This window comes from Bemisia tabaci, chromosome 5 (assembly GCF_918797505.1).
Source record: "Bemisia tabaci chromosome 5, PGI_BMITA_v3".
NCBI lineage: Eukaryota > Metazoa > Arthropoda > Insecta > Hemiptera > Aleyrodidae > Bemisia > Bemisia tabaci.
In genome coordinates this window covers 39246479-39318567 of record NC_092797.1, presented here as the reverse complement: position 1 = coordinate 39318567, position 72089 = coordinate 39246479, and the positions used below count along the sequence as shown (strand labels likewise).

The following is a 72089-nucleotide window of genomic DNA, read 5'->3' as shown; positions in this document are numbered from 1 at the left end:
CAGGAAAACTGAAATTAAAATCCCTAGACTATATTTTGTTTGATGTTTATTCTAGGTATAAGAGACGCGATACAATTTTTGTCTATTTCTCTTTTAAGACTGAGTACAATGGAAAATCATATCGATTATATGCATCAGCTGTTCTGTTTGATGTTTGTTGTGGGTATAAGAGACTTTATGCAGTTTTTGTCTATTTCTCTTTCAACGCTGGAAACACTGGAAAATCATATCTATAGCCGAAGTTCACAACCACTGTGAACCTCTGTGAATCAGCTGTTCTGTTTGATGTTTGTTGTGGGTATAAGAGACTTGATGCAGTTTTTGTCTATTTCTCTTTTAACGCTGAAAACACTGGAAAAATCATATCTGTAGCCGAAATTCACAACCACTGTGAACTTCGGCTTCGTATCTCCACTGCGATAATTCGGAATTTTCGCCCCTGTTTAATTTTTAGAGGAAAAACGAACCAATCTTACGACGAATCAAGTTCTGGAGTGTTCATCATATATAACTACGAGCTCTCCAATCACCTAAATGTTCCTTTTTTTTTGTCTCAGTTTGTTCTGAAGATCTGCCCGTCCGATTTTCATCAAGTTTACAGTTTTTGCAACAGGAGAAGTCCTTAGATGAGCCCGCTCTATTCAAATCAGTTCAAGGGTGCCCGCGAGGCGCCCTCCAAGGGTTGGGCTGCGTAGCGTACAGGGGGCGTAGCCTCCTGGCATTCAATATTCTTTTAAAAAATGAGGAAGGGATAAACATTTTAAAATACCACAATGGGCCTGTTGCAAACTTTTGCTAGAGCAAAAATAAGAGTTGTTTCTTGTAGATAATGCCTCAAAAATCACACGGAGAAAAAAAACTCGTGCGTGGGACCCGAAGTTCAGGTCATATGGATCTCTGAAGTTTTCAGATTGAGCATCTGAACACTTTAGGTCTAGCTACCGAAGTTCGGATCATACATCTGAAACTTCAGTTTTCACATCTGAAGTACTTCAGATGTGAGAACCGAAGTACTTCGGATGTGAGAACCGAAGTACTTCGGACGTGAGAACCGAAGTACTTCAGATGCAAGAGCTGAAGTTTCAGATGTGTGATCCGAACTTCGGCAGCTAGACCTAAAGTGTTCAGATGCTCAATCTGAAAACTTCAGAGATCCATAAATCCATATGACCTAAACTTCGGGTCCCACGCACGAGTTTTTTTTCTCCGTGCACGATGAGCGCATCGGCAAAGTCTGAAATGCACTCATAACTTCACAATCTGCGTAAGAAATTTGCGTTTTTTTAAGCTTCCCGCTTCAAAAACGATACTACGGCACAGGTGAACATTTTGTTAGAGGAGTCGCTCCATCGTCGGCGATATTCATCATGGCCGACGCTTGCGCGCAATTCCGCGCGTAATTCGAGGAGAGTTCAAAGTCAATCAATTCGGGCGTGGAAAATATGAACGTTAACACACCGATTGTTATCTGGTCTAATCCAGTTCAGGTGTTATCTCGTCCCATCAAACGTGTTTTGGCGGATTAGCGTCGGCCATGATGATTATTGCCGACGATGGAACGACTCCTCTTACAAAATGTTCACCTGTGCTGTAGTATCGTTTTTGAAGCGGGAAGCTCAAAAAACCGCAAATTTCTTACGCAGACTGTGAAGTTATGAGTGCATTTCAGACTTTGCCGATGCGCTCATCGTGATTTTTGAGGCATTATCTATAAGAGACAACTCTTATTTTTGCTCTAGCAAAAGTTTGCAACAGGCCCATTGGTTGTTTCACTGTCGGTGCATTGGTATGCGTGTGGATTTCTCCTCTTTTCCTCGGCCTTGACCACATCAGCGAGGGAAGCGTTTTTCCGATGATTACAGCTTTATGGTGCACGCGTGACCTGAAATCAGTGATAAGAGACTTCAACGGGAAAACTGTAAATTATCCTCAATATTACGGAAAAATTTATATCAAGGAAAATCGGGATGTCTCGCAGAGATTAGTTAGTGACCTTCTCAGAGCCTGCTTGTAAAATAAGGATGAAATTTCAGGTCAGACACGCTTAAAACCAACTTTTACCTGGTCCTTGTTGCTGTTCTAATCTCCTATTCTTTCGGAAAAGGGACTCATGCGGCTTTCCGGCATGGGGTCATGGTCTAGAATGTCATTCTGAGTTTGGTTTCGTTCAGCTTTTTCGTTTAATTGAAATTTTGACTGACAAATAAAGATTTTGGATAAAAAAATCGGGAGGGAATTCGTATTACACCCTGATTCCTGAGTCGTTGCTTGAATGGCCAATGGAAACAATACTGCGTGTTAACTGAACACACGAGTGCGTTTTTAGAATTTGACCATTCGATCATAGAGCAAAAGAGCCAAATGAATACGATGATGTGCTCAATTAAGGAAATTTCATTGAAATTCCAGTCGTAGTCATACTTAGCATATTTATTTTGCCATATGTTTAGAGACAGCAAATAACTCAATGTCATCATTTGAAAATTCTAAAACATTTGCCAAATTCGCGAAAAGGGAAAGCCCCTGAGTTTTAAAAATCGACGGTGAAACCTCAAACACGTTTACCTCGGTTTGCGACGCTGCATGGAGAAGTCCCGTCCTAATTTTTTTTTTCTTTTTTTAAATTGAACGGTACTCAACCTCATTTTTGAAAACTTCCCGCATCCTTTCTCTCTGTGATAAGAATATTCTGAAAAAAAATTGAGCAACTGGTGTCAGCTAGTTCCTTTTCGGTAGAATGAAATGAGAATAGAGATTTTGAAACACCGCGAACGAAATGTGCGTTTTTGCAGATTTACCGTCAAAATGCTCCCCTTACGAACGCGAAGAAGAAAATTGACTCGGAATTCTTAACATTACTAATGGGCCTCTAAACAAGGTAAAAATTAAGGCAGTACGCAAGATGTTTCCCTTGCAAAATTTCACAATAAAAGTAAATCACACAAGGGGAAGTTCGGAAATTAACGCCTCAACGAGACGTAAGTGTTTACAAAACATTGGTTAAATGGCAAAAATACGAATGACGTCTCTCCATTTGACCTTTGTTAAAAATACTTGTTATTATCTCATTCAGGAGTAGATTTTCCAGCTTCCCCTCATACGAATCGTTTCCCACGCAGGATTCTTAAATGAAAACAAGTGACGTTTCTACGTATGGTTAATACATGCCTTGTCGATAGGCCAAAGTGTCGTTTCCCAAACGAAGGAACATAATTTCATTCTAAGGTTGCAATATTGACCAGGGCCGGATTTACCTACTTGCCGCCCATGGGCCGCCTGTATTTTGCCGCCCCCTTCTCATTCGTTTTGAAACATCAATAAAAAACCATCAAGTGAACGTGCCAGCGGGGCTGGGGTGCATAAGACGCGTTTACTCGTGTTGGAAACATTTTCTGGGAAGGCCCTGTCAACACTACTAGCAAAAATTCACCGAACTTTGCGCGAACGTTAAGTTTCGTAAACCTATCTCTGCGTGGACAAGGCCTTCCATTCATAAGAAATGAACGAAAAAATTATGAAAGAACAAACCTAAATGTGGTTTAATGATTTTAACTTCCGCCGCCGCGCCGCGCAGACCGCACCGTGTTTGGAGCAATGCGTGAAGTATTCCGACAGTTTTGTAGGCGCTATGAGTTTCACGCCGACGACCGCTGCTGAATGCACTGTGTTTGACGCAATGTGTGAAGTATTCACGCAGTCTTGTAGGCGCTATCCGTTTCACGCTGACCGCAGTGAGCGCACTGTGTTTGATGCAATGCGTGCAGTATTCGTGCAGTCTTGTAGGCGCTGATTTGTGTTACTTGCCGACCGCCGCGCCGAGGGCTTCTCCTTTACATCTCAAGTCCTCGTCATCATTTCTCTCTCAATCGCGCCTGTTCCTGGCCAAATTGCGTGTTTGGTCTCTCTCTTAACTCGATTAATTGAAAGGCTGTCTCTTGTATCACCAAAAGACGACACAATTAGAAATTATATGTACTATACTCTCAGGAAATGAAAGATTTTGTTTGTAATTTTTTTCTAAATCCGATTTTTTTATACCTTCATTTAAAAAAATTGCAAAGTTTGCCGCCCCCGAGAGTTGCCGCCATGGGCCGCGGCCCATGTGGCCACCCCCTTAATCCGGTCCTGATATTGGCTCAAACATGGGTCAGTTGCGTTGGGCTCTAAATCGTGTTTCAATGCTTAATTCTTGTCGATTAGCTAAAAATGTTAAGATCCATCCAAACAACAACTTTCTACGTTCAATATTAACCGGGATATCGCACTTTGAAAACTCCGGTTTGTGACGTCATCCACCGAGGTAGTGATACCTTTGGTTTCTTCCACGTTGCTTTCATCCAAGTTACTTGTTGAGTACCCGGAGAAAATGTGTGTCTCCCTGACTGATGAAAGCGAGGTGGAAAAACCAAGGGTGTCACAACTGTCGTACCGCCGCGATGGATGACGTCATCAACCGAATTTTTCAACGCGCGATATCTCGATTGATAATCAATGTCGAAAGTTGCTGTTTGTGTGGATTTCATTATTTTACCTCATCGACAAGAATCAAGCACCAAAACACGATTCTGAGACAAACGCAACTGACCCATTCAGTTTTTTACAAGAGTATACATGTTCAATTTTCGTCAAAGATTTTTCTGATTTTTGCACACAATCAGGGGAAAAATCAGTGAAATTCTCACTCGGAAAAGCCTAAGACTCTCTTCATAAAAATGCAACTTGCAGGGGGAAATTTAGCACCTTCAAAATGAATTTACGTTCTTTCGCGAGGGGAACGACGAACTGCGCTCTGCGTCTTAGTACAGTGTAGCCATTATGGGTAGTTTGTAAGCTCGCAATAGCTATTGCGTCATCCTCGAATTCGTAAGGGTAAACCGGTTGGAAATGTGTTTTCGAGCACCCGGCGGTGGCGCATCAAAACATTTTCACGGGACATTGCGCAGCACGAACACATTTCGGAGTCGTGTTAGCGCGGCGGTAGATCCGCCCTCTCGCACGGCCCGCACGAACAAGAACGCGGATCAATGAAATGGGTCGGTAGCACGTCATGGAGCGGCCGGCGAACAGTGGATCGAGCTAAAAGAAGCGGTCGGACATGAAATTTTTGGCTAAAATTTAAAATTTTGAAGTTTATTTCGTGACAGTTGGAGCAGGTGCACTGCTCACAGAATCGTGTTTTGATACTTGATTCTTTTAGATTAGCTAAAAGTAATAAGATCCGTCAAAACGGCCTTTTCTACATTAAATATCAACAGAGATATCGCCCTTTGAAAAGTCAAGTTTTTGACGTCATCCACCGCGGTAGTGACACCCATTGGTCTTTCCCAACCTGTTTTCATCCGAGTTTCACGTTGAGTATAACCAGTGAAAATGAACGTCACACTGATTAATTAAAACAATCTGGAGGATCCCAAGGGTGTCACTACCGCGGTGAGTGACGTCAAAAACCCGCCTTTTCAATGGGCGATATCTCGGTTAATATTTAACGTAGAAAGTTGCTGTTTGGATTGTTTTTATTATTTATAGCTAATATATGAGAATCAAGCATCAAAACACGATTCTAAAAGCAGCGCGATTGACCCATTAAATTTTAATGGATGTTTCTGAAAGGAATATTGAAGAGAAAACCAGTAGAACCACTCTTAAACTTTTTTTCACTGAAAATAAAATATCGGTGTATTTACTAAGAAAAGGGTAGAATTACCAAGAATTCAGGGTTCTATTTTATCCTAGTTTTTTCTTGATGAAATTACCATTAATGGAATTGGTGATTTTACCGAGAAATCTCGGTAATTTTACTGGACCTTGGTAAAAACGCCAATATTTTTTATCGACTGTGGTAGAATTACCGAGATAAAATGGCAAATTTACCGGGGATTGATTACCAATAAAAGTGGTATTCTTACCTGAAAAAACAGTAAAAATACCGGTTTTAAGGTAAGCTTACCAGTCTGTCTTGGTAAAATTACCAATAATTGGTAAAAAAAAGTGAGATGGTAAAGGTAGCAACGGACCATGGTAAAAACGCCGAGAATTTTTTTTCAGTGTTGTTTCATATTTTCGAAAAAATAAGCTTTCAAAGTTCCTAGATTTTGTCCGATTTCTCCCATCGACTCGCTTCACTGTGCGGCGCGGCGCAAATAGTAAATAGTGAAGGTAGTAAACAGAGTCATCCGAAATAGGAGCGAGAGGAGCTCCGCGGTTGTATCCCGGCCCGATGAAAATAGTAATATTACCTACAATCTACAAATATACGAAACGATGTAGGCTATGTTGATGGCCTTCGGGGCCGGCCTTCGCGTCTTCGTCTTTTCAGCCGCGCTCGCAGCTCTGCCTTTCCTATCTCCTGTCGCGTCTATTTTCTATCTCGTTTCTCACCGGCTCTCCCGATTTTCGTCCTCTCTCGCGCCGCTGCACAGTGGATCTGAACCAGGATTCAGGAGGCTCCCTCCTAGGAGGGCAGAGATGGAAAATTTCATGGAATTTATTCGAGTGAAATTTCATGACTTTTGGGGATAGATTCAGGAGGCTAAAAAACGCCTGAAAGCAGTGATTCTAAATTTTGAAATTTTTTACTCCAAGCCTAAAACATTCGCGCGTTGCAAATGTTTTCATTTAGTTTATAGGTTAGGTTGGAGTTTTTCTCTCTCTAAACTCCCCTTTTTGCCCCTTTTTAGTGCCTGTCACCTTCAGTAGAGTAGCATAATACCGCAGCATCAACAGAAAGACCATCTGAAACGCTTTCAGACCTCCAGAGGTGTAATCAATAATTCTAAAAAAAATTAATAAATTTCAACTTTTGTGAAATTTATTCGAGCCTTGTGAAATTTCACTTTCCATCTCTGTAGGAGGGCATCGATATGGATGGATCGATATAAATAAGAACGTGAGCCGATCGACACCGATTGAAGCCGATTCCGATTTGATCGACATGCTAGCGATTTTTCGCGTCGATCCGATCGAACTTCTCGAAGCCGATAAAATTGCTAAAATCGGTGCCATCAGAGAGGCAACCGACCCTTTCACCAGTTTGGACCAATCTCGGAGCTTCCCGCCAAATTCGTCAAACCCTTGATATTAAGGTCTCGATAGACGATCAAATTCCCGAACAAATTACCATCAAAGTGTCGGGAGTCATTAGTCTTAAACTCATTAATTTGCTTAATTTAAAAATGAAAACTTGGCAGAAATGTTTCCTGCGGCAGGAAACGATGAATGGTGGCACTCCATTCTGATCTTACTTTGAACAAAATAGTGCGGCCCGTCAAAATTTGATGGTAGATGGTGACAATCAGTCATCAGCATGTCTACTTTGATCGGAATTGGTTCGGAATTTGATCGTCAATCCAAGGCTTTTCACGGGGTGCGGGTTGAAACCCAACGATGACCCTGGGTGAGCACCAACCATCCGTTTGGTTAATCCCGAAAATACGGTCGGGTTCACGAGAAAATACGGACTCACACGCTCTACCCGATCCGACGCGAAAACACGCGTACGTGTCGGACGAAAAACACAAACGTGAGTCGATTGAAAGCAGAAACAAGAGACCCTCTACTGGCTTCTTGGCGACAGGTAGAAACTTTTCCTTTCAGGGATTCATCACTTCTTCATGGAAAACTTTAAAGGAGCAACAGTCATCGCACCCTTTTTTCAGCTGTTGACCTACAGGCCTCGATAGACGATCAAATTTCCGAACCAATTCCGATCAAAGTAGCATCAAAGTGTCGGGAGTCATCAGTCTTAAACTCATTAATTTGCTTCATTTTAAAATGAAAACTTGGCAGAAATGTTTCCTGTGGCAGGAAATGATGAATGGTGGCACTCCGTTCTGATCTTACTTTGAACAAAAAAGTGCGGCCCGTCAAAATTTGATGGTAGATGGTGACCACCAGTCATCAGCATGTCTTACTTTGATCGGAATTGGTTCGGAATTTGATCGTCTATGCAGGGCTCACAAGGTGGATGAGCCTCGGTGACTTAAGGAGCCAAACAAGTTTGCCAAACTTCGGTATGATTGCGAAACGGAATACACAATACGTTGTTAAACATCCACCAAGTCAACAAATGAATGTTGGAGTCCCGAAAGTAAAAGCCTCCACCTTTGTCAAGGTAGCAATGGAGGGTCTCTAGTCTCTGACTGAAAGCGACTTGATCGACATCGATCGATTACCAACCGTGAATTGATCGACAAACCCGTGAATCGATCGATAAACCCGTGAATCGATCAAAATACCGGTGAATTGGTCGACAAACCCGTGAATCGATCGACAAACCCGTGAATCGATCGACAAACCCGTAAATCGGTAAAAAAAAAACCAGTAAATTGATTGACAAACCCGTGAACCGAACCAATGGGAGCGTGCTAATTGGATCTCAGATGAGATTATGTCTCAACCGAGCCCCTGCCCAAATCAGAGCGACTTCATTTCCAGTTACCAAGGCCCCGTCTTAACCTCTTTGAGCTTGATAATCTAATTAAGTACTAAGTTCATTTCTGTGGCTATTATCGTCGTCGGATCTCCCCGATTCGGCAGACGATCCTTGTGCGGCGCGCGGCGGCGGTGGAAGCGAGACAGCGAGCAGATGGTTCATCACGGGAGAGATGGGAGATGAGAGATGGATCCTCGCGAGGCCAAACTTAAGGCCTCTCTCTTGGCCGCGACGACGTTTGCCACTCCGAGCAAAAACCACCTATCGTCCAATGGGAATCCGATGTAGATACGTCGTATTTGCTTCGCGGTCCTCGCGAGCCGACTGCTGACTTAATTGTGTTGAGGTAATTGGTGAACGTGTGTGCGGTGTGTCCAGCCTCGCTCACCTGAGCCAGCGCCTCCTCGCTTAGGGCGCGCTCACACGGAGCGTAAAGCGACGGATGCGACGCTTTCCTAAAAGTAACAACTGAAAAAAAATACAATATGTATATTTTAAAATATTAAAAAAACTGATGGACTGTAAAAAATCGAGGAGTGAACTTCAAACCCGGACTCTATGTAGCACCCAAAAACCCCGAGTGATATGAATGCGAAGTGAAATTATAGCACCATAAAGGCATATGACACACCCCAAAAATAGTAGATTCCACTCCGTGATTGTGTAAATAACTCCGTAAAGAGAAGAGATTCTGCTCCGCATTCATGTCACTCTGGGTTCCTGCATGGGCGTTTTATAGACTCGAGCATAGGATTTCACTCCAGAATTTTTAACAGTGTAATATATCCTTTCAGGTCCCCTCTTTAGGGTTTCATTTAAGGAAAATTTACGAGAGGTAAAATTTATATGAAAAAGTGTCAAAGATTCATAAAAAATTCACTGTAAATCGTTAACAAAAAGTTGATTTCAATTTTTTTTCCGTTAAAATTATTTTGCGAAAAACTGCTAAAAAACTCTTTAAAAAAACTTCAATTTTCTTTCTGTTTCTTTTTTAGGAAGATTTTTTTTCATAGAAATTTCACCAGACTTGTATTTCACTCAAAAACACCAAACAAAGTATCCTGAGAAGTAATTTATGACATTTCCATATGAGCTTTTGAAAATTGATCTTCAAAAGTCATTGCCTCTTAGGTTGGCGAGCCTCCAAACCACTCTTGCGCCCTGCGGAGACAAACCTAGAATTTCGCCGTGCGATTCTTTGCGCAAGAGCGGACTGGAATTAGAGTGCCTGTATGTAGGGAGAGTAAGGACATGTCGGAGCTCTTAGAGCCCCTAAGGGGAGCAAACCCTCTGACAAAAAAAATGTCACTATCGATCTTCAGATTCCAACATCAAACCAAGATGGCCAAGAGTGTTTATAAAGGAGCGCTCTTCCGCAAAAATTAGTAAATTTATGAAAAAACCAAGTGGAATACTTGCTTTACGTGGTCGCACTAATTTTGAAAATGAATCACTCTGGAAAATTTGAATTTGGACTCTTAAAGCTTCATAACCTGACCTCAAAATTACCGGCATATCCGTGCCCTCCCTATGTAGGTATTCTAATTGAGAGGCTTGGAGGACAAAGCGCATAAGTGCAGTTTTTGCTATTCCGAGAAATACGGGTTTGAAGTCTCGAAATTGCATGAATTCTTATGGCGGAAAGAAAGTTCAAAGTAACCTTTTGATGCTTAAATTTTGGAATTTGGGGACGAATTTTTCACAGAATATGCATTAAGGCTAGTTTCACTTGAAATCATTAATACCTCGATTTTTTCAAAAACTGCACTTATGCGCCTTGTCCTCCAAGCCCCTCAATTGGAAGTTCGTCAACGGCGCGTTCAGCGGCTCGTCACGCCGCCTGACGAAACATGTGAACGCGCCTTTACCCACCAACACAAGCTACACGCCACACGCGAGAGGACCGCGTCCCAAAGGCCAGAGGCCACCCTAGATCCAGAAGCTACGGTGACTGGTTATTTATACCTCCTCAGTGCAGTCCAGGGTCGCTCGGGTTTCTCGGAAGAAAATGAAAGTGCAGGCTAAACGTAACCTTCTCCGGAAAATTGCACACCCTTTTGGCCCCTCGAAATGCAAAATATATACTATGGAATCGGAACCTCTCAACTACTAAGATTTCCAGAATTATTTTCAGACAATTCTTCAGGAGAAAAGAGTGGGTATTCTGAAAATTTCCATTTTTAATGCTCGCTACGAAGGAGGTGGAGTTTTCTAACATTCAAAATTCATGTCGATACCCAATCAATGCATTGAAGAAGAGAGAAAACATTGTATATTTGTAATTTTGTATTAACAGAATATACAATTGAAAGCAGTATTCAACAATAGCAAAAAATTCTAAACCCTAAAACGATGCCACAATTTCAACTTGAAAAAATAGTGTATTTCCTTCGGAAAATACACTAAAAGCACCGATGACACCACTACGAGCTCCGAACTAAAACCAAGAGCGTAAATACGTGTTACCAGTCAAGTTTCCTCCTCATCTGTAGTTCTAGGGAAGAGGAAGAGGTGTTTTAGTAGAAACAATTAGAGGTTTTTCCGGAAATTTTGTGGAAAAGTGGCTGGAACTTGTCTATAGGGGATTGCTAATATTTCTAAGTCCACAAATTGGACATTTTCTAAAATGATCACCTTAGGGGATTTTTGGGTCGTTTAGGGACACGTCCTTGTTGAAACCCTCATAAGCTGATTTTCTTCTCAGAAAGTGTACGTATACTCTAACTCTTTATTGCAACCAAAGTGTAGACGCTACGATGGGAATGTCGCCCAGAGAATGAATACGATACCAAAAAGTTTTAGTGATGTTGTGAAGTTCGTAATGATACCTTGTCACCCGATGAGAATGTGACCTTATATGGGTCAATTATCGATTGGCTGAAATGTTAAGAGGTGTTAATATATAAAGTGGCATTTAACCCATTCAGCATCCAAATCCATGCAGCATAGGCTATAACGCGAAAATAGTGATTGAGGTCATCTCATAATGATCGTTATCATGTTGATCGAAATCATCATTTTCCGAATTTTTTCAGCTGTTGTTAATGAGCAAACCATCCAGTGAGTCCATTAACTTGGTTGCACCCTCCTCCTCTTTACATTCAATCAATCCAACCAAACTCGAACAAATCGTAAGGGGTTTACCCTACTAGGGACGAGTTAAAACAAACAAAAATTAAGAAATAAAGAGGAAATCCGTTTTTAGGATCTTCACGAGGAAAAGTTGAACGAGTACAGGAAGTAATGAGCTTTAACGCCCACTCACGCGGGCTACGTTATTGCAACCAGTGGCAAGGCGTCAATAATCGATTATCGATATTCCCCCATTTGAATCCGTGGTAAAGAATCGATTGTTAAAGTGTTCGCTGCGAACACCCTCATAATCGATCCTTTTCCTAAGGTTTAAATGACAGATTAATCGATATATCGCAAAGCACGCCACGCCACTGATTGCAACGAAGCACTTGACTGAGCACCGATTCAAAATGGAGATTGTTATAATAACCATTTTCCGCCCCAGACCTACTTACTACGCAAGGTTATACAATTTTGGAGTTTTCCTCATAAATATCTACTAACTTATATCGTGCATAGTGTTGTCTTTTTATTGTCTAGCTTCAGTCTTCTCTTCGATTTCTGACTCATTTTGCTTCGCTCTTCCTCTTTCGTATTTTCATTCACAGTAAACCGAACCTTCAATAATTATTACAGACATGAAAAAGCAATAAAACCCAAAATTCATTCCGAAGATGATATATTGTTCGATGAATCTTTCAAATGAAGGTGGTTCGACGGTTGCCATTTTTGTGTCAGAGCGACGTACGATATATCGCATCAATTCGTTCCATAATTTCAGCTCCTTGTCATTTTTTTCGAATTTTGAGATCGCACTTCTGTTGTCCTAAAGAATTCATGTACCACATTTGACAAAGAAATTCAACGTAATGAAGGCAGGGACTTGTTTTTAAAGGAAAAATATCGCATTCGATACTGATATCGAAACTGTACTCGAATATGATATTTTTCCTCTGAAAAAAATCCTGCCTTTAATATATGTACGTTTAAAAACGAAAGTGCCTTCAGTTTTTGAGCATGCAACACACACATCCGTGGAACACGAATAGTTGCATTAAGGCGCTACAGTAAACTCTGTCCACCGGCCCATTGTATTAAAACCAGAGACAAGATACCCTCCACTTGTATCTTGGCAATGGTGGAAGCTTTTACTTTCGAACCTTCAAAATTCAACTGTTGACCTATCTTATTGGTTGATGGTTAATAATGAGTTGGCAGCTTCGTTTTGCAAACAAACCGAAGTTTGGGAAATTATTTGTTGGCTCATGACGTTACCCGAAGCTCCTCATCCACCAAGTAGGTAGGGCAACAGCCGAAAAAAGAGTGATGACCGTCGCTCCCTTATAATTGTCCATGAGGAAGTGTTGAATCCCCGAAAGTAAAAGCTTCCACCTGTTGCCAAGAGGCCAGTACGTATTAAGGGCCCACAAGGGCTAATCCTTGCGCTTTAGTCCCGCCCACCCTCCGTCCCTACAACCAGTCCCAGGCAACCATTGTTTGAGACCATCAAACTCAGCGCAAATCAGCCTATAATGCTAAAAGTATTTTTGATCCAAAAATTAAAGATTCGACTTGCACTTTTTAGAGAGGGGAAAAAGAATAGGAAGAAAAATAAAAGCCCTGGATCAGTAGAATCGGGCCGTTCTTTTAACAATGCGTCCTATTATTTTCGTTTGCAAATCCTTTCCGTCTCTTTTCCCAATCCGTCTCGTTCTCCATCCGAAGGACTTACCGAGCTTGGACACGCGCTTATAGCACTGCCGCGGCACGGTGCGCAGCGGTACGCAAGCGCGCTTTGAGCTCGGCGCAGCACTGATATACTTTCTTTTAAGGAGTTAATGCGTCGGGAGTTTTGTAATACCGAAAGGCAAGGCGTGCCACGAAAATAATGATCCTTGCGTTGCGTCACGCGGCCAGACACTAAATTCGAAGGTACACACAGACCCTGCGCCTGTCACCGGCCCCTCCACCCCCGGACCCCCCTCCCACCCCCCCTCCTCGCACTACGATCTGGCGTATTCCCGTTTTTATCCCTCTTATCCTTGGAACTCACTCCTCGATTCCTTTCCTTGCCACGAGCCGTGTAAGAATGGCGAGAGCGTCTCGACTTTCGTCCTAACCAAAGCTTCGGACTACAATTGAACTTACCGCGTCCGAACTTAATTTATTTCGACCGTACGCGTGATATTGGATTTGGATACGAGGGTATTCGAGGGAAAGAATGCACTGAGAGAAATGTTGGTTCATGTGCAGCATCAAAGTTTTTCAGACCAGGTATGGGGCCATCCATAAAGTATACGTATGTCATTTTTCCCCACTTTTAGATCCCCCTCCCCTCGTAAGAGCTTTACGTAATTTATGGCCAGCCTCTAACCGAAATTTTTACCGACCAGGCTCGTATTTTTTCCCAAAGACTTTGGTCATCTAAGCCTAAGTTCGGTTTGTTGGGGATTCTCTGCGAAAAAATCGTTAAATGTTTCACCTAATTTGATTATTTCAAAGCTATTCTATAAAAATTTTTAAATATCCGTGTCGGTTTGACTGTTTACATTTCCAGTTTGATTTCCTCTACAATGAGTGGGATTTTCTGAAAATAAGTAAGCACGAGCCACAAGCAAGTGTTCAGCACAAAACCGCGCTGAAGAAGTGGCTTTGAAAAAAAGTTCTTCTAATTTGAAAAAAAAAAAAAAAAAAAAAAAAAAAAAAAAAATGTCTCTATTCGAAGAGACCTTGTTTGGTTCTTTTTTTTAAAAGAGTCATCTTGACGTCTATTTTTTGCAAGTTTTCTTTAATGAAAAGGAATACTTTTGAATTCAAAGGAATTTACTGTTTCATCAATAAAAACAGTTTTTTTGATTAAGTAAACTTCATGAAAGATAACACATACTCTCTCACCCCAAAAATATTTTGATAATTTTTCTTTTGAAACTTTGGTTTAACCCTCTTATTCCACTCCTCATTAAGCTAAAATTGGTTTCTAAGTGCAAAATCTGTGCTTTGGGGTATCTTACTCCGACGTCTGAACAAAAGCTCACCAACCAATCCATGATTGCTACGTAGCCCCCTCGTCGACAGTGTTGCCAGAGACGAGCACATTTAATGCCTCAATTCATAATATATCCTAAAATAGGTGAGAGCAATTTGGCATCGGTGCTCGCTACTTTCAAATTGGCCGCGTTGCCGCATGGACACTCTCGCCGCGACGCCGTTCGCCACTCTCCTCCGCTCGTGCGCGTCCCGGCGATTACTCAACTCCGTACCCGTGTTGCCAAATTGTGCCGAATTCCCACGAACGTCCCGGCAAAATATCCGCGATCCACGCGGCAGACGGCAACGCCGCCTATTACCAACATTTGAGAATTGAGAGTGAGAGTCTTCGTATGGCACCTACGGGTTGTGTAACACTGTTCCATATTTCTTCTTGACACACTGTTTCCTCTCACTCTTCCTCTCCCTCGTATCGCCCCTCTCATTTTCGCTCCTTTTCCCCCTTCTTTCTTCGCCTTTCATACCTTTTTTTACTTTTTGTAGTCTAAATGTTTCAATACGCCTAGCCTATTTCTGTTCCTTAGTTCATCTCGATCTGGGTTAAAAGCAAGAGAGGAACATTTTACACTCATACTGTGGTCTATGGAATCATTACTGGATTTTTTTTAAAGTTTTTTTTTTTTTTAGTTTTTGAAATAAAGTGTTTTTTTTTCAAAATTATTACCCCTCAATGTACTGAGAAACTCGGATACCTGAAGGTATCTCACACGGATGATAGCTGGCGAAGTAACAGATTTTAAGCTCACCTCAGAACCAGCGGCCTGGCGTACTTTGCGATACATCGATTGATCTGTCATTTAAACCTATGGAAAAGAATCGATACACAGGGTGTTCACAACGAACACCTTAATAATCGATTCTTTACCATGGCTTCAAATGGGGAAATATCGATAATCGATCATACGCCTCGCCACCGCTCAGAACCTTTCGAGTATGTTCAAAATACGGAGAGCTCATGCCATTTCGAAAATTGTAGGTAGTTCGAAGATCCTCGCTTACATATAACTGCTTTGCAGACATTGCAGGGTACCTTAATCTTGAGATAAACCGTATCCTACATTCAATCCTGTGTCTTGTAGAACTCATGCGAAAATAAAGTTGTAGCGAAGTGGTGAAATAGATGATGATAACAAAAATTCATGCCTTATAATAATTCCAATGGCGAGGCGTCAATGATCGATTATTGATAATTTTCCATTGGAAGCTGTAGTAGAGAATCGATTGTTAAGGTGGTTGTTGCGAACACCCTATCTATCGATCTTTTTCCATAGGTTTAAATGACAGATGAATCGATATATCGCAAAGCACGCCACTGGATAATTCTGCAGGCAACAAAAGCGCAAGCTCCGACAATGCCGCCGCAGACTTGACTTTACAACCTCCTAAAAAATGTTTGTATTTCTAGAAAGTTTAATGAACATCGTGAATGAAGAAGAAAAACGCAACGACGAAGAATACGAGGAAGAGAAGCAGAGGAAAAAGACGAGGAAGAAGATAGAAGGAAGGCGAAGGTGGTAGAGGAGTAGGAGAAGGGGTTAAGGAAAAGCAACAGATAAGTCCATGGGTCTACATTACTAAACTCTCGGGTAATACCCATGCAGGTGATGCCGGTATTGTAAGAGATACAATTCAAAATCAAATTCTTAGATATCGATTTATTGGACATATATAAGCACGATATTTGGAAGTTATCCTTATAAAAATGTGTCTAAAAATGCCTGCTCTATGTCAAGATTGATTCCAATGTGGTGGTTACAGTATGAATAAAGATGGAAGAAAAATATGGGATAAATCACCTCACCGGACATACTATTCTGCACTTAAGTCGCTTAAGGTCGATTTAGAGGTATACCCCTCAGAAACTACATGGGGACCGTTTCTCAGGAGATATTTTTTGTTTTACAAAAAAAAATTGTCCCACCAAGTCTGAAAAACAAAAGAAGTATGTTCTCATCATCCGTACATGGACCTTCAATACAGTCTGGCCTCAACTGTTTAAAATGGAACGGCTGATTTTGGGTCTTAATGATTCAAAAAATTTAAAAATATAATCCCGAAACCGAAAAGGCGCCGCAATTCTAATTTCGGATAAAGCGGGCTAAATTGAAACGAATCGACAGTGCGAGCAAGGAGCATAGATCAGCTGGAAGCCGTGAGTGCCGTAATTATACATGACTCGTTGGAATTGCTCATTGCATTTGCGAATCCATGAGAGGACTCCAAGTCCCTAGCCCTTCACTGGGGCAATGAGCATTGAGCCCTGGTGGTGGTGTACTGCCGAGCTCAGAAAAAACCCTGTAAGAACATTCAGACGTTGCCAAGTTCCCTCCTGATAAAATATTTAATTTTACTCGAAATTATGAATATTTTTGTTTGAAATTCATAAATGCCCCAGATCGAATTGCGAATAAAATTCTTCGAAAAATGAGAGGAGAAATATTTACAAGTTTACCTATGATTTCATATTTTATCGAGGGAAGTTTGGCAATGTTGGAAGGCTCATACGGCCTTTTTCCGTAGCACGGTGGTGTACTTTGTTCCAATTTTTGTTGCCTTTCACTTCGTCGTGCCACCCGACCGCCGCCTGCGCTTGCGCCGACCGTCTGCTCACTTCACCGACCAGTCGTTCACTTGCCCACTCCGCCGTACTGAGAAAAAACGACTTATGACCGTTCAGGCGTTGCCAAATTTCTCATCATAGATTACGAATTTGCCCAAAAAATTAGGAATATTTTTATTTCAATTTTTTTGTTTTTTGGAGAATTTTACCCACACTTAAAACTAGAATATCTGAAATTTTCAGGGAAAAATATTTATAAGTTACATGAGTTTAGATATTCATCGGGGGAAATTTGGCAACATTTGAATGTTCGCACGTCGTTTTTGCCTAATGGTCGGCCAGTCCCGGCCCCGACCGCGCAATGGATTCCATCCAACACAGATTCCGCACAGATTAGTGCGTGAAAGGCATTCTAATTTATGGTGTTTATTCTAAAAATGTCAACAATTTAATTGGTTCATGATTATCTAAATGAACATTACCAACGCTTTACCTCGAGTATTGTCTCCGCGAGTCAAAGAGTATGCCTACTCTCGGCTTGTCTATTCTACTGTGTAAAGGAGAAAACGTCATATCAGTATTTAGACTTTTCGAAATTTTAACGATAACATTATCAATTTATTGTTAAGGAGAGCTGTGAATATTTTTCCTAGAAATTTTCAAGTACTCGAGTATTTTAGATTTAATTGCGAAAAAATATTTCCGAAATATTGGAAGAAAAATATTCACATGTTTTTCCGCAAATCTACACTGCAAACACATAGGGGCCAAGCGAGAGTAAAAAAGGCAATTTATATTTTTTTTCGCTTGTATTTTGCGTATACTTTTTTGTTTATTTATTTATTTTTTGTTTGCCGCAGAGGCGGCAAAACTATTCCACGCAGCTAATCGTGCTCCCAAGCCGCTCAAATTACCATTACGATCATTGAAGGCGCCCTCGACAGAATAAGGGACACCTGCTTAGGTTACTGATTTTACTACGGGTGAAACACCAGATACTATGAATTCAAACAGACCAACTCCAGTTGGCTGTATGAGCGAGTGATTTTTGTTTCATTGAATTTTTCTTTTTTCTTTCTTCTTCTTCTTCTTCTTATTTATCAGTTAATGCTTGCGATGATTATAATTTGCTTGAGACATAATATGAATAGCTAAAGTAAGGAAATGAGTGTCTCCAATTATGACGAAATCGCCGCGTATGTTCCTTTTTTATTCTTAAAAAAATTGACAGTTTTCCTCGTAGCTGCTTCTGAATTGTCTTCAATCATTCAAATTATTTACTGAAAATTTCGAAAAGATATCTAGTTGGTTTTATTTCAATAAAATAGAACGTTATTTACAATTTTGAAAGTCTCAATGAGGTTTCACATTCCCTTGCTTCAGCCTTCAAAATACCATGTTATCATAATTTTATGAGATTAAACACTCCTACCGCTAAGTCATTGATTTCACATCCTTAGCATTTCCTCAAGATAATCAAATATCTTCGTATCTCCCGTATAAAATCGCATGAACCTGTCACAAGTATTATTTCATCCGTTCCGCGTTGAGTCGTCGATCGTTCCTTTTCGAACCGTCCCTTCTCTTTCTGAACCCCAGTTTCATCATAAGGCATCCCACAATTATTACCCATAACAATCGATAATTCCTCTCACGGCAATGATGCCTGGCAATTGATTTGCTTCCTTGTATGGTGAAGACTCGGGTTCACCTCTCTGTTCATGAATGTCAACTGCATTACGGTTATACAATCACCCGCAATGATGATATCATCCTGATTGCTGATTTTGTATTAATGTCTCAATATTGGGTCGGTACATGTGTGCCCAATGTAACACTGAGACTCCTTGAAATGCAATTAAGCTTGTAGCCTTTGTTCAGGGTAGCATGTGTGTAATGGCATGTCAAAGTTGCTATTATTTTTTTCTGTAAGCACCTATAAACATCATTGAGTTTTCTTCCAAAGAAAATATAAAAATAATCTACCATATCTATAAATATTCCCTCGATAATTACCATTGTTCTAGTTGAATCTAATTTATGTAATTTTTTTTTTTTACTTCTCTCTGAAGCTTTATATAAATCAAGCAAAATAAAGTTTTACGATTTGAGAGTAAATTCAGAACCTGGCAAGCATCATCAAGTACAACTAAGATCGTTGTTGTTTCTCTCCTAGGTATATCGAGAACCCATACTCCTATAATAAGAGATTCTGTCCTAATATTGTAAGATCAAAGAAAACGTTTTTCAATTAAAAGTCCAGAAAGTGAAAGCATTTAGGGTTCTTTACAGCGAGTAACATCATGAACAATCTTTGCAACCCCTGGTAGTGATTGTTTAGATTTTAGATTAATTAGATGCAAAGTATAATCAATGTAAACAAATTACTCACATAGTTTACCGAAGAGTTGGTTTGAATTTTCAGTTTGGAAACTTCAGGAGGAGGTGCTTGTTCTAAAAATTGTAATATAAGTTATAATTTCGAGTCAACTGAAACTTACATTTCTCATTTTCCTTTACCTAATGTCAACCCTTCATTTTTTTCAAGAAAATTGGCAACGTGCAATAAACCATCACACCTCGTGGATTCTGAGCAAAACAATCCTTTCTGCGAGTTGTTTACTGAAGGAGGGATTTGAATACCTGAAACGGAAAAGAAAACACGGGCGATGAAGCAAGGACGAGGAAGAGAGATGAAGAAGAGAGAAAACTACGAACTGGGTAAAGAAGACGGGAAACAACTTCAATATTTGGAACAAGATAGCCATGAGAGGACTTTCAAGTCATGACATGAATGAGAAACAGGCGCGAAGCCGATCCGCAATAGGACGTATGATTTATCTAAAATGTCAAGGAATTCTTCAACGGAGAAGCTGAAACATGCCACCAAATACTAATTTATTAAAGCTTCAGTCCACCCTGAGAACTCAAAAACAAACCCGTAAACAACAACACGGAAGGAGAATTTCCGTATTTTAATATTAGCTTTCGAACTTTGAGAGAGGAAATTGCGATACAATCGTGGTTTTTGATGAAGCTGCACGCTTGTGGAAATTGAAACTTACATATTACAGAAGTTGAGTATCGGCTACATGCTATCATGAAGTTCAATAACTGAATGAAATTAAGATAATTTAACTGTAGAATGTTTGAGCTATAAAAACTCGTTTTCAAACTATAGAAACAATGTGACTCATCGCAGTCTCATTTACCAATTTCACGATGTAACGCCGTGTGCTGGTTTTTATTTTAATTTCTTTTTTATTTTTACTTCTTTTTGCCGTTGATAATGGTGCCGTAAGGTACCGAAACGTCCTGCCTTTATATTTTGTATATTTTAGCCTTGTTTCCGCTTTTTCCTGTGTTTTCGATTGTCGTTTCCGTTTCGGGCTGCTTTTACATACCCTTTGTTTTCCAATGTGACTCATAAAAACTATGCTTTTTTTTTAAATCAAAAGCAGGAAAAATGTTTATGTTTATAGAACACGTTTGACAAAAATGTCAACAAATAAAGCTCTCAAAAATTATTAATATAATGATTGAAAAGTGTGACAAAAATCGATGTTATTAAAAATTTGACTCTTGAAAACTATGAACATATAAAAGTAAGAAGCGTGACAGGGCCGGATTTACCTACTTGCCGCCCATGGGCCGCCCGTATTTTTCCGCCCCCTTCTCATTTGTTTTGAAACATCAATAGGTCGTATTCGACAGTGGTTCGATGTATCGTTTGGTTCAAAATAATAGAACATAACCTCAAACAAAAATTTTCGGATTTAATTTGGAAAAGCTGAAAATGAGAAAATTCCCAACCATTTCACTTTTCATTGCCAGAAAGTAAAAATTCAATCACATAAGACCCGTTACCTCAAATTTATAAATTGACTTCTGAGGCTGTGGTAACGTATTGAACCAATCGATATCAATATAATCTCACCCATGTGATCCGTCGATTACGATCTACAAAAACCATCAAGTGAACGTGCCAGTGGGGTAGGGGTGTATGAGACGCGTTTACTCGTGTTGGGTACATTTTTTGTGAAAGCCCTGTCAACACTAACAAAAGTTCACTTCCGTAAACCTACACTGAAAAAAAAAAACACATTGGATCTAGAGTCCAGACTCTTAAAAACATTGACAAAAAAAAGCTCTCTTGATTCAATCAGATTTAAGCTTAAATGAAGAACCAAGCCTCTTAATTTAAGTGGATTTCGTTTTGATTCAAGCAAAAATCCGATTGAATCAAGAGTATTTTTCTTGTCAATGTTTTCAAGAGTCTGGACTCTAGGTCCGATGTGTTTTTTTTTTCCAGTGCATCCCTGTTTTGACAAGGCCTTCCATTTATAAAAAAACGAACGAAAAAATTATGAAAGAACAAACATAAATGTGGTTAAAAATTTTAACTTCCACCGCCGCGCCGACCGACCGCACTGTGTTGGCGCAATGCGTGAAGTATTCATCCAGTCTTGCAGGCACTATGCGTTTCCAGCCGACTGCTGCTGACCGCAGTGTGTTTGACGCAATGCGTGAAGTATTCATGCAGTCTTGTAGGCGCTAAGCGTTCATGCTGAACGCCGCGCTGCTCCGTTCCAGGTCAAATTGCGTGTTTTTTTTTCTCTCTGAACTCGACTGATTGAAGGTGTTGTCTCTTGTATCACCGAGAGACTACAAATTAGAAAATACTATACTTTTACTCTGAGGAAATGAGAGATTTTGTCGTCTTTTCTCGTTTGTAATTTATTTTCTTAAACCAATTTTTTCCTCTCTTTTTTTTGAAACCTACATTCAAAAAGATTGCAAAATTTGCAGCCCCCTACATTTTGCCGCCATTGGCCGTGGCCCATGTGGTCATCCCCTTAATCCGGCCCAGAAGCGTGACAAAAAGTGTTCGTTTTTCTTTATTTCATATGGATGGATTTAAGCAGAATACACATAACTGCATTCCACGTTGTTTGACTTCTTGTTGTGGTATGAAAGACCGTATGATAATAATATATATCACAACACCCTGAAATTTTTCTTGACTTTTCCATTACTTATGCAGAATGTACTCACAAAATTAAAGCTCGAATGTTACTTAATTTTCCTGTAAAAAAACGAGACATGTGAGGAAAATGGACAACAACTTAACTTATGTAGTTAAGCTGTTTTTGGTTTATAATCTTTAAGAGTTTTCATACAGAGGAAAAAAGTTAGAGGAGTGCTTAGCTTTCGATCTGTTTAACTATCACAGTGAGCACGAAAAGATAAGAATAGGGATATTTTTTATAATGTATTCGTGGCTCATAGTATCGTCTTACAATCTGATTTTTTGGTGTAAAAAATCAATAAAGCCTGATTGTGTTCTGAAAGAAGTGCAGTAAGGAAAAGAAAACGAAATTACATCATTCAAAATGAATATCATAATTCCTCTCGAGTTTTTTTGACAATAAGGAGGAAAATGAAGCAAAACTTCACAGAGTTTAACCTTCCCACCCCCTCCTCTTCTTGCATGCACCCAGCCAACAATCCACAGTTTTAAAACTGTAGGTTATTACTTATCGAAAGGGCAAAAATTTTGTTAGCGAAGGAACCTTCAATCCTCTCTTTTAAAAAATGCCGCCACCTGAAAAGTTCGTTGTCATAAAAATTGATTGATTATTCTTACAAAAATTTTCATTCTCTCTGACGAGTTTATAGATTGAAAATTTTGATCTTTTATATAAAAAAGGTACGCTTCCTTCTTTAAAAGCTCCTTGAGATACAACTTAAATAATAATAATCCATGCCGTCAAATGAAGACAAGCCTGTCGTGAGGGTCACATGAAGGGCTCACTTGTGATTACGGCGCCTAAATTCCTCGCGCTTCTTGTATTCATTAACTGTTTGACAGGTTCTCGTGTTTTGCTTGCATTTTTTCACACATTGAATCATTACCCTGAACCTCCTTTCTATGCCTTTTCACCGGGCAGGGAGGAGCAAATTTGCTGTTCGCGTCCCTCATAAAAATACAGCATCATCGTGATGTTCAAATGATCTTCAAAGGTGCGAAAAGGTCTTCAATGATCATTAAGACATCGGCTCCAAGTCGTGATGCAGTTCGTTGCAATATATTTACCTGGGAGCTCTCAATTATCCTAACTCGTGAATTCCAAGCGAAGGAAAAAGAGGTGACCTCATCTGAATCTGGATACGCTGTAAAAGATCTTTTCATACCTCTGATGATCATTATTGATGATGTTTTTATTTTTACTAGGGTTAGGTGACAATTCATTTACCCTTGCAAAACTCCTAAATATACTATGGAAGTGACTTATATTTTTCTCTTTTTGATTTTTGATTGAACACCATGAATTTGGTGTGTTAAACAGGAAACAAGCCCCCCTAAAGTACCGCGCCAATATTTTGAAGAAGTACGCCAGAAAGAAAGAAGTCATACCGATCATATTGCCGCTCTCGCTCTTCGCTTTCCAGAGCTCAGATAGGAATAGAGATACACCCTTACGTCAGAAAAGCGGCTTTATGACCTAAACGGCGAGATCTACCTAGATGCGCAAAAGAAGCGCTTGATACGCGTGTCACAAGTGTGTCATCTCCATTTAAAAAATATTATATTTTGGGGGAAAATAACCTTCCCTGGCCTCTCCCAAGGATGACGGAGGGTTGTGACCCTTCCAAAAGTTTACCGCCTCGATGATTGGAACTAAAATCCAAATCGGGAAATTTTAACTCAACAATTGAAGAAGTTTTGGCGTATGGAGGGGTTTTTTCGCCCATCCCGATAGAAGCTATCACATGATTGCTCACCCATGTGCTGATATGACATTACTATTGATATATGAATATGGTAACGTCTGAGGGACCGTCCAATTACGTAACGCACTTTTTCGGCATTTTTAACCTACTCCCACTCCCCCTTGTAACGATTTTGTGACGTATGTCCCTATCCTTCAACAGTTAAAAACAAAATAGCGTAACGCTCTGATCTACCCCCTCCCTCTAGAGAGTTACGTAATTTAGGGATGACCCCTTAGTTCAATTCCATCAAGTTACACTGCAGAAAAAACACATTGGATCTAGAGTCCAGACTCTTGAAAACATCGACAAGAAAAAATACTCTTGATTCAATCAGATTTTTGCTCAGATCAAAAGGAAATCCGCTCAAAGTAAAAGGCTCGGTTCTTGATTTAAGCAAAAATCCGATTGAATCAAGAGTCATTTTTCTTGTTGATGTTTTTAAGAGTCTGGATTCTAGATCCAATGTGTTTTTTTTCCAGTGTTTACCCAAAATCTTCCAATACCTTCTGAGGGCTGCCTTTAGAGGCCACATCGGGGTTGAGGCGCGTTGCGACCCCGGGCTCGGGGCCGCCCCCGGTTATTTCTCATCCACGACGGTGGGAAAAACAAGCAAGCTGCCCGATCGAAAGAAGCTCCCCGGAGGCATGCGAGTAAGGCCGGTGGATATGCCGTGCCGCAAATTGCGAGTCCTTTTAAAGCTCCGGGGAGCCTTTCTAAGCGGAGAAGGAGGACTGAGGAGGTTGCCGAGGAGGAAAATGCAGGCGGCTCCGGTTACGAGAGGAGCGCGGGCACACGTTCGGGAGCGGTCGGCTCGAGCGCGCGTGTATGCGTCGAACCTTGGAGAAATGTTGCAACGAACCCAAGGTCAACCGCATGAGCTTAAGAAACGCCGCGTCGCGCGCGTCCCGACGCCGCGCGACGCGGGGAAACCTGCTGCAACTTGGCCGCGCCGCTCACATGTCGACGGCTTAAATGACACAATTTGCAGTCCGATGATTCGGAGCTCGTTACTCAAATTAACCTGCTTTTTCACTCTTTTTCCCAGGCCGGGACTTTCATCTCGGCGACATGACGCGCCCGCGAGGTGACTTAGTTAGCGCTGCCCCGCTGGAGGTCACGCTCGTTTTCTGGATTCCCGCCGACGACGACGACGCCAACGACGACGCTGTTCGAGTGTCTTGTGCTGTAATTCGGCGTCCTACTCCCACCGGTGGCGCATCTAGCGCTCCGAGCCGTTTGCCAAGTTCACACGCTGAAAATGAGATTACGTAGCAGGATATCATCAACCATACCATGGTGTTTACAAGAAACAATCATGGGCGGAACTAGCAGACGCATTTTCACGGGTGGGAGGGGGGAGAGGGGGGGGTGGCAGAATAGCACTATATCGAGAGGGGCCTGAGAGGAATGCGATGAAGGGGGTTCAAGATTAGGTAGCATAATATCATCGGCTATGGTGGCAACAAGAAACAATCATGGGCGGAACGAGTAAACATTTTCATCGCTAAGAGGGGGGAGGTGGCAAGAGGCGGTAAAATAGCACCATATCGAGAGGAGCCTGAGAGGCACTGGGAGAAATCCGATCAATGGGGTTCAAGATTAGGTTTGGCACAATATCACCGGCCATGATGTCTACAAGAAACAAGCATGGTAATCATCACTAGTAAACATAGTGGGGGTGGTAGAATAGCACCATACGAAAGGGGCCTGAGAGGTACTGAGAGCATTTCAATGAGAAAAATCAATGGGGTTCAAGATTACGTTGCATGATATCATCGGCCATGGTGGCAACACGATTCGATCATGGACGGAGCTAGGAATCTTTTCGTGGGTGTGCGGGGGGCAGAGGGGCACCAAATTGAGGGGGGCTGAGGGACACTGAAAACATCCTACCAAAGGGGATTGGTGGCCTGGTGGGGCTCTACCAGCTTCAAGAGAGGGAATCCGTGAAGAGGTTACCCAAGTTTTGGATTGGGTGCCCTTTGGAAGAAAACGACAGGGACGTCCCATGAAGGATGAGGGATGACGGCAAGGTGTCGAACGTCGTGAAGGGATGGCGGCAAGGCGTCGAACGTCGATGAAGGGATGGCGGCTAGGCGTCGAACGTCGATGAAGGGATGAACTTTCCCGGTTGCCCAACAAGCAGTGTTGGTTTGGCTCGACAATTCCTTGGGGTGCTGATACATTTTCAGGGGTGCCCTCCCCCCTGACTAACCTAAAGTCTTCCTTTAAGTAGGGTTTTCAAGTTTTGAGGGTCCCTAGAGGATTTCTGCCGGCGCCCTCTGACCCACTTGGCAGAATTTCCGGGGTGCTGAAGCATCTTACCCCTGGCTAAACCACCCCTGCTGACGACCTTTAGGGAGATCGGCTCATAGGGCATTTGGGTGTCACAGAGCGTAAGAGTGCGCCATACGAGCGACTTATGTGTGTGTCTTCCATTATTTTCAGAAAAAATTGCTCAAATAAAGGAAAGAAAGAATGAAAAAAAAGTAAATTGTTGCAAACTTATACGGTCATTTAATCGATTTCAGGAAGTAAAAGGACGCAGGAAAGTGTGGAATGTGAAAGTAAATAAAATATCAAGTCGACCAGAGTACGGAAAATCGAAGAAAATAATGAAGTCAGTCACCTTGAGGAATACTGCCGTCATATCCCCTTCTCTTTCACCGATAATTATGGGATATTTTATTTATATGATGAAAAACCGCATTCCATCTCAAAACAAGAGAAAAAACTGCAGTATAAATTGTGGATGAATAACAAGGGAATCGGGTATTAGGCTCTCAACCGGATATAACAAAGAGTAACAAAATGTTGCATGTTACGTGTGAAGCTCGCACCGTATCCAGTTCTTCCCTGGTGCGATGGGTGACTTTAACGCGGGGTGAAGAGGTTACTTCATGTAACAGAGGTAGCGCATGTACTCACAATAACTTAACTGATGAATCCTTTATATTCATTTTTATAATTGTCACACGGCTAGACAGAATCATAGTTTAAAATAATTTTTTCTGATCAAAATTTCCCGCACAAAAGAGAACGGACAAAAGCTTTAGATTAATGTTTTTCCAACCTACAAAATATAGGTCAATTCAGAAAACTTGAATGATTTTTACCCGCTTTTCGTCAACAAGCTATCAATAAGTTGAAGTTCTCGTGGCTCCATCTCTATTGATTCGATTTATTGTCGTATTTTTATGGCACACTGATTTTTCTTTTTTTTTTTTACATTCACTGGAAAAAAACACATTGGATCTAGAATCCAGACTCTTAAAAACATCGACAAGAAAAAGTACCCTTGATTCAATCAGAATCTAGCTTAAATCAAGAACCGAGCCTCTTATTTTAAGCGGATTTCGTTTTGATTCAAGCAAAAATCCGATTAAATCAAGAGTATTTTTTCTTGTCCATGTTTTCAAGAGTCTGGACTCTAGATCCAATGCGTTTTTTTTCAGTGTTTGTTAGCAATAATCCGATCAAAATTGCTTAGAATCATTATTCGCGGAGGCATTGGTGAGGGCCCAATGAATTTTCGGGTTTCTAGGTGGGCCCACAATCTCCCAATCCATGCATTGAACTTATAACATTGACTGTTGAAACATTCAATGAACATTGAATTAGTCCAACCAACACGCAACGAACCCACGTCATTACAATAATCTTTCAATGATGAACCTAATCACCCCGTTACATTTTGTGCTATGACGCAAACCGCTGGAGAAAATTAATTTTCTCCGGAAAATTTATTCCGCTTTTCCGAACGGATCCATTTCTACGGGGGCCAGCGTCGGGCTGCATTAATATTCTTCTCGTGAATGCAAATTTTCATTCCTCGATTAGACGCCAATTCGGACGTGATTTCAATAATTTAAAAATTTGACACAAATGCATCGATTATGTCGAATTTTTAATAACCGTCGGCCGGTTGATCGCGTTCGGTAGCTGCGCTACGAGAACATGCAAATTTATTAGACGGCGTTTGCAAGGAGAAAAGCGGACCAACCTAAATTTAACCGGCACGATGCTGTCTGAATCGGTGGTCGGTAGCGCTGGAGGAAAAGATTCTGTCCTGTGTGTCAAGTGGTTTTGCATTTGTTATTCACGCGAATATTGACCTCTCGTCAACTGGACTTCATTTTGCAATGAGGAACTGCTATTTCGACTCGTCTGTAAAAGCGCTCATCTGCACACGTAAACTGTCGGCGCACACACTGTTTTCAAAATGAGGTAGAGCGAAATATAGTAGTCATCCCTATTGCAAGATATTGTCAAGTTGGGCCTAGTTGATAGAAAGAAACCGAACCGTATCAAGAACGAACCGAAGAAAATAAGTTTGTTTAGAAGTAAAGTTCAACACATTTATGAACTTTCAAAATTATATTCTCAACATTAAATGTTCATCATAAGTTAGTGTACGAATATTTAAGCTCAGAACTGCTCCTAAATATTTTTCCCCCTGCGATTAGGCTGAATACTCGCGGAAGCCGACGGGCCGTCAGTAAAATACGTAACGCTGGCAATCGTATATTACTATTCTCTCCTTTCCTCCTTGTAACACAAGTCGGCATTTCCTTTAAAAATTACGTAAATCTCAATGCAACCTTCCCCAAAAATTACCGTTTTCTGATTCACAAAATTTCGAAACGATCGGCGTTAAGTGCCCATACGAACGTTGCGTAACCCAGCCTTCAGGGACCTCCTGTCCTATTAAGTACCCCTTAACGCAGGCTTCGGTCACCCTCAATCCTGAAGCGTTACGTATCATAAATGACCCCTTGTGTGGTGTGTGCGGAGTGCTTTTATGTTTTCTTCCCATTTGTTGTGTGTTTTTGTTAAGTTTTTGACACCTAACCACATTTTGATAACTGGGAGCAAAAGGTTTCGCAGGAATAGAATTAGAACGGATTTTGTTGAGAATATAAGAATATTAATAAAAAGAAAACAAATTGACTTGAATCTTGTTCCTCACAAAGAGGGTCCATTTTTTGTCCTCTGTATACCTAGAATACGCGTAAAATTCCCTAAATATTAGAATTTATGCTTACCGCTTCCCTGGAGCGCTAATGCCACTATTTTGACTGCCATACGAAAAAGTAATGCAAAATAAGTGACAAAATATTGGTATTGGGGTTAGCTTTATGAGGGACAAAGTGAACCATCTAACTAAATGTAGGTCAAGAATTCAATTGGTGCGCTTCCTTCCTATCTCCTTGTTGGTAAGAATAATGGTGCATTGAACACAATATATTCAAACTTTATACGATTCGTCATTGAAATTTTTGGATCAAAACTACAGGTTCACTATAGTAAAACCAAATGGAGACATCTGCAGGAATGCGTCTTATTATATTTAAACCTTCAATCGCATTAATTTGTTTTTTTAATTGCAATATTGCACTTAGAAAGGAAGGAATCCGGTGGTTTGAATCAAATTTGACTGCTCCTTTGTTCTCGCTGCATTCATCTGAAAGTCCTAATGAATGCCGTAACTCGCTCATTCGGAGAGATGCATGATTTTACATAATCGACTACATTAGAATCTGTTAAATCATATTTAATCACCAACGTATGAAATGTATTCGATTGAGTTCATTCTGAAGTAAAACAGAAATAAGCCATTTCGGAATATCTGACCCACTTTTCTCGGAAAATGTATTCTCTCAGTTCATGCATGTTGATCCAACTCTAAACCTTGCAGGTGACAGAATTTTTAACGTCAACTTGATACATTAAACATGTATCATGACCAAAACTCGTTATCTTTTGTAAGCACATTTTGGACGCGTTTGCATGGATGCTCATAAAAATGAATGCTTTTACGATTGTGCTGCTGTGTGTCGGTGCCATATATGCAAAATTTTTACTGTTGGACCTTTTACAAATTGTTTCTGTCGTTTATTCCGGTTCAGATCTCTTATAACTAGAGTGTTCCTTCATTTACCATAAATCTATCATTATAGAATGCTCGCACGTTTTGGAATTGTGTATTACTGCGAAAAAATCACCTTGTTGCACTAGAGGAAAATACCAGTGAAAGAAAAGGAAACTGTGGAAAATATGGGACAATGGGAAGCGTCACAACACATTTTTGTGTCCTTCGACTTGAGGATTAAACAGGTGATTGAGTAAGAGATATTATCTTGAGGAAACCTTACCGATGCTCTGACTTTCCTTCTTGACCGAAAAAAAGGGAAAATGTGTGCATACACGTCTGTCGTAAGGTTCACGTAAAACTCAAAAAAAGAAGAAAAAATGTACTTAATTTAAAATCTGTCTGCATAAAGTCTGTTTGTATGTCAAGTTTATGGGCACTTACGAAAATAAGATTTTAAAAAGTTTTGACACGTGTCATGGATTCATAACTCGTCATACTCGCGTGACGTTAAACATGGTTGCAAATATTCAGGGATACTCCTATAGGTAAAGTTTCGTTGATTCCCGTCATGCAACAGGATTAAAATTTGAAAGTGTTTCATAGAAACGAGATGGTTTTTTCCCTCCCCCTTTAAAAAAAAAAAAAAAAAAAAAAAAAAAGACATACTATATTTACAATCCAAACGATTCAATTATTGTTGTTATCTAAAACCAAAACGCCTGCAATTTATCAGACGCAACGCGGACATCCTCGGAGTGGTAATAGTTGTATCAGAATAAACTGAGTAACAGCCTCATCGCCCATACCTCTTGGTGATTATTTAAGACAGTAACTGAAGAGCGCAGGAAAAACTAAAACGCCTTCAATTCATCAGACGCAACGCGGACATCCTCGGAGTGGTAATAGTTGTATCAGAATAAACTGAGTAACAGCCTCATCGCCCATACCTCTTGGTGATTAATTAAGACAGTAACTGAAGAGCGCAGGAAAGACCAAAACGCCTTCAATTTTCCAACGAAGTGGCTATTCGTCGGTACGGTACCGACGGATAAATGGCTATTCGTCGGTACCGTACCGATGAATAAATAGCTATTCGTCGGTACCGTACTTTGATTTAAGTACGTAAATTATATTAAAGATATGATTTCTTAATAATATTTTGGTGGAAGTTAAGAGCTAAAAATTGGGTGAAAGATGAAAAAAAAACCCAACACGAGTTGTAAAGAAATATTCTCCAAATTTAATTTATGTATTTAATACTCTCACATAATACTGAAATGTACTACTCTGTCAAATAAATAATCATATTACTGAAAAGTACTTCACTGTCAAATGAATCATCATAATACTGAAATGTGCTACTCTGTGAAAAGAATCATCAAGAACGCTTCTTTTTTCGGGTGGTGGGGCCTTTAGTTTCATTTGCAGGTGTTTTCTTTCGTTTTCGTTTTTCGGGGGGATTTTCCACAGATTGTCGGTCGGCAACGGTGCGATTAAAGGAACAAAGTTGTCTTGCTGGCAGTTTAGGTCGCCCTCGTGAAATGACTTTACTCTTAAATTTTAGCTTCGTGAAGCTCTCTGCACTGACATTTTCGTCAGATGGAGCAGCAACAGAAACCGAAGATTCGCTAGTGGTGGAATAGCTCTCTGCACTATGATCGTTGTTAGTTGGGGCAGCAACAGAAACCGAAGATTCGCTGGTGGTGGAATAGCTCTCTGCACTATGATCGTTGTTAGTTGGGGCAGCGACAGATACTGAAGATTCGCAAGCCGTGGAGCAGCTACCATGAACTGACAATAGTTGTACATTTGTAGCACTTAGTATCTCCGTGTAATTACAACAGAGCACCATAGAATGGCGTTTGCTTGTCCATTCGGACCAAGGCTTGACAACACATTTTTATTACTTAATGTCGCCGATGCGGTACCGACGAATAGCCATTTATTCATCGGTACGGTACCGACGAATAGCCATTTATTCATCGGTACGGTACCGACGAATAGCCATTTATCCGTCGGTACCGTACCGACGAATAGCCTCATCCATTTTCCAAATGCACCAAAGACATCTCTTGGGCAGAGTATATTCGCATTCTGGTAATATCTAACTGAATTCTAAACTAAATTCTTCAAAATTATTTTATTAAATATATTTACATTACGTTGCTAAGTGTGATCGGTATATTTTAGTAAGGTGGAAAAAGATCTTATGATAGATAAGCATGTCATTTTGCAGATAAAAATTTAATTGTTGGCAAGTTGCAAAAGATTAATTTAATAAATTCTTCATAGCCCTCCAACACAAACCTTAAAATCATAATTTTATAGCAGCATCGACAACAATGCGCTAATTAAAAAGCCTGAAATATTAATTTTTAACCAAATGAATCGGATATGATGGATTGAGTGGGATGTGTCATATAAACATATCTCAATGATTTATCTAGAACCCGAAATTTTTCTTATTCTAAAAGGAGTTCCCTCAAAAAACGGAGGAGGAGGAGGAGGAGGAGAAGAAGAAGAGGAGAAATGTCGTTTATTTTTTAACTTCGGGGGGCAGAGAGGACACAGGATCGAGCAAGGCGTGTTTCGTAATTTTTATAGACCCAAATACAGCATTTATCCAAAGCGAGAAAAAATTCAAAACTGTGGACGCAAGCTCGGAACATCAAATGTGGAATTTTAGTGAAGGAAAAATAAAGGAGGTTTTTCAATGAAAGTTTATAGTCTTGACCTCAAAAGGGCAGCTGCAGAGCCAAAAAAAAAGGAGAAAGATTAAGATCTCTGTACCTTGTAATGTGAAATATAGGTACTTGCTGTTTGCTTCGGCGGAAATCATAGAATGGAACCGTACCCAAAGCGAGGAGTGTTCCTATGACAATGTCTCTTTTACGATCGCGTTCACCCTGGAAGCGCAAAGTTATCAGCCTCACTGAAATCATTGCAGAGGACGCTCACAAATTAAACCTGAGACTTCGAGGTGAGACGCAAGTTGCAAACTTCTCAAGTGTCTTGAATAGCCATCCAAACCAAAAATCGTGCGTTTAAAGCAATAATACAATCAAAACGCTTTTAGTGGACCCTCGATAAAAATGTTACATGAAATCTTTCTATTTAACCGGAGGTTTTTCAGTATCAAAATCATCCACTATTCCTCTTCGAAGTTAAAAAACAAGTCCAGTACCGCAGATTATCCGCATTGGAGACATCGCGGGGTACTAAATAATCGTGGGTAATTTGAACCGCGGATAAACTTAGTCGCAGAATCTCAACCGAGAGTAGGAAAACTAAAATGCGAGCTCAAAGAACGAAACATGAGAAATTTTTCATTTTGAAAAAATTGGATTCATACGAGGAAATTTTTTAACGTATAGGTTGGTTCATAGAGCTTTAACAGCTCGGCGAACATTCTTTCGTTGCATTTCAAAAGCGATCGATATCGCCTCGGATGTTGAGAGTGTGATATCTTAAAAATATCCATTTTGACTTCGAAAATGTCATTTTCATAATTATTTGTCATTTCAAACCTTCTCTAAGACCCAGGGTGATCCAAAGTATTTGGCTCCAGATTGTCTGGAATATTTCATTTGCCTACGAATAGGAGAAGAATCAGCTACAGTTTTTCTTGAAATGCTTACTTTTTTTTCGCGTATACAAAAATAATTTTTTTAAAAAATATCAGCTAGTTGTACTAGTTAGTTTTTTTGTTAAAAAATTAATTACACACGTAAACTTTGCAACTTGAACAACTTAGTAAAATATAGCGATTCCGTTAAAGAGGAGAAGGACAATTACAAGAATTATCAATGAGCATGACATGGTCCTTCTATTAGGTATGGTCAAATTGAAAAAGGATTATTAGTATCCCTAGAAATGACATTGCGGATTCTGCACTATCGCTTAATCTTTCACCCTGAGGAAGTTGGAGAAGAAAAAGTGGAAAAGAGGGGAAAGAAACAGTATAGTAGCAACTTTTTCAGTAAACTTGGTGTTAAGAAAACAAGTTTTTCTTTTTCCTATGGTACTCTTTACGAGTCAACGTCTGAACTCGCGGGGACGCATTACACCCAATTCGACCGAAACTTCGTTAGCACTTGAAATGAATTCGTCTATTCTCTATGACTTTCAGAGCATCGGGATCAGGCTTGACATTGAAATTTTCTTTATCGCATCATTGAATCTGCTACAGTAACGTCCGTAAGAGGGGAAGAAAAAACAATTACATAAACGGAGAAGGAAAAAGAAGTATGCAAGTGATGCAAGAATGAGTCGCGAGGAATCTCAACACTTCTCTTGATTATTCACGTAACCTTAAGATCTACCTTGATTCTATTTGTAAGTATTTATCTTGATCAAGCACGACCTAATTTTTATCTCGGCAGTGTATATTTAAATACTCGCTTAGAAAAGCTGAATCGTCTTCTTCTCGTTTTCTCTCCTCCAGAATAGCCATGAAGTTTTTCTCCTATCGAAGCGTGTGCTTTTAAGCTCGCATGTCCACTTCTAGACAAGTTTAGTGTGTACCGCCTGACGTTGATATAATTAAACTCTCATTCAATATCGACAATGAAACTGTAAAAACGCGTAACTCACCTTGCAGCCTTCCTGTCATAATTTATTTTCTAGAGGGAAAACCATACTCAATTACTCAATGACATTTCTCGAGAACTACCTGGATTTTTTCCAATCTCCGTGAAGAATATTCTGTAAAAATTTCAAGTTATGGAGTTGTTTTGTTTTCCTTTTCATAAAATAAAATGGGACCAGAGGTATTAGGCCATAAAGAGAAAGGCGTTTTTGCAGTTTTTCCGCCGATAAAACGTCCTCGTTGTATTAATAAAGGCCTTAAAACAGGGAACAAGTTTTTAGATAACAAAATTGAAGGCGTCTTGGTTTTTCCTACGCTCTTCAGTTACTGTCTTAAATAATCACCAAGAGGCATGGGCGATGAGGCTGTTACTCAGTTTATTCTGATACAACTATTACCACTCCGAGGACGTCCGCGTTGCGTCTGATAAATTGAAGGCGTTTTGTTTTTTCCTGCGCTCTTCAGTTACTGTCTTAAATAATCACCAAGAGGCAATGCCTCTTGCTCAGGCTTGGCAAAGCTGTGACTCAGTTTATTCTGATACAACTATTACCACTCCGAGGATGTCCGTGTTGCGTCTGATAAATTGAAGGCGTTTTGGTTTTTCTTGCGCTCTTCAGTTACTTTCTCGGATAACTATGAAGCATGATCCAAGAAGCATGGATAAAGCAGCTGTAACTCAGAAAACAATGGCCACAGGGCGGCACCACGTTCCTTCATTGCAATGTTTCAAAATTTTTGCCCCTACTTTGTTTTTTTTTCGCAGAGGAACAGACCAACTTTAAAGTTTGAAATTCATACGGAATATTCTGCCAGAAGAGGGGAAAAATCAAGGAAGTTTTCAAGAAATCAAGTTGAGCAGTTTTCTAAAGAAAAAGTTAGTATGACAGGAGGTCTGCTACGTCGCAAACGGGGATACGTGCTTTTGCACTTTGGTCATCGATATCCTGATACCACGATTACTGATACTACGATTTAAAATCTAAAATATCGCAAAGGAACCGGAAAATGTACCATCCCAAATTTGTAAAAAGACCAAAATTTGCCAAAAGCCCAATCTGTTGGTATCGAATGAGATATCGATGATCGATCGATATGGTCGATATATCGATGGCCAAAGTGAGAAACCGCATATCTCCGTTGCTTATATCTCCGGCCTTGTTTTTTTCTTTTTTCTTCATTTTTCATTGGGAAACTAGTCAAAGTAATTTCTTGTAAACTTCCTTAATTTTTCCTCCGTGTTAGTGAAGCACATTCCGAATAACTTAAAAGTTATGCAATGCACTTGTTTTTCTTCAAAAAAAAATGAAATGGGAGCGGAAATTTTGAAACACCGCCACAGAGATACGTAGTACCGCTTTTTAGCCATCGATATCAATGTCTGAAAATCCCATTTTCGATAGAATATCCCTTTCTCGCCAAATTCAGGCGATTTATGTACGTCCACAGTCCACACGTCAAAAAACGCACCTACCGATCCCAATGCGATTCACTAAGTGCATAATTCGAGTCCGCGTTGGCAAGCCCACGGCTGATCCTTGCTGGTTCATCTCAGGCCTTGCAGCGGCGCCGCCCCAGCGCTACTCGTCTATGAGCTGCCCAAAAACTGGATGCTCCCACCTGATTTTTCCAAGGTGCGCTTCGCCGCGGCTCGGATTTAGCGCGAGATAAAGCGAGAGAGCGGACCAAGCGGTTAGAGGACCAAGGTCGAAATTCTCGCGCTCCACTCGCGAGTCCCGGGCGCCACGCCGAGTCTTTTTTGCCAGATTGCCCGAAAAATCAACATTTTTCCTGGTATAGCCCAGAGTCCCTTTATACTGAGAGTCAAGACAACACCCCTCATGGAGTCACAAACGGGAATAAAGATTACACAAATTGAACGGTTTTCGTAATCTTTGATCGGCCCATTCTCGAATTCCTTTCTTCGTTCCTTCCCTCATTCCGTTTGTTCCTTGTCGAACCCGAAATTCCTCGGTCCATTCCAGATTATAATCTTTGCAATCGGTGAAAATGTAATCTTTATTCCCGTTTGTGACACTGTGAAGGCCTAAAATCCGGTTAACCAATAATCAGAAATGGATTCGCATTGTCTTGACTCTCAGTATAGCTCAAACGAAATATGCACATCTTGGCAACCCGGCGCGGAGTGCTGCACTGCTGCCGCGGCAAATCCGCGGCCTTCACAATTCACTTTCACACGCGGCGTTGCCCGCCGAGCCCCGAAACGCGGACCCTCCACCGCTAAGGAAGAACGCCGTAAGAACCCTCCAAAGTTGCCAAATTTCCCAAAATAAAATCTGTATTTTTGAGCACAGTTGCGCACATTTTCATTTGAAATTTTCATATATTTTAAATTAAATTGCGCACAAAATTGTTTGAAAGATTTGAGGGAAAATATTGACTATTTTCCAGCTAAATTTGCTGTTTATTGAGGAGAATATGGCAACGTCTGGTGGCACATACGGCGTTCTTCCCGAGGAAGGTAGAGCGGGGGACCGGGCCGAGAATGGCAGCGCTGCCCACCGCCACCGCTTATCCTTCCTTCCCCCTCCCGCCCACCCGAGGCATTCACTCCACGATCCACGGATCATAGCTTTGTCTCCATGCGGACTTGTTACAGTAACCTCAAAGCTCTGCCTGTTATGTAACCGCAAAAGCTTGACCAACAGCCGCCGAGAGCTTTCGGGAAAACTTGATTCGTCGCTCGCGCCGCGCGTGGGGTCAGAACGTGCCGCGCACGGAAAGCGAATCGAGTCTGTGCCTGCGGAATGATTATTGAAATTGACAGAGACAGCTATAGACAAATAAGACGAAGGGGAAATGGAGCACGCTTATTGGTTGAAATGGGTGGTTCAGTCTGAGAAGGATAATGATGGGGTCCCTCGCGGGTTGCCGTTAGTTAGTCTAATATTTACCTCGTGAGTCTATTGCACTGATTTGCCTCCACTAATAAAATCGCCCCATTTCCTTCCGTCTGTCTTGTCTATAGCACATAGTATTTGATTAAATTTGACAATAAAATGTATTTGTCTATAGCTTCGTCTATAAACTTCGATAATCAGTCCCTGGTCCTAAAGTAGCATCGGCTAGATTGTGGGTGACTACCAGCCTTATCCTCGCAGGGATAGCTACAAATCCCAGTAATATCAATTGGACAAGCTTAACAGAATTAGCCTACTTAACTGCATTATAAGTTTCCTTATTTTCTCTCAAATCTCATTTTTTTAAAAGAACACTATATAAACATTCTGAATTTCTGACTTAATATAATGCTAAAATGTTTGATCATCCAGGTAAAATTCACAGAAAGTCTCAAGGCGTTACGTCATTTGGTTTTCCGTACAAGTGAGTAAACCACGAGATAATGATACGCTATGTAAAGTGTTGTCAGACTGATTCTGACTCTGGATTCTGAACTCAGAATTTCATTTTCAATTACAAGTTTTTTTTTTTTTTTTTTTTTCATATTTTCATCTCATTTTGGACTTCAGCTCAATTTTGGTTTCCTAGTCGAAATCTAAACCAACAACCGCTAAGTTAGATGCCAAATGAGGATTTCCTCGGTAAAACAGCGTATGAAGCTTGTATAACGCTGCTAAGATTGAGCAATTTTTCATTGCATTTGCAGCGGATAAAATTCATTCATAGACGAATTACTTTCACACAATAGTGTGGGAAAGTTTGCAGCAGACTTAATGAAAAACTGATGGCAGAGCTTTTGGACAGGTTATTTGAGCTTTGAGAGCTACGTTGCACAATCTTAGCAACATTGGACGCCTCATACGTCCTTACAACGAAAAAGCCCTCGATTGCATTAACCATTGTAAGTGGACCACCGGATTACGGATGCTGTTTTGTGATAAATTTAAATTTTAAAATGTCAATTCCGATCGGTCAATAAGATGTATCTTAAACTCCTGTTGCCATCGATTAACTCCTGGTGTGTAAAGACACCAATCTCTTCCGGGTTCATCTTGTATTACAATGCTTGTTTTTGTCGGCAGGGACTTTCACAGACGGGCTCATCCTCTTCATTTTGTCGTTTTCTCGGAATTCATTCTTTCTCCGCTTTTGTTCAAGCGTTTTCAGGCCCAAGTTCGATCATAATTTACAGCGGGAGCGGGCGCAACCGGCTGTACATGCAAACGTTTCTTTCGAACTCTCCGAGGTGGCATCTGGCTGCGTCCTGTCCGTGGCCGGTCTTGACCATTCTCGACACCAGGGCCCTCGTAAAAGGATTGGAGGGAGTCACCCCGATGCTCAAAAGGTTGAGGACCCATCCCTTTGAAGTCACGCTTGATCCAGAATTCGACTGACAAGGGAGTAATCTCTCTTGTTGACTCATTTAGCCGTCCTTTTGTTTTATCTGCCTTTTGTTCATTTTTCAGACCCCTGGATGATTGTGTTTTTTGTCTCTCGCTGATGGTAGTTTCTCACCTTTAGTGTGGCCAAATCAAGTCTTCGATAAGGGCCATACTGTCACTGGCTTTAGAATGGAAAAATTGAATCGTAGCGAGGGTAAACCGACCCTAATCGTCCATACGCCGATCGCCGATTTTAATTATATCTATTATAGTGCTGAGGTGCAAATAGGGCGCCGTTTGCTTATTTTTTTTTTTTTTTTTTTTTTTTTTTTTTTTTTTTTTTTTTTGACAATTAAACATATATTTTTAGCGGTCAAAAATTATAAAATGAACAACACAAGATGCATTCTCAGTTTGAGATGAAAAAACAGAAGTTTTTGAAGGACTAGATCTGGAAACTCTTAAGCACCTGTGTATAATCAAAAAATAAGTGCAAGAGCATAAAACTTCGAATATGTAATTAGTAAATATATGTTTATTATAAAAACCCATATAATGTCACAGTTAATTACGGAAAAAAAAGCGTCGGGGATTATCCCCTAAAATTGTGGTACTACCCTAATTTGTGGGATGATATGGACATTTCCAATTAATTTTGGTAACACCGCAACTCAAGTTGGGGTAGTACCGCACATTTGGGTTAAAAACCTAATTTATCGGGATACTACCACAATTCATTGGGGTACTACCACAATTAATCGGGGTATTACCACAATTAATTTTTTTTTTTTTTTTTTTTAAACAAATATTTTTATTTATTGAATGACAAGGTGGAATGATACTTGACAGGGTATCACCTGAAGGCCTAAGGTTACATTCTAATTATTTAAAGAGTCCTATATACAATTATGATTAATTCCTCCCATTGTCCCATTGAAGCTTATTGATAATTACTTAATGTCTAATTGGTTTCATGAAGATCCTCTGTCTTCTTTTTGCTTTAGGTGTTTTTGTTTGTCCCGGAATCGCCTTGGGGTGGCATGTCTTCGGGAGAGGAGGTGGGTTGGCAGTTATCGTCTTCTTTTTCGTCATTGAGTGCGTGTTGTTTTCCTTGTAGAATGTTCTTGATGTATGCATGTATAAGAGTCCATTTTCTTCTTGAATCCAGCATGGTTGGGATTATATTGTCCGGAGTTAATGTTGGTGTGTTGATTGTTTTTTCTAGATCTTCTTTCATTTGTTTTACGTTGTTACAGATAAAAAATGTGTGTTCGGGTGTGTCTTTTACTTCTAATCCGTCTTTTTTGCAATATGGACAATATGGGTCTTTTCGTTTCTTGAATCTATGTAAATAATAAGCATATGCGCCGTGACTAGAGAGAAATTGCGTTAGATAAAAATCTGGGTGACCATGTCTTCTATTTATCCAGTTGTGTAGTTCTGGTATGACTCTTTTTATCCATTTATTTGGAGATTTTGACCATTCTAAGTTCCATCTTGTCATCTTGTCTTTATGTATTTCTGTTGGATCTTCTTTCATGTATTTGCTTATTCTTTCCTGGATAAGAATGGTTTCTGATGGTATACCTGAGATTATGTTTAAGGCGAAGTCTGATGTTGTTCGATATGCACTACATAATGCTAGTTTGAGTGGTCTTAGTGTTTTTCTTATTTCTTCTTTATTCTTTTTCAGATTACAATCTTGGGCCCAGACTATCACTCCGTAGAAGATTATTGACATTATAGCTTGGATCATTATTTTCCTTCTTATGAATGATGGACCGTGGAGATTCGGTAATAGAGGTCTGAAATGGGTTGCTACTTTTCTAGCTTTTTCACAAGCTGCTTTGATGTGTTTGGTCATCCTGACACCCCTTGTAAGTTGGAAACCAAGGGAGGTCAGTGATGTCCGAGCAGTGATCTGCGCTTCTCCTATTGTTACTTCGATGTTTTCTGCTTTTCTCGGTCCATGAAGAAGTATTGCTTCAGTCTTAGTATCTTCGGTGAGTAATTTTTTCTCTCGCAATTTCTCTTTTATCTGCATGGTGATTTGTTTTGTTTTTGTTTTTATTTCGTCTTCGTTAATGCCTGTGATCATCAATAATGTATCGTCAGCATATGCTTGCTTTAATGTGTTTGGTGTTGTATTTAGATTCAAAATTTCGTCAAAGATCATTATCCAAATTGTCGGTGATAGACATCCTCCTTGTGCTGCGCCTGAATTCAATTTTATTATAAAGTCTGGGAAAGTTAGGTATCGGTTCGTTAGGTAAGATTTCATGGTTTCTATGAGGTATGGTGGGATGTTTCTTTTATACATGGTCTCTATTATGTCTGTCCAGCTTACTGAATTGAATGCGTTTTTTATGTCAAGATTGAGTAGGAGTAATAGTCGTCTTTGAGTGTTACTGTTTTTTGTATGATGTTCGTAAATTTTTTTGATCTTGAGAATTGCATCACATGTGTTTTTGCCGTTCCTGAATCCGAATTGTGCGGTATTTGGGGTGAATGATTGTATGAGTCTTTTGTTTAGTATGAATTCGTAAATTTTAGACATCGAATTTAGCATGCATATTGGTCGATATGCTTTGGGAGTGTTAGTTTTCTTGGATTGTTTCGGTAATAATGCTAGTCGGGCAGTTTTCCAGGAGTCTGGAAAATCACATTTTTTCAGAAGTGAGTTCAGCATATCTTTGTAAGGTTTGAAGTTACTATTTATGTATATTTTGCTTAATATTGGGATTATGTTGTCTGGACCAGGGGCTTTGTAGCTCTTTTGTCTTTTGATTGCCAGGTGTAATTCTTCGTCTGTTATTAGAGGTATTTCTGCTTCGGGTATTCTTGTACGTTTCCATTGTATGTAGCCATGGTCAGGGAATAATTTCTCTATTGTTTCTAGTAATTCTTTTTTAGTCAGAGTATTGGTGTCGTGTGTTGGTGGATTTTTCAGTTTATTTCTAAAAATCTTGTATGCCTTGCCCCATATGTCGTTATCCAGTTCTTTTATTATTTCAGTCCATTTTTCTTGTTTGGATTTTGTTATTTGATGTTTGAGTTTCTTCTTTAGTTCTTGGTATTCTTGGAAAGTTTCTTTTTCAGTTTGTTCTTTTTTCCTTTCTCGTATAAGCTTTCTCTGGGCTTTTAAGCATTTTTTCTTAGTTTGTTTAATTTCTGAATTCCACCAGTATGGGTTGATTTTATGGTTTGCATTTTGGTATTTGAATGTTTTGTTTGCTGCTTCTATTATAATTTTTTCGCAAGTCAGTGGTGATAATGTATTTTTTTCTAGATGTTGTATTGTTAGTTCTTTACATTTTTTTGAGAAATCTGGGTATTTTTTGGGATCGAGGATCCATTTGTTGATTTTTTGATCTGATTTATTTTTAGTTTTGAGTTGTGGATTGTATTCTAATGTGAAACATCGGTGATCGCTTAAATTGATGTCTTCTATTATTTGCATTTTTAGTTTTGATTCTGTTTCGGGTGAACATATGACTATATCAGGTACTGAGTCGCCCCTTGCGTTGATGAAAGTTGGTGTATATGTTGTTGTTTGATTGCATGTTACTAGATCCATTGCTGAAAGCCACGATTCTAATATTCTTCCTCTGGTATTTAATTCTTTGTCGCCCCATAAAGGAGATCTGCAGTTGAGGTCTCCGGTTATGATTTTCTCTCCTGGTGTTTGATGTATTTTGAGGGATAATTCTTCTAATTGTTCTTCTAAGATTTCTGTTGCATCATTGGGTGAAAGATAGCAGCCGATTATTGTAATATTGTGCCATTTAAAGCTGATGAAATGCTTGTGTTTTTCCCAGTCGTATGTTTGTCCTGTTAGATTTTTGTTTGTCTTGACTGCTGTTCTGTTCTGTTTATCTATGAAAAATCCATCTTTTTGGGCTCTATTTTTGTTAGGTTCCGTGAAGATTTGTATGCCTGCTTTTTTGAGGTTGCTGATGTCATATATTAGGTCGTGTGCTGTTGTCATTTCATTTAAATTACCAATAATTGCTGTGAATGTATACTCCGAATTATTTTTATCTGGTTTATTGTTTTTAATTTGTTTAGTGCTTTTTTGCTCTTTATCTTTTTTGACTGATTGTTCTGTTAATCCTGAATGTTTATGTTGTTTTTCTATAAAGTCTTCTTTATTTACGATTATTTCTGCTGATTTTTCTTGTTCGATTTTTTCGAATAGTTGTTTTGTTGGGTTATATTTTATATTGTATTTCTTCTTCGTTTCTGATTCTTTTAGCGGTGTATTATCTGGGTTGTTGGTCTCTTCTGGATTTATTTCTCTTGTTGATATTGTTGATTTTTTGAGTACATAAGGCATTTTGGGATAAACGTCATATTTTATGCCATCTATTTTGGTGATGAGTGTTGGTAGGTTTTTATCTTTACAATAGTTGCATCTGAAGTTGACTTTTTGGTGGAGACAGTATATGTTCAAAATATTTTCGTAAAACGGAAACTTGTAGCAGAATGTGCATTTAGATATTGTTGTGTAATGTTGGCATTTCAGTTCATCTGCTGTTTTTTGTTTGTTTGAGTTTTCTGTGTTGTCTTCTTTTAGATTGTGAGATTGCTGTAGTGGTGAAAATCTATTTAAGTTTCTTATGTTTCGGTCAAGGTTTTTTGTTTGTGTGGTTTCTGGTTTTTGGTTTCTGTGTTGACTATTCATAGTTGTTATTGTTGGATTGTGTACTGTTCGAGTAGTATTCTGCCATCATGTTTTGAAAAACTTGTGGATTGGCTTGGTTTTTGCATCTTCTAGATTCTCTCTCATACATTTCCTGTCTAATTGGACAGACTTTGTCTGTGCAATTGTGGTTGTTTGCCTGTCCGTTGCCTTTACTTTTGCAATTGATGCAAAATTTATTTTTTTCTTTGCAATCTTTATATAGGTGTTCCTTGGATCCACATCTTCTACAGATATTTCCGTTCTCGCATTTTAATGGACCATGCCCGAATTGGTAGCATTTTGGGCATTGTGATATATAAATGATTGGTAAGATTCTGATTGTTCCCCAAGTACCGCTTGGTGAGTAGAAGTCGCATTGTTTCGTGATCTTCTCTAATAGTGGTGATTCTACTCTAAGATAAACCATCATACGATTTTTGTTTGTATAGTATGTTGACTTACGGAATATTTTTGCTTTTTGTTTTACTTTTTCTTTGGTTATGTTAGGATCGTTTAAGTTGTCAGTAATTAAACTGTAAATTTGTTCATCTGAAACGTCGCTTTTAAGTCCTGAGGCTCTCATGACTTCTGATGGGCTTTTCGCGTGTATCTTGATTTCTTCTGTGTTCGTAAATTTTTTAATTTCTCGGGACCATTCTTCTTTAATTATCTCTAAGTTTTTTGAGAAACCTTTTATGTTGACACCTTTTCTGTTTTCTAAGATTTGAGTGTTTAATAGTTTAGTGTTAAATTTTCGCGCTATTTCTCCGATTATGTCGATGAGTTTTTGGACTGCTATTGGTTCTTCTGTTATTTCCGTTAGTGTTTGCAGAATGATGTTAAAACCGTCAGGATTTTTTGCTGCGATTAGTGAGGCGTGTTCTTGCTTTTTGACTATGTTGCTCCAGGATGTTTTTTCTTTGTTTTCTTCAGATTTTTGGCTTTTTTCTAATGATTGAACTGTTCGATCTACCTCATTTAATCTTTTCTCCATTTTTTGTGTACTGTTTGTTATTATGTTCTTTACTTCTTCTAGATGTTTTAAAGTTTTATCTATTTTTTCTTGTGTGTTTGCGTTATTTGTTTTGATTGTTTGAATCTCTTTGATGATATTTTGTTCAGATTCATTATTTTGATGATGTGTTTCTTGATGATTTAGATAGTAGTTTATTATGGTTTCAAAATCTTGTTTCGATAGATTCAGTTTGTCAAAGATTTGTGTGTGATCTTTTTTGAAGTCGTCCATGTTTTATCAATTTCTGGTCGTTCTGTTGTTCTTGAGTTTTGGTTTTTTGGTTGGTTGTGGGTATTGGTATGTTTTGTTTGTTGAGTTTGTTGTTGATAATTTGAGGTGTTTGAGATATTTGGTGAGTTTACTTGGAGTTCTTCTTGACGGGGGTTGTTTTTGGTTTTCTTTGGAATTTTCGTGTTACTAAGTTTTCTGGTTTGAGAGTTGTTTCTTTTGTAGGTGACTTCTGTGAATCCATCGTTGTCTTCTTTCTGTATAGTTTTTGGGGTCTTCTGTAGAAATGTTTTCATTGTTCCGTCCTTCAATTTCTTCAAAGTCTTCGGAATATCCGAGTCGCTCATTGATTTATTGAGTTCAGAGTTTGATGCTGCTCTCTTCCTCGATGGTTCCTCTATTTCAAATCCATGATTTCAACTTGTGCTGTCGGGGTTGAAGTTCGAAATTGATTTGCAATTGCTGGATTGAAACTCGATAACTTTTGAGTTAGCGCTTCTTTCTTTTCTTCTAATATCTTGAGTTTAGAGAATAGTTCTTCTTTCATTTTTTCATTTAGGTTCTTATCTTTTGTTGCGTCCGATGTTTTGGCCATTTCGAGACTTATGGTTAGTATTTCTTTGCGAAGTATTTCATCTTTAATGTCTGTTATTTGGTCATCTAGAGTGATTTGCTTGGATTGTTTATCTTCTAATATCCCGTTTAGGTCCTCTATTTCTGAGATAATTTGCTTGTTTTCTTCTTCGGTTAGTGTGTCTCCGTCCAATTTCTCCATTTTTGAGTTAATTCTTATTTGGTATTCTTGAATTAGTTCTCTGTTCGTGTTTGATTCATGAATGAGTTGTGCTAATTTGGTGTTTAGATTTTCATTATGATTACGGATTGTTGTTGATCTTCTTGTTTGTTTGAGGGATTCGGTGTTATTTTCGGTGTTGGTGTTGATTGGAGTGTTTTCAAGATCCTTGATGTTCTTCAGGAGGGTTTCTTGTGATTTCTTACCGATTTCAATAGCTTCCTTTCAATTGTCTCCTTTCAGAGTCCGATATGATCTCTGATTGAATTTTGGTGTTGTTGGTTTCAAGGGCGTTTTCTACCTTTTCGAGTTGATCTCTCATGATCTCGATTGGTGTTTTTTCGCTAGATGAGGGAGCGTCGTAGAGTAGTCCTTTTTCTACGTTTGATTGTGCCATTCGGATTTGTCGTAGTTGGGTATTTCTTTCACAGTCGACCAGTGAGATTTTTTCTTTGTAGCAGGTTTCTTTGAAGCAGTCCGTTGTTCCATGTCTAACGCATTTGCAGATTCTGCAGTTTATGCGTTTATGGATTATGCATTCCTTCATTTCGTTCGAGAACGTGTGTGGTGCGTGGCGTAAGGTGAAAGTGAGAGATGCGCGTTGCGCGTTTTGGCGCACGCGATTGGTGGCGCGACGGTCGCGATGCTGGTCAAGTGATAGAGTAAAGTGATAAGAGTTCCGGAGTTCGTTGTGACGTCACAGTTGTTGAAAATGATGAGTTTGATTATTGGAAGCTTGGTTTTTGATGAAGGATTCTTATCCGAGTATGCATCAGATGTTTTAGATTTTTATCTATGCAGTGTTGCCGTGAGTTCTCTCCATCGCGCATGCGCGATTTTGAAAAATTCGGTCAGCGAGTGGGTAGAATTGGCAACTTTTTACATTGCGCAACACTTCCACCCACTACACTTCACTCACGGAAACACTTATTAAAGTCTTTAAGGGTCTCAGGGGTCAAGAAAAACTTATCAGGGATGAAAAGGGTGGAGAACTGAGGAGATTGATACCAAACAGAACAGGTTCTGTTTGGTATTTTGCTTTGTTTTAGGTTAAAAACTGGGAGCTGAGTTAGACACGTCTGTTCGATATCAGAGCGCAGTTGCCAACCTACCACAATTAATTGGGAATGTCCGTATCATCCAACAGTTGGGACTTAACCCCTGCCTCTTTTTTTTCCGTGATCGGAAAAGCAATTTCTTCATGTATTATGTGTGGTTTCGTGCATTAAGCAGGCTATCTGCCCATTCTCCACATTTGATGAGGAGGGTTTGAGGTCTATAACAATAAGACATCGATTGTAATATTGTAATTGAGGGATATATGCATTCGTGGATATAATTGCTCAAGCAAGCACGTGCTCAAATTATGTAAAATATTGTATGGTTGATATCTGTTTCTGCATAAAATAAGTTAATTTGTCAATCCGCCACGCAGATTTGGTGAAACTTTAGGTACCAATCCGAACACCCACATATTGAGTGACTCACCTGGCTGTCAGTACTTACATCTTTTTTATTGTTTGAAGTGAATGAGAAGAAGAATAAATATGGATGCAATTAGCCTCTCCCATCTGAATTAAAGAGAAAAAAAATTACCTCGTTTAAAGTATGGTAAAAACGAAACGAATGAAGTGAGGGAAAGGAGAATAGAAAGGCCATTGACTTTATAAAAGATTCATGTAGCCTCAAATAAAACCTACATGAATTCATACCCGTTCTAGAGCATGTAGGCTGTTACAAATATCTTAGAGAGCATGCTCAATTAGACGTTCGGTCGAGTTATATTTTTATGGCTCAATAAAAAAACGCGAGATCAAAGTGAGCACTTACTAAATTTAAATTGCAGACGGTCAGGTATTCAAGAGAGGATAATGATGAAAATCCTTTCATTGAATCCATTTTCGCAACTTCCTCCGATTGACCTTTACGACGCCGCGGAGACAAAAACATAACCGCAGAAACGTAACACTCATAAACACTTCCTTGCGTTTGCTCTACTTAAAAGAGAGTGAAAGCAATTAAGCGAAGAAAAAGCTCCGAGAAAAGAGCGAGATGGATTAGTAAGGAAATTCAATGTCATTTTTTCATCGCTTGATCTGTGATTGAAAAAACACAGGAGCAGGCAAAAAATATCTCAAACGTCGCGTCGGTCAATACTCAATAACAGTAGCCGCTGGATACACTGTTTTAGATGTGGATTACGTAAGCTCATTGAAACTGCAACGCTATTGCCTTCGGCCTGACATTGCCTTTATTGTATTGTGTCTAGAGTCCCTGTATCGATGAAGCAGCTTTTCTACAGAGTTGAGGAAAGGTTTATGATGTTTTGAAGTGCTTCCGGAGAGAAATACCGATCGCTTTAAAAAAGTTCCACCTCATCCGTTGTTATATGGAATAAAGCAAGAGCAAACGCACGCATAGTAAAATTATACAAAATTATTTTTTGTTCCATTTGACATTTTCAGCGTGTCGCAATAACAACTTTTAAAGGGATGAATTCAACTAGAATTTGACTATATTTTGCAATTAGGAATCACAATTTCTGGTTTATCCGTAAAACCGCACATGTCTGTAGGGAAACCAATGGTGCGCACGTTGTTTTTAAACTTAGCCAGAAATTTCAGTTCCTAATTGCAAAATGTAGTTAAATTAGCCTAACAAATCACGGTTCCTAATTTCCTGTCCTGTGGCACCTATCTTGTGACAAAAAAAACTGAGACATACACTATCTTGAAAGTTATTATGAATCCTTTTTAGGAGAAGAATGTCATTACAAAATTGCAAGTCAGAGTGTTGCTTAGCTTTCTGTTACAGAATTAAAACATGAGTGGAAATATGGCAAAGTATGTTGTAGCTGGATCTGCTTAGATCCGTTCGGTTAACTCCGTCATGTAGAGTAAAAAACACTTTCATCGCAACATTTCAATACACTTGCGGCACCTTTCTTATGAAGTCAGTACGTTTGTGACACGCAACATACCTAAAAAAATGGATGCAACAAGAGCTTACCCTGATAATAATTCACTTTCACATCAAGCGTAGAAGAATTGTAAAATGCTTTTTTTAATTTATATTTCCTATACCTCAATGGACGACTGATATAGAGCGATGTTCCTATGTGGTTAAACAATACACCTGAATGCTGATTTTGAGCATTATTGCGAAAATGCAAGGTTCGCTTTCCATCGCTCACAACTTCCAGCCGTGCGATTTATAATGGAGTGCGCGTTGAGACAGACACCATTACGCAGATACACTCGAGAGTGAAACAGACGCAATAAATCTTTGAAAGCTAGAATTTGAAATGATTTAACTAAAACACATGCGCTATTATATAATAGGCCTAGAAAAGAGAAGTGGTGAGCTCAAGGTCCCGCTCTCAAAGGTAACTGGGCCACTGAAAACATTCTTAAATATTCGAGTGCTTCGAGTCCAGTCCAGAATGGCAATGAGTTTCAGTTCCAAGGCCGCGATTTAGAAATTACGAGGAAACTTCACTTCACTTCCGTTCCGCTTAGTAGACAAAAAATGAGGAAAAGTGATGTATGTGAAAAATTGGAGCTTTAAAATTAAGCGTGACGGAGTTTGGCAAAATTTGCCTTATGGTGGAAACTAAAATTGTTTAGGGAGGAAAAACCTCGAGTTAGGTTTAAAATATCGATTTTCAACTTTTGACGCTGAAAACCACTTATTTCTTTTGAGTGCATTGAGTCCAAGTATCAAGCTGAAATTTTCTCAAATTCAAATTCACTCTTTTTCGCCTGTAAACTTTTTCTTGCTGTTAGGGGGTCAACTTTTTTTTAAAAAAATTTCTTTTTGCGCGAAATACTTAAAAATTGACCATTCCAAGTTGTGGTCTAGTTATTTCATTTTATCCCTCGCCTAAAGGCACACACAGATCACCAGGCATCATTGTGGAGGTGGAGATGGTTTGATAAAGCCATCGTTTGAAGTTTAAAATTGATAACCAAGGCCCTATTGAGCCTCCAGTTTTTTACGTTGTTCTGGATGTCCTGACGATGCATTAAAGTGAGAAAAGCTTCGACAAAATAGGTACGTCCCAGACTTAAGTTCCCGATCAGGCCTAGTTCAATGAATTTTAAACTTTAAACTTCACTACACATCACTCTAGATAAGCGACGTTCAATAAGGTATGCAAGTATTGGCTATCTTTATAATTATTACTGCAATTACGTTTGATCCATATGACCGAAAACTTTGACCCTCCTTATGAACTTAAATTTTTTTAACCGTGTGTTCAGAAACCCTTTATTGAAAAATTCGACATACCTCATCTGGTCCTCGATCAGTTGCTGAAGTCAACGTGAAGGGGAGCGGAGAAAAAAAAATCTAGAAAATTCCTCATCTCGGTTCAATGGATCAATTAAATTGCTCCGACTGGCTTGTCGTTCGTCGTAAAATCATCCTCAACGAATCTAGGCTCATTGAATAAATTCCAGGCTCACTCGGCGCGATGAGCAAAGGAACCTACTTTAATCAAAAGGAAATATGCGCCCTCGAACATGAGCTCTGTAATTCATGTATTCTTATGGATCCCAGGGCCCATATCTCAATGCACATAGTTCCTTTTGGCATAAATGCGTCCAAACGCGAGTGGAGCTGCGCGCCGCGCCGGCGCGGCGTGAAGGTAGTGCTGCTCCAGTTTCGAAGCTTACCTCCTTCATAAAAGCCTTTGCAATAGTCGATAGACCTTTTTCGTAACGCTTCGTTCTCCGAGCGCAACCGCACAATTTACGCATCCATCCCGTTGCACAAGAGCCACAGAGAATCGATCTGCTGCCATGTTCACATTTTTAGAGAATGCTTTGAAAGTTAAGGTGCGTTCCAACAAATCGGTCTATAGCAAACTTTTCTCAAAAAGGAAATAAGAGTTCGCGGAAGGAAAAGTTATGTGGGTGAGACTGAGACCCGAGGTTTAGGTTATTTGGGTCTCAAAGGTTTTTCGGCTCGCGAAGGAAAAGCTATGTGGGTGAGACTGAGACCCGTGGTTCAGGTTATTTGGATCTCTAAAGTTTTTCGGCTTGTGCGTCCGAAAATTTGAGGTCCGAAAGTTTGGGTCACACGTCTGAAGTTCGGTTGATTTGATTGAACTTCTATGGAGTCAAACGAAAATACAATAAATTTTGATTTTTTTTATTAAAGGAGCTCTATGTCACTTGACGGCAATCATTTTCAGCTTCGAAACCAGTAAACTTGTGAAACTGGTCGGAAAAAAAACATGAATTTATTAAAATCTTCTACCATCGGACTACTGGGCTTTGAATTTAAACAGTAGAAAAACCACCATCATGAAGGCTTCATGTACCCAAATCGGTTCTCCGACCGACACCATCATATGTTTACACTAAAATTAATTAATAAAAGCACGGTTCTCGGAGGAACAATACAAAAGAGTCACCACGAAAGCAAAGTAAGGGAGAGTCGGCTGGAGCGGGTAAAAAAACTCAGACAGCGCGGCATGAAAGAAGAACGGGGAAGATTGAACGAAGATGCGGTATTTATACCTTGTATAAAGAAAATAAAATAAGAGAGCCCACAGAATGGAGAATAGGAGTCATTCGCTGATGAGAGGATGATAGAAATGATCGAAGGAGATGAGGGACCGTGAGTAAGAAAATCTGAATCACCAGACGGGTCTGTTAAACACTTAACCCTTCCCAGGCCTCTTTCTGGTGATTGTGAAGGTGAAACGAAACAGTGCATATTTACCAATCACTATTTAGCGGTTATCCGGTTAGCATCCAGCCTCCTAACCTCTCTCCTCGGCCGTGACTCGAAAATAAATGCACAGCTAGCCCTCCGTTGTTTTGAAGCCCCATTCTTGCCGACGGATGTAAAAGAGCAGTGACGTTTTGACGTTGTTTTACTGAATAATAATTTCGCGTTTTTCCTTCAAAGTTCCACTACGTCTGCACTGGGAAAAAAACACATTGGATCTAGAGTCTAGACTCCTGAAAACATTGACAAGAAAAATACTCTTATTTCAATCAAATTTAAGCTTAAATCAAAAGGAAATCCGCTCAAATTAAGAGTCTTGGCTCTTGATTTAAGCTTAAATCTGATTGAAACAAGAGTATTTTTTCTTGTCGATGTTTTTAAGAGTCTGGACTCTAGATCTAATGTGTGTGTTTTTTTCCAGTGTGAGAGCACTTTTGAATCGTCTCTTTGGTCAACGCAGTTGCGATCACACTGAAGAAAAATATGGTTGATTTTACCATACTCTGACACAGTGATATGAGTATTTAATGAACACTAGACTCTATGGTTGCATTTACCATATTATGGTAAGAATTACTAGAATTCCGGTGAATACTACTATGATGTCGGTTATTTTCACCGAATAGTATCGCTGTGTAAAAAATCGAGTAGACTCATAATAAATGTTACCATACTTTTTTTCCAGTGAAGGAATGGAATGCTTCTTCTTCGCCTTATTTGGTTCGATATAATATTTTATCGCTCTTTTGGTTACGATTATCAACATTTTTTGAAAACTATTAATAAAATTTAAAAAAGGAGAAAAACGTTCATATTGATTCGATGTAAGAGCTCAACTAGTTGGATTAGTGGAACGGAATCGACTCCATTTTTTCCAACAATACTACTTTCATAACGAAATAAAACTGACTTGATTACTCAAAATTGTGAGAAATTTTTTTTCTCCATAAATACTGTCCACTCTTAACACGTATCAAATACTTTCAGTGTGTTTGGAAAACAATGTTTCAGCATTTAAAAGTCAAAAGTATAATATAATAGTGTAAAAGTAGTTCTTCAATTCTGCTGCATAATATTTGTAATAAAATCATTGGTTTCTGAAGCAGGTGTAAGAATAGTCGTCCTAAGATGAAAATGTCCATAGGTGAGTAAAAATATCAACACTAGAATGCTTGGGTCAGTTAATGATTGGAAAATATTTTAAGTAAATTAACAAAGAAAAATGCTAATCTAATTTTGCGAAGTTCAATAGAACTATGATTCCGCAAAATGAAGTGACGCGTTTCATACAGTTCGCGTTTATATACACTTATTTTACTATTAGCATACACTTTATTGCCTGGCTGTTGCTTAATCGCCAGCGGCCATAAAAGGCGATAAGAAATTGTGTAGCCGACTATAGAAGCTATTGGAAATCTTACAGCCGGCTGTAGGTCTATGGTATTTTGGAACACAGATTCTACTGCCAATTTTTATCAGGGTTCAGTTTCATTAAGATAATAATAATAATACAAAAAAGGGTTAGTGGCTATCCAGACCCTTAAATTAAATCAGCAGAAAAGCCTCATTGAAATAACATGCATCGATTGCCTGTGAGAAGATTCGCCGTCTTCTGAACGGAGATACGTTAAGTATTCAACGTTGGAAATTTTTCCCCTCGCATTTTTCCTGGAAATCTGTTGGAGGTTTCTAACGGAAAATTTCGCTGATTATAAGTGAGGTTCAGGAAAATTTGAAACCGAAATGACTTAGTTTTAGTTTAAAATTATTTAAGTAAATGTTATAATCACGAAAATGAAGTTATGTCCCTTTGAGCCTAAAACAAAAGATTGGCACTACCCTCAGCGCCCGATTCCTGTAACTTTAATTACATTCCTTTCAGACTTAACTCCATTTTCATCAGCACGGTATTGAGTCGGAACGAATAAAATCTACGACCGACTCACTCTGAGCGACCGCAGTCTATTTGCGCGGACCCGGTGAAGAACGGGCCAAACGTTAAGTTGCAAATGAATTAAAATAATAAATTCACATATGCGTACTTTCACACGGCCCTGAACGCTTCCCTTTCACAAGCAGGGAGACTGGAGACACTCCTTAATCGTTCCAGACCTCGTATCCTTGCGCACTCTTATCCTCCGATCCATGAAATCATTGTTATGGGCATCTGCGATTTTTAAGCGAATTCCCACTTTGCATGGGCGACGTTCTCCGAGCTTCTAGACCACCCAGTCCCCAACTCACTAACTCTGCCTTGTTACCAAAGAGAGTAGTGCTGCCGTGCTAAGGAAGAACGCCGTATGAGCTTTCAGGCGTTGCCAAATTACCTTTGATAAAACGCGACCTCCCTGGTAAACCTATGAATCTTTTCCTTCCAATTTTTCAGATAATTTTGTTCGCAATTTCATCTAAAGATTCTGGAAATTTATAGGAAAAATATTCACAACTTTCCTCAAAAATTAACATTTTATTGAAGGAAATTTGGCAACTCTCGATTGTTCAACTGTTCACACGACGCCTCTCCTTAGCACGGCGGAGAAGTAGTGCCCAAATTTTCTACCGATGTAGATGAAAACTCGGCTAAGACAAAAAATTCGTCTTATTAGTAAAAAAAAAAAAAAAAAAGAATCATTAGCAATCTTTTTACGTGCAAAAAAAAGACGTCATTTTCAGTGGCGAGGCGTGCTTTGCGATGAATCGACTACTCTGTCATTCAAATCTATGGAAAAGGATCGATTATCAGGGCTTTCTCAACGATCACCATAATAATCGAGTCTTTACCATAGTTTCTAATGGGAAAAAGTCGATTACTACGCCTCGCAACCGGTCACTTCAACATGATGGCTCACGAAAAGGGTACGAAATTAAGAGTCACAATATCAATGGCCAAAATGCGAAACCATATATCTCCATTGCGGTGTCTTAAAATTCAAGTGCCAAATGATAAAAAATAAAAGACCAAAAAAAAGAGTTGATATCCAAAATAATTACTGTTCTTGTCGTGTTAGAATTGAGTTTATTATTCTTGCCAATTTACGGAGATCATACAAACGTAAACATACAATACACCTTTCGGCGATACAACTGTTCGGTAATGTGAGAGTTCTTATTGTACAGAATTAGAATTACAGAATATAACGTTAAAGTCACTTCAAGTGAGTGATCCATGTGTGACATTTCACGATGATACCACTATTCAACCATGGGAGCCCATGTTGCCTACGCCGAAAATTGAAGGCGAACTGACAAGGCGTTAAAGTCACCTCTTCTCGTCCGGTAAAAATCTATGTCTTGTGTGTATTCCGAGTAAGCTTAACATTTCATGCTGATACCACTATTCGACCACGTAGGAGCCAATGTTGCCTACCTTAAAAGTTGAAGGGGAACTACTAATCCGTTCGAGTCCCCTCTCCACAGTCCACATTCGGTAAACCGCGTTTACATATGTTCAAGAGCTGCCTCTTCCGCAAGGGACTGGTTAAAAGCTCCAATTTTTTCGAGCATTTGTTAGGTAAACTTTTAAGGTTTTCCAGTGGCCAATACATTTTATTACACACGTCTCAATTCTTTCAATCGATGTTGATAACATAAAAATGTATACAATCACCTTGTTTTCTTAAAAATGCTATTTTCGACGGTCAAACTGTAGAAATGCTTATCTCGGTTGCGGTGTTCTGTAACTCTCGCATTTGTTTCATTTCCTAAAAAGAGACCGAACCAACATCATGGCTTGAAGATTTCACAGAATATATTCTATATGAAGAAAAGAAAAATCACCAACGTTTTAAAAAATGACGTTCAGTACATGTAGAAAATAAAGAATGACACACTGGAAAAAAACACATTGGATCTAGATTCCAGACTCTTAAAAACATCGACAAGAAAAAGTACTCTTGATTCAATCAGAGTCTAGCTTACATCAAGAACCAAGCCTCTTAATTTAAGCGGATTTCGTTTTGATTCAAGCAAAAATCCGATTGAATCAAGAGTATTTTCTCTTGTCAATGTTTTTTAGAGTCTGGATACTCTAGGCCCAATGTATTTTTATTTTCCCAGTGTAGGAAATCTGCAATGCCGCAAACCGAATTACGCATTTTTACAGTTTAACCATCGATTAGCGACAGCAGGAATACGGATACAGCCCTCATTCTTTTTTGTATCATGAAGAGCAAAATTTTTGCCAAAAAGCCCAGCATCATGTTTTTGCATGATCCAGTCATCGATGCTATTCGTATAAAGTGTAGAAATGAAAGGGAAATTCACACAAAACAATGCAGTTTGTATCGATCGTGTAGAGAGGCGAAAACCATTGATGGCGAAAAAGTAAACAAATGCAATTTCGCCGTGAGAGAGGTAAAGGGACAATGATAACATTCCGCGAGCGAACAATCGGGTACAGTTAGATTTGTTTGTTTTACCTGTGTCAGGTGAGGAAATTAAGGATGTAAAAGGGCCTTTATCCACCTGATTCGAGGGGCCGATATTTGGGTCAATTGTTTAGACGCAACACGCGCGCCCGATTAGTTTCACAATGCGCACTGTCCCGCTCAGAATGGCAGAAAACCTATGTTTGCGTGCTATTGACATCTAAAAAAAAAAAAAAGAAAGAAAAAAGAAAAAAAGGTGAAGCAACGCCCATCAGTTGTCTGGTGGATCCGGAGTTCAACGTGCGAGAGTCGCAGGTGAGATATCATTTGGTGCTGACAGGGAAACCAGTGGCGAGGCATGAATGATCGATTATCGATTATCGATATTTCTCCATTGAAGCCATGCTAAAGAATCGATTGTTACTATGTTTGTTGCGAGCACCCCGTTTATCGATTCTTTTCTATAGGTTTGAACGGCAGATCAATCGATATATCGCAAAACACGGTACGCCGCACAGTGGATCGAGTCAATTAGCGAGTTCGGACTTGAAATCTTTGACTAAAACTGCAAATTTTCATGTTTAATTCGTCACATTTTAAATTTCAAGGAGTGCTCCAAGAAGAAAATTCTACGAGGAAACCAATGAGACCACTTTCACAACCTCAAAGTTTTGTAAAAAGGGAGTTATACGTGTTTAAAGTTGCCAAATTTTGTCCGACCTTTTTATTGACTCGATCCACTGTGCGCCACCGAGGGAAACCACTTTCGATCGACGGGAAGGCTGGATCTCCTTTCGAACGGAACGGGATAATAGCCGAATAAGAGCGCATCGAAAGGAGCAAGGTTCGGCGGGTGGCGGGGGGGTTGGCGAAAATAAAGGTCGCAGGTAAAAATTGGGTTACGGGCCGGCGCTGATTAGCGAACTATAGGTGAGGCGAGGGACTCTCACTTTTTAGCGAATTGTGTCACCGCGCCGGGCGTTGCGATTCACCTTCGCTAATTAACGGCTGTCCGGCTATCAGGGCCCCGCACCCCGGGTCGAAAAAGGCCGTGACGACCCGAGCGAGAGGAAAAGCGTTTTTCGCTTTCCTGTCGCCTTTGTGCTCGGGTTCCCACGGGCGAGGAATGTTTACACCGCAAACCCCAGGCCCTCGCGAAAGAGAATAGCGGACCTTTGGGAGACGTCACATCAATACTTAATCAACTGGGAGGCGACCACACGCCAGTAGAGACCTAAGGAACGGCGACGAAGGCCGTGAAACATATTGTAATGACGGCAAAAGGTGAAGTCTTATTACGCGGAGTACCGCGGTGACCTTGAAAAAAACTCGCGCGGAGAATGGAAGAACTGGAGTCTATTCAGTTGAAAGTGTGGTCTGGATCCGGCGCTAGCGCGGGGAGTCAATGAGAAAGAAAGAGAGAGGGCGAGCGAGAGAGGGTGAGGGGGAGGGGATCCAGCGCGAGGAGCGGGAGAGAAGGACGGGAAGAGAGAAAGAGCATGGTTTGAAAGAAAGGGAAAGGAATGGGAATGAGCGTGGCTGGGTCGGTTTGTCGGCTCAAATTGTGTAACAGCTCCTCAGTATAGTGTGGTGTACCGTGATGAGCGTAGTCGGGTGTCCGTCTTGAAGGATTTGTCCTCGCAGTTATCACTCTTTTCACCTCCTTCCTTTTTTCTTTTTTTTTTACACGCTTCAGTTTTCCGTCCCGCCAGAAGCTCTTTCGCGAAAAGCTCGTTACGTCTTCCCAGTGATCCCCCTGCGCTCCGACCAAATTCTCCACTGGGCGGCCCCGGCAACTCGCCATTCGCGCTTCTTATTCGCGCTTCTCATTCGCGTCTTCTCGCGTGTTTACACCGCTTTTTCCCACGCTTCCAGCTTTTCGGCCGAAAGTTCAGTGTCCTACCTCAGTTCTCCCGAAAGTGCTTCCCGATCGGAATATAGTGGAAGGAGCCGCTTTTTAATTTATCAATTTGTAAATTAAGCAACAAGTGTGTGTTATCAATTTTTGCGCGTCCTATTCTAAGAATAAAAAGTTCGTGGTGATCCTCGTTTTCGACGACATGACTCGAGAAAATGTGTGGCTGTGATGTGTGTCGTAAAGGATTAATGTGTGTTTATTTATCTACGCCTACCATGGGATTAAAATTGGATAACCCTCCATATTACTGGTATGTTCCGCATGCACTTTATTTTTTATTATCAATTTTCATTTTTATAAAAAGTCTTCCGTCGGGTGCAGGAAGATAATACGGTTTTTTTTTCCTGCCTACGTTTTTCCCTTTTAAATGTCTCGAGACATTTTAATGCTCGTGTAGAGAAATTTCTGTTCTTAAAATTCCAAAACAAGGAATTTTCCCGTCTCGCCAATGTCGAAATATTTGCGCGAAAGCTGTCTGCCCTCGCCGACAGAATTCAAAACTTCCAAGAAATCGAGAACAAACTTTACCTCAGAATTCAAATATTTTCGTATTTTTAATGTTTTAGTTACTTGAGTCAGGTCATGTCAACAACTTAATTACCCGCTACTCTCGAATTAAGTACGCTGTGTTGTCCGTATCAGATAATCTAATCCTTCTCACGGTGTAAAAGAGCGTCAGCTTTTTTGTGGATATAATTTTTTAAACGGAGACCACAATTATTTGAAGTCTTCTAGTGCAAGAACACATGAGAACTTACGATACTTGAATACGTAAACTTGATCCATAAGTTTATAACTCAACAAATTAAAAAAGCAAACTCTAAGGTAGAAATTGAAGCAATTTATGTATGATTTATTGTAAAGGAAATAGAAATGTAGAGAGAAGGAGACGTTTGGCAGTAGCCAATCACCATCCAGTGAGAACAGTGCTTTTTCGCTCAACCCTTATTGGCTGCCGCACCTCATTGGTCCGCCGTTGCCTCATCACCAGCACCTCTTGGCCCATCAGATCCAACTGTATGACGATTGGCTGTCGCCGCAGATGCATAAGATATGCACCCAGAGACTACCAAAAAAAAATCAGCGCAGTTCATTGAAATGTTTTTTACACTTTTACTTTTCAAATTTTACCGGACTCATTGTAGAATCATATGCAGTTATTAATCAAGAAAACCTCTCATTTTAAATCGAGGAAAATGTCAACTGAACGGAGAAAAACAGTGATAGATTGAACCATATACCCGTCTGACTTTAAGCCAAAGCTACTTACTAATTTTCTGTGATTTAAAATTAAAATCGCATGACATATCGACGGTGAAACTACCAAACCACGTATCTCGGTTTGCGACGTCGCAGACTTCCTGTCATACTTTATTTCTTAAATGAAAAGCTACTTAACGTCCAGTCTTGAAAATTTCCGTGATTTTAGCGGCTCTGGTGCTTGCACTAGAGCTGCTATTCCGGACGGTCCCAGCTGGGGAGTATCAATGCAGCATGTTACATTGTAGAGACCGCGCGTTGGTTGATGGGAATCGGCGCCATTTTCGGCTATGTTCCTTGTCATGACTTTATTTTATTGCATACTGTTTTATTGTTAGTCAATGCTATGTTGTGTATTGTATTTTTGGAATCATGGTGATACAGTCAACAATTCAAAACTTGTTTGTGCTTTTATCTCGTGATGGAAAAAATGTACTTTACGTTCAAAATTTGAAAATTTGAATTTTAAAGTTTTCGCGGTTAAGGAAGCTTTAACCACTGGGTTGGAGCTTCCTAGTCATATTACTTGATATCAGCTGATAGCAAACAAAGGTTACCAGGGAAACCGTAAACGTCTAACAACTATCGTGGCCATTGGGGCGATTCGACAGTTTGAATCGTTTTCGTTGATTGAATCGACAGTTGTCGGATTGTACATCAATGACAAAATGTGTCTAGGCCCTCATTCTTGACTACAACTACTGCCCCCAGAGCCGCTCTCCGACGCCAATGCGTTGGAGCTTCCTGCTTGTTTCCTCTTCGTGCGGAGAAAATTCTGTGAAAATTTCAAGGAATGATATGGATTTGGTCTACTTCAAAAAAATAAAATGTGAGCGGAGATTTTTAAACACCGCAAACGAGATACGTGGTTTGGTAGTTTCACCGTCGATATGCTTTGAAAGCTTTGCAAAACTACATACCTACCTATTTATAGAACTGTCTTTTTCCACCATCGATGGACATTTCCGTTGATGAAGTATTCACGGCTGTTGGCGCATGCAACAGGTTGCATCTTACCTCCATTAATGCCACGATATTACATTAACTATCTCATCCATGCCATTGATTCCACTGTGGCCTGTCCCCGTAGACATCTCAGTGATTTTATGGGTGAACCACAAGAATGTAGCTCCTAATTATTGAAATTGAATCTGTCTAATTGGCGTATGTATACTTTTCACGGAAAAGGAATTCCTGGTCCATCCGCAGAGGTGCCTACATGCTACAAGCATGGGGAAAATAGTGGTTCATACTTATTTATGTCGATGATGAAACGCTTTTCTTGGTTTGCGACGTTGCAGACTTCCTGTCATACTTACTTAATTTTTTTAACGGAAAAATACTCCACGATATTTCTCAAAAACTTCCATATTTTTCATTTTCTGTGTAAAGTATAATCTACAAAAATTTCAAGCGATAGCGCGTTGGTTTGTTTTTCTCCCATCAAATAAAATGGGAGCAGGAATTTTGAAACACCGTAAAAGAGATATGCGTTCTTGTAGTTGGACCATCGAAAAACGACTCTGGATTGTACCACGTTTAGCAGAAAGGAACCAAGCCACATCAACTATATTCCCAAATGTAATTGGGCAATTTAATATTTTACAAGAGAACATTCGTGCGGATTCCTATGAAAATTTTTAAAGTTGCCTCGCACTATACAGAAAATTTACTGAATTTTGCACAAAAACTGCACAACCGTTTTCATGTAAAATATTAAATTGCCCACACTGAAAAAAAAAGTAGCTTGGATCAAGCATGATAATTCTTGAATTTGCCGCCAAGAATTTTCTTTATCTTGCTTTAAGCTGACTTTTTCTTGATTCAAGAAAAATAATGCTTGGGTTAAGCAAAAAAGTAGCTTATATTAACCAGCAAAATTCTTGATTTAAGAAGAAATACTTCTTGGCGGCAAATTTAAGATTCTTTTTTTTTCCAGTGCAATTAAATTTGGCAATAGCTGGTGTGGCTTGGTTCATTTCTACTTAACGCGGTCCAGTTTAGCCTACATGAAATTAAAGCACTCAGCATTGATTTCAAATGCACGTTACCAACCACCAACGAATCCGGAGATTAATCACGGAATCGGTTGCGAAAAACGAGGGTTTTCGTAATTGTTTCAGCGTAGGTACTCGCTTTATTAAATGCAGCGAGAATTCAGGACATGGATTGAGGTCCCGCGCCGTTTGACCCCGGCGCCGAGGTTGCTGCAGCCGTATTTGACCTCATCCATGTTTCGAATTCTTGCCATGTGCTCGGTCCTGCACACGTTCGTCATTGATGCTATACTTTCTCAGGAACTCGCCCATGAGTCCTTGCCGTTGTGCTGTCATCAGCCTACCAATTATCAATGGAGAATTTGCAAGGGTCTGAAATTTGATGAATTTCCTGTTTAAGTGGAATCCTCCGAGTGAACTGAACACGAAGATACCCTTGATTCATAAATTGAGCAATTATTAGAGGAGATATGACAAAATAACCGATTCTGCTAAAATACATGCGTTTAAATGGGAAATGCCGCCAGATGACGTCACAAGGCGGCACATTTTCTCACTTTTAAATCAATTTTTCTCCAATTTCCCATGTCAGAAAAAAATTATGAAAAATATTGCGAACTCAGCTCATTAGGCACTTTCAGATGAAGCAATAAAAAAATTGCGTGCAAATTCTCCATTAGAGAAACTCGCACGCATGTTAACCACTGCGTTCGAAAAGAAAAAATGGTAAAACATTGCGTTTTTTCGTTATCATTACAGTATCTTTGATGGATGTCACTGAAAAAAAAAAGAAACTTAAATTTGCCGCCGAGAGGTAGCTTTTCTTAAATCAAGAATTTTGCTGCTTCATTTAAGCTATTTTTTTTGCTTAACTCGAGCATTATTTTTCTTTCATCAAGATAAATTAAGTTTAAATCAAAATGAAAAAATTATTGGCGACAAATTTAAGAATCAGCATGCTTGAGCTAAGCTTATTTTTTTTTCAGCGATTTTCTGGACAGAGGAACTCACATCAAAGTCAACCCCTTTCCCACATTAAAAATATGTTTTCTCAACATTAAATTTGAAAAATGTACGACTTGTTGAGCTCAAACTAAAACTTCCTCCTAAAAAAATGATTGTGTCCTCGCTGCTTGGTTCAGTTGAAGTAGAAATAGTGCAGGGTGCAATACGTCATGCTGGCCTCCATCAGAACGGAGGTAAACCTGCCACAGCCACCTGTGAGAAATCACGTTGGCGCTAGCCAAAAATCAGTCTAAGGTCAATTTAGCATTAAGCTAGTATCAGCCTCATATCAATGTGGCTAAAGTAAAATCGAAGTGCCACATCAGGCTGACTCATACCTCTGAAATATTATAAATCTGGCGCCAGACTGACTCACGGTTTACTAGGGGTCCTTCGGTATGCACTGTATGTATTTTTATTTTAAAAGATAAATCTCACTATGAAAATTGCACGGTAGCCTGGCAATTTAGCCATAAAATAAACCCTAAGAACTCACTTGAACAGCCAAAATAAATCGGTGGTTGCAGGAGCGTAGGAAGTTTACTATTTAATGAAAAGCTGGGGGCATACTCCACAAGAATCGTTCGTAAAACTTCACTCTACAGAGGAAATGCAATTATACAGGTAAAGCGAAGTAATCGTTGCGCTGTATGTATAACCGATAGAAACTTCAGACAGAAACAATTTGAGCCTGATCACGGGTGGTTGTAAAAGATTTTAAAAACAATAGGCTTACGAGACTTTTTATACGGAATCTGACGTCACAAACGGATAGAGTTATCACCAGACTTGATCGATCGAAACTGTACTCGCTTTATCTATTGTATATCTAGTAATTAATTTTTATTGCTGATTGCAAGCAGAGTAGAGAGTTAGTGATAGACATGTCTGAATGAGCAGCTCTACAGCGTTGTAATCTTCAATACCATAATGATGAAATTAAAACGAGGAATGGCCAAGAGATCGTGAAAATGTATTGTTTAATAAATTTATATGCTCTGACATTACTCGCTCATTCCTTGAATTTAAAAAAAATAACGAAAAAGAGTAAAAAAGTACGCCTTCTGATTTTCTTTGTGTATTTTTTTGACACCGTGAAGTCTTTTTTTTTCTTTTTTTAAAAAGAATTTCTCTTTTTTGATCTCCTATAAGTAGACAGAAATTACAATATTTGTCCTACAATATAAGGGCAATGTAAAATAAACTGGAACCATTATAACGACACCAAAATTATGCCTGTGCCCTGGCATGCAAATCTCCGCCCCTGAGATTTTTTTCCCGCTGAGAATCTAGCTGCTTAATGCAGTTCGAGTCTAGAAGGAAAACTACACTAGGGAAAACTGAATGTGCATACATTATTGTATCAATAGAAACTCTTTGTTTGGAGCGCAGCGCGGATGTGCGGAAAGAAATGCCGTTTTGCCCCTTTTCCCCGTTGTAGGAGGAAAAGGAGAGGAAATTCTGTTGCAACAAAGTATCGAATTAACTCCATTTTCCTTAATTTTTCTTTTGTTTCCGTTCTTTTACCCGTCAGTGCCCTTAATAATTGCGTGTTTTATCTGTAAACTTCGACGTTAATGCGCCCATTGTAAGCGCAAAGTATGAATGCTGGAAAGAATTTTTCTCGATTTCCGTCTCACGCCTGCAGGAAATTTGATTTTTCATCATTTTCCTGGGCAGTACTTGGATTTCCATGCGCGCAGGGTCATCTAGTGTTCAAACAACTGTGTTCAATTTGTGTCAACTCTTCGAAAACCAACTCATTTTGTCCGTAGAATTTTAAACTCGTGTAGTGTTTAATTCAGAACATGTTACGCTTATACGAGTCATTTAACTTTTTATTCCCCTTTCATCTTCCTCGTGTGCCCAAATATAATGTAAAATTCGTCGTCTCCAGGCGAAAGAACGTAACTCCGTTTCAATGTTGCCAAATTTTCCCTCCAAAATTGCATTTTTACTATAGGAGAATCCTTAGCATTTTTAATTGAAAATTTCACAGATTTTTCTTCTGATCTCATGCGAAAATCTGAAAAATTTCGGGAACAAATTGCACAATGATATGCTCGTGAAAAGTGGAATTGTTTGAGTCAATTTTGCAACCCTGGAATAAAGTTACGTTCCTTTGTGCGAGAAACGACGAATCACGGCAATAGACAAGTGGCGTGGCTTGCTTTGCGACGTATCGATCAAGCTGTCATTTAAACCTATGAAAAAAGATCGATAAACAGGTTTTTCGCAACGAACACCTTAAAAGTCGATTCTTTACCACAGCTTCAAATGGGAAAATATCGATTGAAAAATCGTCCATTATATTGCAGATGGTATTACTGAGATCTTTAGGTCCTATTTTTTGAGGCGTTTATTATTTCTTTATAACTTTTACCAATAAGAATAATATTGACCCAACCGAGACGTGAAGAATTTCGGTCAAAGTCAAAAGCACGCGGAAAGGAATAACCTATTAAAGACACGAAGTCATCGGATGCTCACCAACTCCAATTAGGGAGTTACCAGTTTCATTGGCAAACATCCGTTGAAGGTTCTCGTCCCGGAAACTAGAGCTCTCGGTTGCTTCGAGAGTTTCAGTTCCTCATTTCAGAACTCGGTCACAAAATTGAGAGGCGCTCCAAAAATCCTCACACGGAAATTCCGCAGGTATGATGATTCATGATGAAGATTTTGGTAAATTTTGGAGACATCGCGATGACTTTTTATCCTTGATTGAATTTTGTTGTTAAGTAACAATAATCCGCTAACGACTTGTAAACCACATAAATTAAATTGAAATAAAGAAGGATTCCAAGAAACCACCATGAAATCTGAAATTACCTAGAATTAGGATAATCTCGTGGTTGAGCAATCAGAAAGTATTCATGATTAAATTAGGGCAAAACTTGCGTAAATCGCCGTTTTTGACAAACTCAAACAATCACTCTTGATTAATGCAGAAAATGTTTTCGAGAGCTGCAGCTTTTCTCGTCGGTGCTAGACACCGGACGACTCAAAATTTTGGTCGAAACTTTTTATTTCTCAGAAATAAATCGACATTTTCCTCCATTAAAACGACACAAAAACGAAACTTTCTAAAATATCCGACAGAGTTTCCCTAGTTTTCCCCGTTCTCACAGGACCCCCTCGCCCTCCCCCCTCATTTCACGTGAATGACACGCAAGGGGAATTTTCCGCACCCCTTAGGTTATCCTTCGAGGAAGTGACAAGTAAAAAAATTCCGTCCGATTCTCTCGTGTGAATGTACACTGCTAAGGAAAAACGCCGTATGAGCCTTCAGACGTTGCCAAATTTCCTCCAATAAAATTCGAATTTACTGAGAAAATTGTGATTATTTGTTTCCAAAATTTGCACACAATTTTTTACGCAATTTAATCTAAAATATCTGAAAGTTTATATGGAAAATATGCATAACTTTCCTAAAAATTAAAGGTTTTATTCGGGGAAATTTGGCAACTCTCGAATGTTCATACGGCGTTCTTCCTTAGCACGGCAGAACAGTCGAATCATGGATGGCAACATCGGAATGGAGGAAAGCATGCGTTTTGCGCAACATAGGCACGTTCATGTTCGCGTGTCAGCGTGTCTCATAGGAGCGCAGTTAAATTTTATTGGTTCCATTCTTCAAACGGGCGGAAACGCATCGTTCAGAGCACAGATACACAACTAGAACAATACCGGCGTCGCTATGAAGTGAAAAAAACTGGAGCATAATTAAGTTTTTAATCAGTTCTCAGAAGTAGGAGAAGCGCGCCCTGGGTCCATAAAACTGCCGCGGCGTTGTCACCATAAAGGAGTCGCTTGATTCGCTTGCGCTTTCACCAAGGACATCTCGCTATGCATCATGTTCTCTATACTCCTAATTTCCGTGGTTGCATTACTCCGAAGATCCGATCCCTTAAGGTGAATAGTCATGGGGGTGCAGAAAATGCCCTATCTAGCGATTCTACAGGATCGCGACCAACGTGATGCAAATCCACAAGATCGGGGCGTAGCACAGTGGATCGAATCAATGGGAGAGGTCGGACAAACTTTGGAAACTTTAAAAGCTCAGAGCTGCAGTTTCACAAAATTTTGAGGTCTTTAACATGGTCCCATTGGTTTTCTCGTAATATTTTCTATAAAAATGACCCCTCAAAATTTGAAATTTGACGAAATAAACATCTAGATTTGCAGTTTTAGTCAAAAATTTCATGTCCGACCTGTCTTATTGACTCGGTCCACTGTGCGTAGGGGGCGTTTGCCCCCCTCCCCCTCCCAGTTTGCCAGAAAAAAGGAGGATCGAAGAAAAGGGAAGAGAGAGAACGGAGAAAAAAGAAGGAAGGACCGTAAAGTTTGGTAATTATTCATGACGAAATTGACTCAAAATGGATATTAGATGCTTTAAAATTTCAAAAAATTTGTAGGGGAAAGCCCTCCGATTCCCCTCTACGCCCTCACCCTGCTTGAACTGTCTGGATCCGCCGGAGAAAAAAACTTCCTGAGTGAGACCAGAAGTTGAGGTCATATGGATCTGTGAAGTTTTCGGATCACGTATCTGAAAATTGAGTTCCAGCTGCCGAAGTTCGAGTCGACATCTGAAGTACTTCGATATATACCGAAGTGCCGCGATGTCTGACCCGAACTTCGGCAGCTCGACCTCAAGTTTTCGAATGCGTGATCAGAAAACTTCAGAGATCCATATGACCTCAACTTCGGGTCTACGCACGAGTTTTTTTCTCCGTGACGCTTTTGGGCAAATATTCGGTTGTGAGGCAATTTTTCGAAAAGTGACGGCCTGTGTATTGTGTCGAAAATGTCAAGATCGCAACAAATGGTCTGTAATTTGAAGCTCTCTGCACTCCTAGATTTTCAGCAATTCATAGATGACGATTGTAGCGTCGATCGATCTGTTGATAATAATTTCTGGCTTTTACGATATTTTTTCGAAGATCCCCGGACGTCAAATTATGCTGTAGTCAATCACGTATTTGTACGCTAAATTTTATCGAGATACTTTTTGAAATAACTTCTATTAAACTACGTCCCGACCGAATATCCCAAATCGAAGGACATAACGCTCTGTGATTTTTGCTTGGGACGTTTTGTACTTATTTTAAAATATTTTCCGTTTAATACTGTGTACGATCCTTCTTACATTATTCCTCTAAGTGCTGTGAAGTTTTATTATTTTCTAGATTATATCCGAAAATTTAGACGTTTCCAATCGACTAATTGACCATCAAATCGTTTTCCGAAAGTGCCGTAGAGCCTTTGAAAAGGCCACCATTGGCCCTCGATGATTCTTAACTATTAGCCTCCGAAGAATGCCTCAATAGCGAATCCGAATCAGCAACTATTCGTACGGAACTGTGCACGTTTTTGCCTATCTTGTGTTTTGAAGGAGGTTTTTTTCACCTACTTTTTACAGCCCAATGATCTCCTAATTCGATGAAGGACGCGCCCTCCTATTCTGCAACTTTTCTTCAAAATACCTAATAAATCTCTCACTCTTGACTCGAGGAACTTGGGTAGCGCTCGGTGTCTAAAGACGAATTCACTAGTTTCAATCGCACCGTCTCGAAGGAGGAATGCCCATGCGCAGCTAGTAAGACCCATTTGTTCGGATTCGCTTGCACATAATATGGGTTAATTTGATTTAATGACCAATAAATCAAAGCGGCAACAGCGAGATCCAGCTCTTTGCAATGGTGCATGTGCATCATGAATTACCTTGGCACGAGCGAACTAACATCAATTGCTTTCCTCGCTATTCGTACGGAACGCATGCGTGTTAGCCGTAAAATTCGGATATTATCCGGAAACAATGACAAATCGTGCATTTATTATTCAGGAGTGTCAATTTTGAAGCAAGCTCTTGTGTCAATCTGGTGCGGAGGCGCGTCAGTCATGATAGAACTTATTGACACACTGGCTGCTCATTCATTGCCGCATCCTTCCTCGATCTAAAATCAGGTCATCTTACAGTGAGCTGATTTTTTTCTCCAAAAGGAATCGGGATCATGGAGTTGGACATCAAAAGAAGGCCCAATTTAACCTAACTTTGTTTTAACGCACTTTACCATGAACAAGAATCGTTATTTTAATCAAATTTTAATTCAAAATTAATTTTTTTCAAGTATAGAATTATCCAACGTCAATTCTTAAAAAAATCCGTAATTTTTCTCCTCTGTGTGGAGCAAATTCTAAAAAAATTCAAGGATCACCGTTGATTTGTCTTCGGCAAAGGAGATTTTTAAGCATCGCAAAACGGGATACGTCGTTTGGAAGTTTCTCACCGTCGATCTAGTCTTAGCCAACCGAGAATGCGAATATTTTTGAGAACTTTTTTCCAAATGTGAACGACTGAGTTAAAATGAACATATTTACGCAGAAGAACTAAATCTGCTATGCTTTGGGGAAAAAAAAAACACATTGGATCTAGAGTCCAGACTCTTAAAAACATCGACAAGAAAAAGTACTCTTGATTCAATCAGAATCTAGCTTAAATCAAGAAACAAGCCCCTTAATTTAAGCGTTCGTTTGATTCAAGCAAAAATCCGATTGAATCGAGAGAATTTTTTCTTGTCAATGTTTTCAAGAGTCTGGACTCTAGGTCCGGTGTGTTTTTTCTCCAGTGTAACTTTCTTACTTGTAAATAGACTTGGTTCGCTCAACTACACCCAAAGATCATGGCATCATTTCAGAGTTTGAGCTTGAGAAAGTTCAGTGCTTCCCTAGAGCCGGAGAAAACTAAATTAGTCGACTAAAAACGATCAAAAGGGAATTTCCGACTGTCATCTCGTTTTTTATTAATTGTTTACTATTCTCTCCGATGATAACGAGGTTTCTTCGGTCTTATCTCTCGAATAACTTTCATAGCTCAAGGGTTTTATCATAGCATCTTGTGAAATTTGACATTGAAACAGAGCTATGAGCTATTACGTCCGATCAATTCAAATTGATATTTCATAATAGACTTTTTTCCTCTTCGTTTTCGTCCTCTTTCTAATCAAAGTAGCCGCAACTAGACGAAAATGAGATAGCTTCTCTCACTCTCCCTCCCCTCCTCCTCTCGAAACCTCATCAATTGATTTCCTGCTTTAGATTAACTGACAACCTAGGCCATAGTTTTATGATTGATCAAGGTTGCAGATCTGCTGTGAAGTGAATTTATATTAAAATTTCTAAATCCTATGCTCCGTAGGCTAGTAATGATACCTATTACTTGGGCCGTGAATTTTCAAAAGTATTCTTTTCTTCTTCTTTTTTAATGTGACGCACAAAAAAATCGTTACTCTGAAGACTGAAAAAATTAGCCTGCAATAAAGTAGATCACACTCAATTATACACACTTTTCAACTTGATAAAAACAATAACTGTAGTTAATAGAGCAATACCTACAGCCTAAAATTACATAAAAAAGTCTATATTTCTTATATCTGCTGGATGTATAATTACTGTCATTCTTGAATTCGATTTTTCTTTAATTGAAGACTATAGGTTCCTTCTCGCAAATATTTCTTGAACTGCATGCGTCATTTTTTTGTTGTTAAGTCATATGAATTCGTGTATAGGGTTCGTGAGAGGGGTTTTTGGAGCATCGTTTAAAGTATTTTAATAAAATAACCTGCTCCACTTATGAAGCAATTGAAAGCACATTTGTATGAGTGAATTCTCTCCGGACACTTGTGTAAAATTATCCCTATGTACGCAAACAACGACAAGGATATTATATAGACCTTTGTCGATCTCTGTACAATTGCGTGTGAGGTCTGCCTCAGCCCATTCTTATCGGAATTGAATTAGATTTTAAAAATGCAATGAATCTTCTTGAGCCTTTGCGTGTTTGATACAGGACCCTATTTTGTGAATTTGTGAAAATAAGACCTCTAACGCGACGATGGTTTCAGGAGACGATATCAGTGCTATACTATGCTCCAGCTAAACTTCGTAGAACGCGGTTGGTTCGAAAGCCGGGTAAACTTTCAGCTTTACTCTAGACATTTTTATTCAGATTTCCTTCGTAGAAGTGCCCGCGGCGCGGCGCTGGAAAAATACTTATCGTTCGAGTTTTTCGAAGAAATGTTAAGGCTCTGAAAAAAAATTACTCTCTACCAGCCACTTTTTCATGCTCGTCAGCTCGCCTTTGCGAATGATGAAGCACTTTATCATCCTCACCTTCGTCATGCAAGCAAAAAGGCTTCACATTTTGATTTGCGCTATTATACACGTGCGCTTTATTTCTGGAAAAGAAAGCTCAGGTTTATGAGCTGAACTTTCGGTGTTCCATATTATACCAACTATTCGGTTTGTAAAACTGAAATTTCAGTTTGAGTACCCTAACGTTCGGTTCATGTGACCAGATTTCTTTCATCTCTTCTCTTTACCACATAAGTTCGATTACACAAACCGAACAGTTGGGACGACATGGAACAGCTCAGCTCATATGTCTGAGTTTTTTTCAGTGATTTTTTCATGCGTCATGGACAATTTTTACGTGTAAATAGAGTTTGTATATTCCTCTGGCCAAAGGACGATGCAAGTCAATCTCTGGTAAAGTCGACCAACATAATATCTTGTTGTGATCAGTGTGATTTCATGCAGACCCATCATGATATCAGTATGATAACATGACGGCAGGGGAAACCAGTATGATAATACCAGCACGATGTCAGTCTGATACCAGCACTAGCATGATACCATACTGAAATACTGATATCCTACTACAGTCGAACCTCGATAACTCGAAGCTGAAGGGAAGCGATGAAAAATTCGAGTTATTGAGGTTTCGAGATTATCGAGGTTTCGAGTTAACGAGGTTTGGAGATGAAAAATTCGAGTTATCGAGGTTGGAGGTTCGAGGTAGGTGCTAGGTCAATTTAGAAAAAAAAACCGTTATTTGTCCGTTAAAAAAACCGACATCAGAAAATTCACTCTCCCGTTTCCTTTTGCAGCCACGTGCCCCGTCACTTTTTGAAAGTTCAAGGATCTTCTCCTCGTTTTTTAATATCGTTGAGAGGGTGCAGGGTGGGATACCGAACTCTTTTGCAATTTGTTCCTTTGTCTTCGCACCTCTGTTTTTTACCGCCTCCAATATGCTCACTTTTTGGGCGACACTCAACGCGGAACACTTGCGCATTTTTTTTAACGCGTCACAACATTAACTGATGATAAACTGATTAACCTGCCACCGCTGATTGCCTGCGGCCGCCTTGAGATTATCTGGGCCGAAGCATCCTTCGAGTTATAGAGGTTTTTCTCCAATTCCTTCGAGTTACTGAGGTACATATTTGACACATGGTAGTTGCCTTCGAGTTATAGAGGTAAACCGCCGATTCCTTCGAGTTACTGAGGTACAAATGAGCCTCAAATGTCTTCGAGTTAACGGAACAAATTCTTCGAGTTATCGAGGATTTTGGCCTTCTGCGGAAGGGAACGGACATTTTCTTCGAGTTATTGAGGTTTTCGAGTTATCGAGGTTCGAGTTATCGAGGTTCGACTGTATTATCGTGCCAATACCGTAATGATATCATACTGGCATCGTGCTAATACCATAATGATATCATACTGGTATCGTGCTAATACCGTAATGATATCATACTGGTATCGTGCTAATACCGTAATGATAACATACTGGTATCGTGCTAGTACCGTAATGATATCATACTGATATCGTGCTAATACCGTAATGATATCATACCAATATCATATAAGAGAATCGGTCAATTTACATTATGATACCAGGGACCGGAAGACGTTTGATAAGGCAACCCTGGAGATACCCTCGGAAATAGAGACAGAGCCGAAAGGAAACCGACCCTTTTACCAACCCTTTCCCCATCACCGGTCAAGTCGAAAAGGTGCCCGGCGAGTCCAATAAAACGGACCCACGCAAACCCACCGGAGTGGAATCCAGCCGAGGTCGCCGAGGGAAAAGACATGCCGAGTTCATCCGAGGAAGTGGAAAGTGTGGGTACAAACGGCGAAAAGCAAGAGGGGAAGGAAAACGAAAGGAGAATGCCGTGGCCGGCCCGGCACAAAGTGGACCGAGTCAATAAGAGATCTCGGACAAAATTTGGAAACTTTAAACGCTTATATCTCCGTTCATACTAAACTTAACGGTTCTAAAAGTGGTTTCATTGGTTTTCTTGTGACGTTTTCTTCTAGATACACCCCTAAAACTTTCAAATGTGACGAATGGAGATGTTGCATGTGTGAGGAATTTGCGATTTGACTGTTGATTCTTATGTAAAAGTTCGCGAGAAACACGATGGTGCCACTGGTTTTCTCTGAAATCAACTCCCAAACTCAAAAAAAGCTCTCAAGTTGAGGCCAAAATGGAGGGGATATCCCACCCTACCCTGAGAGTCCACCTCTACATCAAGACAAACTCTCCATGCAAAGATAGGGAGCAAATACATTAGCAGGGTTGCC

General features: G+C 39.7%; 1 long non-coding RNA gene across 2 annotated transcripts; it reads right to left on the bottom strand.

The window, feature by feature from the left end:
* Positions 1 to 17379: 17379 nt before the first annotated feature.
* On the bottom strand, positions 17380 to 62643 carry LOC140224643 (uncharacterized). 2 transcript variants are annotated; one of them, XR_011899911.1, is made up of 3 exons: positions 62161 to 62643; positions 59587 to 59877; positions 17380 to 19757 (listed from the first exon to the last, which is right to left on the bottom strand). It is a non-coding gene; the product is annotated as an uncharacterized lncRNA (long non-coding RNA). The 2 variants fall into 2 exon arrangements; XR_011899910.1 differs by lacking the exon at positions 17380 to 19757 and having other exon boundaries at positions 54111 to 59877.
* Between the last annotated feature and the right edge of the window lie 9446 nt (positions 62644 to 72089).